Here is a 72,089-nt window from a genome sequence, read left to right as displayed (position 1 = left end):
GAAAGCCGTTTTGTCCAAAATAAAGGACGCTGGTTTAACTATTAAACCAATAAAATGTAAATTTGCTCAAGATAGAGTAAAATATCTAGGACATATTGCAGGACGTGGTATAAGAATGCTAAGTGAAGTGAAAGTAAAAGCTATTCTTGATTTTCCAATGCCATCCACAAAAAGTCAAGTCAGAGCATTTTTAGGATTAGCGGGATATTATAATCATTACATTCCCATGTTCTCATCTATCGCAGCACCTTTAACAGAAACTTTGAAAGGAAACTTAAAGAAAGGGAAAATAAATTGGACAGAATAGTGCACAAAAGCATTTAAAGAGCTAAAGGAGAAGGAAAGGAGTCTCAAAGGCCTATACTACATGCACCTGATTTGAGTAAGGAGTTTATTTTGCAAACTGATGCGTCAAACTCTGGTATGGGTGTCATTTTAGCTCAAAAAGATGAACGAGACAATGGACATCCAGTATTATACATCAGTAAGAAGTTTACAGAAACTGAAAAAAAGTACTGTACCACAGAAAAGGAATGCGCCGCCATAATATTTGCTGTAAAGAAACTTCAATGTTACTTAGACGGGCATACTAAATTCCTCATCATGACCGATCATAATCCCTTAGTTTGGCTCAAAAATAATGTGAGTCTAAATCCACGACTTGTGAGATGGGCACTGGTACTACAACCCTACAATTACACGATCGTTCATCGAAGTGGTAAAACCCATAAAAATGTAGACGCATTAAGTCGTACTCCCTGGCCTGATTAAATAATTTGTTTCTCTATGTAGATAAAAAATATTTTGTTCCTTCCTCTCTTCCTCAGTGTATCTTATTATGTTATATCTTGTATTTCAATTCTGTATTGCGCTGATATTGTTGTTTTGAAAAAAAAAAAAAAAAAACCGTAAACTTTAATTTATAAAAATATAAATTAAAGTTTATCTGGAGGGAGGAGAGGTTGTAATATCTTGTTATTTAATAAATAAGTATAATTACTGTTGAAGTGGCAACGCCATATTTGTATCAAACCGTTACTCAGCAACGAGAGATATTGTTAAAAAAAGATTAGAATTCTGAAGATTTTACAGCTAGGCGTAGGATGAAAATTTTGCCACTTAAGAATTGTATAAAACTTGTCTATCACCGTGAACTAGAAATAAAATTTATGTTCTACTAAGGAGATTGTCTGTTTTGTAAATTACTGCAAAATACATTACAATATATACACTCTTGTCCATAAATTAAGGATAATTCGGAGTCACGCGGAAATAGAAAACTAAAATAAATACATCACCTGTAAAATCACTACACACATCTCCAAGAATCATATGCAAATATCAGGAAGTAACCAGATGACACCGATGGTACATCAGAATGACGAGAGTGTAAGAGAGTGATATTTAAGGAATACAGGCAAAGAAGTAAAATTGTTCGCAGGCGCTTTATAAGCATTTCAGTGCAATAACCGAATAGTTATGGCACAAAGGACGCATTTGGATGATTTTTTACGTGGTAGAATTATCGGCCGTCTGGAATGTGGGCATACCCAACTGGAAGTATCAGACTAACTTGGAATTGCCCAGAGTGTCATCTCCAGGCTTTGGCAACGATTCCAAGATAATGGTAATGTGAGTAGACGTTACAGCACAGGTCGCCCCAGAGTTACAACGCCGAATGAGGACCGGTATTTGGCAGTTACTGCCAAAGGAAACAGGCGGAGCACAGCCTCAGTCCTGTCTCGTCAGCTCTCTTCAGCCACTGGTACGACAACTTCAGGGCAGACTATGTACAGACGCTTAGGGCAGATTGGTCTATATGCTCGTAGACCTGTCAGATGCGTTCCACTTACTGCCACTCACTGTCGCCTGCGGTTAGCCTGGAGTAGAGAGCATGCATTATGGACACCGCAACAGTGGGCTTGTGTGATGTTTTCCGACGAGTCCAGGTTTAGCTTGCAGTCTGATTCTCGCTGGAATTTCATATGGAGAGCTCCAGGTACCCGTTACCACCAAGAAAACATCATTGACGACACCGTTACGGTGGTGCAGGTGTGCTCGTTTGGGGTGGGATTATTCTGGGTTCCGGAACTAACCTGCATATTCAAATTGGAACCATGACAAGCCAAATCTATCGGGACGTTATTCTGGAACAACATGTACGTTTGTTTCGAGGCACCATGAGCGCACAATTTGCGTTTATGGATGACAACGCCCGTCCTCACCGTGCAAACATCGTAAGCGAATGCCTTCAGTCGGAGGATATCACCCGTATGGACTGACCAGCATTCTCACCGGACTTGAATCCAGTAGAGCACGCGTGGGACATGATTGGCCGACGAGTTGCAGCCCGTCGACCTCCTCGTACATGTCTACCGGAACTTCGGAGAGCATTGCGTTTTGAGTGGTGTAGTATCCCCCAAGATCAGATCGATAATTTGATACTCAGCATGCCTAGGCATTGAAAGGACTGTATTGCATTGTCTGGAAGACATACGATGTATTAACAATCATACCAACCATGTAATATTGTTTTTTTTTTTTTTTTTTTTTTTTTTTTTTTTTTGTAATTTGTTCCAGGGAGAAAAATTTGCTAATTTTTTATACAAACATATAGCATATTTTTTTGCTCTTTATCTTTTGTTTAATAAATAAGCTTTACAAATAAGTCAAATTTGTTTTGCTTCTAACTCTTCCTTTGCCTATTTTGCATTATCCTTTATTTATGGACGTGAGTGTATATAAAGATTTATATATATATAAAGATTTATATATGTATAAAGATGTTCATGACATCATATAGGTTAATTTCTGGCTATATATGAAAAAAGGTGTTTTCTACATCCTTTATTTTATATTTGATTGAGTTAAAAAACAGAACCAGAGTTGCAGGAAAAAAATGGAAACATTTTCAAAAGCGTTTGGGAGAATTCCGTAGTTGCCTGTGCAGTTCAAATTAGGTTATTTGAGTATGACAAAGACGAGAGAGCTCTCTCCCTAAGTGAAGGGACGCTTTCGTAAAAGGCATTCTAAGGGAAATTGGCTCGTATTTCACATTACACATGGATCAAACTCCGAAAACTATTCATGCAGATAGGCTGCTAATCTTGGATCGAACCCGGGTATAACGCCTAGCATTCAGCGATTTTAACCACTCAGCCACTGGTGAGGCCAGCATGTCGGAACACACAGATTTTCTCTTGAAATCGATGTGTTCCCGATCTCTTGGCCGTGAACTTGTGAAAGAAACTTAAGTGAATGGAACTTAAGAACACAATTAATTTTTGTAACTGTAATAGTTTTTATTTTTAAATTTATTTATTTGAAATTAGTTCATTCTCTTTTAAACGCGCTGCACTTCTATGTTCGATAAGCTAGTGAAAATGCTTGTTGGTTACTTTTATTTGAAATGTGAAAACGTATTGCTTAATCATTTTCGAACATCCATCGAGATAAAGTCACTGCCTTCGGTGCTCCTGATATTTCTAGAAACACTGAAAAGATGTCTAATTTGGTGTTTGTCGTCACAGACAATCACATTATTTTTGTTAGTTTGTATTGTCTGAAAATATTGACCTCATAGAACTATTTTAGGCTGTATATCCCATCAATCGGTTATGTACTTGGCAATATCGGCATCCAGGGATAAGAATGCGAGCCTGGTTACCCCGATGTTATGCGGATAACCAGACTCGTATTTTTATCATCAAGGGCCTGTGGGGGGGAAGGGCATTATTCTAGTTCTTCATAGGTCTGGTGGTGGTAAGACTCCAAATTGTGGTATCAGTAGCCGTGTAACATCTGGTTCGCTAGATTCGTATTCTGTGAAATTTTTCAATTTAGGATGGCTCGCTCAGTACTGGTGGGTAGCAAAGCGATCAGTCAAACTATCAAGCTTAAATAGCCGCACCCTGCCATGACACCCGAGAAACAGGAGTGGTGAGACCCGAGTCGCGTACTGGGTTAAGAAAGAGTTTTAAAATGTCTGTCTCCGGGAGTGTGGAACTGGCAGCAGTAAGATTAACGAATGGTTCTTCACAATGGCGTTTTGCTTGACTCTTGCTTCCTGCCAAATATGGCGATTTCTAGAATGAGGAATAGACCGCAGTGTGTCCTAAGGTATGACACAGTACGCGTCCCAACTTATGCTGTATTTAATTATTCATAACAATCGGATCAGACGATGATAGATATGGCAACTAAGTTTATTGTGACAAATTGATGAACATCTAATTTGTGCTACACCATAAGTTGGAATAAATTATTTCGTACATATCTTTGTAGACAGTGCAACCAGTCCTGTCAAGCATAGAGATTAGCGACACCGACTGCCCGACGTCGTATCTTGGAGAAAGCTTGGCTTTGTATAATGTCTGTGGGACATAGGGGTGCTTAAAATACTAATGAACCGAAAGTCTTCTCGATAGCTATAGCATTAGTGGAAGACCCTCATGTTCGTATTTCGAAGTTTTGTTTATCAGAATTGGGATGGAGCTGTACAATTAGTGAGGTGAAATTACAACTATAAACCACTAAGGAACTTCTGAGGCCCCTCGAAATTTCCTCTCCTATACTAATTATTCTTACGTACTCTAATAGCCAAATTCAATAGTAAATTTCATGTGATTTAAATGATATTCATAAAAATTGTTTAAACAAAGAATAATGTATAAGAGAATTGCTAATAGGTCTCAGACGCTCCTAACTTGAAAATTTATTTATGCAGTCTAGACTAACGAACCGAGATGCACAAAATTATGTGCATGCTGGATATTCAAAATTTTAACGGAAGTGCAAAACGAAAATCTTCACAGACTTTGTAAAAGAAAATTAAGTATTTCTGTACTTCATTGCGATTAGAAATAAAATTTGAAGATTTCACCACACTTCCAAGTTCAAGCAACAGTCACCTTAATCAGCCATACGTAGTTTGCCAAACAACAAAATATTTCAAACTTTAGTTTGCTCCACAAAATCATAGCTTACCCTTTCTGGGAATAATAGCAAATTGTTTGCCTTATGTCTTTTGGAATAACAATTTTACGCTGAAACATACGTTTGTTTTCCTTTCTCTTTCGTTGAAGTAAGGCAGCTGTCTGCTGGGTTTATTTAAGGTTTTGGCCATAACCACCATTATAGCAGTTTTATTAGGAGATTTCTTGAAAGATCATTAATGTACAAATAATATTCACGTTTTTTGACTGCTGGGCTATGCTGCGATTTTATTGGGCCATTCAGAATTAAAGAAAGGGAGTGCTAATACAAGGTTTTTTCCTGTGTTTTGTCCTGTCCTCAAGCTCACAAGCTTATATGTCTTAGCCATGTGGCAGATTCTCTACTGAAAAACTTGAAAGAACTTGTTTTAGATTACCTATTTGAATAGTCCAGAATTAGAACTCTCACATCTAAGAAATATCTTGAGGAAAAACGGTTCGACGTGTATGACAGTGTGAAATGTGAAGTCATGACATTGTTCAAACTTCAGATTTTGATTTGAATTTGAGAGATTTATTAATATGGGATACAAAAACAGGTTTCCAGTTGTAATACATGTTTAAATACTGACGTCACTTTTATCGAAAGCAATGTTATCTAATGTAATTAGATAGATAACCTTATCTAAAGTAATGTAATTAGATAACCTTATCTAAAGTAATGTTATCTAATGTAATCATTAAGGAAATTCGTTCCAATGAAAACGTTTGACTGAATATTGTCTTTATGACTTTACTTTCAGGACACACCTAGCAGCTGTTCAAAAGAATAAAATAATCCCAAAGAGTAATATAAAAACTAATACGTGAACAGGAAAAAAAGTTTAGCTGAAGAACTGGATAGAAAATGAAGAGAAATGAAAAGAAAAAAATTATCTTTTCTTGTTCGCAGACAATGCTTCAATTGATAAACGTTTTTATGTTTTTAGAATTAAAGCCATATGTAAATTAATTTTACCATCTCCTTATACAGCTTCCATTAGCAAGGTGTATATAAATCTCAGATGACTATGAGTTTCGTCTATAAATGTAACGTGTTGTTTGATGTTTCTTTTTATGCAAAGTAGGGAAAATAATTTTCATGCGAAACACCTAAATTCTGTTGTGACCATCCACACAAAAATGAAACTTATAAAGCTTATTGAACCTCTAATTCTCAGAGCTATTCTTAGATTACTCTTTCGACGTCTTTATACTAAAATAAATATATATACTAAAATTTATTTTTATACTAAAATAAAATTCCTCTCAAATAAAATTCTCAAAAAAGGGGTAGCTGCCAAACTCAAAAGCGCATTTTTCCGATGCCATCCTGCAGACGATTATGTAAATTTATTTAAATTCTGAACTTACATAATATTTATGTCTTTCCGTAGAGCATTTCAAACTTAACTCTTTAATTGGATTTATTTTTTAAATGTGCTCGTTTGAAAGGTTTATTGGTTTCCAAGAGTTAATGCTTCAGTCTATAGTAATAGGTAGACTGCTATCAAATTTATTACTTTCTGCGAATATTTAATAAAAGGAATGTAAAATGTTTTTGCGCCAAAATGCCATCTTACAACTTTCTCAGATTATTTGTAGAATCTCTCAAATGTTTTAAAGCTTTAAATAAACAACGCATATAATTTTTCATAGTATCGTGTTGGTCCCAAGTAAGAACAATTTGTATCTTAAAAATATACTTAAAACCTATTTTGCCTATAACTATGTAGTTCAGTTTTGTTCGGTGATTCGGAATGTAAAGAACGGATGAAATTTATATGAGAGAAAATTTTGTGATATATATTGAATGTGATAGAAGAATGCTTTATATCCATTTCTTGAATGTTTCTTAGATCTGAGCTAAAAGAAAGCTATTCGAAACAAATCGATGCATATGAATCAGCTGCAAGAGCTGACGCGGAAATCCATTCTAATATTGGATTTTTGCCAATAGTTGAAAAGTTTCAGTAGCTATGGGTACTTTTCGGAGCAGTAGTATTTGACATAATAATTAATGTGATTCCTTGTTGCAAAGGAAAATGCTTTGGAAATAAGTTATTTCTGGCTATTAGGCATCAATTTACACTGCAGTAACATGCTATGAAAAGCGTGAACTCTCCGAATTTCTATTATGTAGCTAACTATATGTAGCTCTGTTTATGTTCCTTTAAAAATATTCTGATTAAAAAAAATAATTAAAATTCTTTGAAATGTAACTCATTTATTTCTGTATTAATATGCAGTGTATGAATACTTGTAATTGTGTAACAGTTTCATCTTTCAAAATTATTTTTCTTAAATTAAACAGAAAAAAAAATTGTTGACAATATTGTGAAATTGGAAAAGTAGTTTCTTTAAATTATTAAAAGATTATTTATAAATACACACAGGACAAGATTTCGGATATTATAATTTTGTATTTGAATTATTAAATTAAATGCTTTTATGAGATCTCTATTGTAATTGCAACTGTGATCTACTGACTATGTTCTAGGTTTTTAACTCTAAACCTCCTCCTCCAGGGTATGATCTGCTTTAACAGTAATTTTGGTAATTTTTTTTTTGAAATAAATATTGGTAAATCAATGGAAATAGCAGACTAATTAATAGCTACTGAAACTTTCAAATTCGCATATATATATTTCCCCCAAATTCTTTAAATTACTGAACTATTACCTTGTAACAGCTACTTATTAAAGAGTTTAACTTGCACAGTCTAAATAACGTTCTTCATGGTTAATAAGGATGTTTACTCGGTTTAAAGGGAACGTAAGGTAATTTTAATACACTTTATTGCAATAATCTTCACAATTAAAAAAATTACATTATATATAAGTAATATAAGAAAATAAGTAATTAGTTTATGGAAAACGAAGATGTTTATTCGTAACAGAATTATTGGCCGTATAGATTGGTCTTATAATTGCGTGTATTTACTTCTTGAAGACTAAGATGTTAAATTCTTTGCTCGGATGCCTGTTCTGAAGCAATTTGAAACCATTACTTCCGTTCTTCTGTCCGAAACCCCAAAATTCAGCTACTGCCTTCTTGAGATACGAACGATGGGTCTTTCCTTTGTCAACTGAAATTGTCAGTAGTTAGGCCGCCAAAGCACTCTTAGGAAAACGATGAATTCTTAAAAGTATTCGTGAAATATGTAAAAAAGGAAAAAATCTTAATGTGTTTACGCTGTTTCAGTGTGGAAAATGTTTGTGTCAACTATGTAATTTACTGATTTTGAACTTCAAACATGTTTAACACATTTATAATAAATTATGTAATATTTAAAATAACTGTAAAATATTTAACATAACTGTGAAAAAAACTGTAATAAAAGAATATAGATCATAATATCATAGCTATGTAAAGGATCCTTTTGTTTTCCAGCCTGAATTTAGCTCTACGCTGAACAAATTTGTGAGTATTCAGTAATGTCAGACATACTTATATATAGTATAAATATTCTTTAAAACTATTTATTGCTCACCAGCGGCCGAGCGGTAAAAGCCGCTGAACACTGGTAGTTCGTTCCGGGGTTCGAGTCCCGGCGAACGGGCTGGCTGCATGGGCGTTTTCGTGGTTTTTCCCATGTGTAACGTGGATACGAGCCGGTTTCCCTTAAAAAGACCTCCACGGGGCATCCCTCCCTTTCCGTGTGGTACCTAAGGGCGTAGCACGTAATAAATTTAAAAAAAACCCTATTTATTGCTGTATTTTGTTTTATTATTACTAATTACATTAATATCGTGTAATTTATTCAAATATATTTGCATTAGAAGAGTATTTAAGACCATGATTAAGATTGTATTGTTTTAGAGCTAAATTTTATGTATTACTTTGAACGAGTTAACTTGATCAACTTACCTTAATAATACTGTACGGAGGTGCCTAGTCGAATGCTCAGTACGGATGCCCAAAGCAGCGTTTTGGTGCTCAAAATATGGTTAGGGGATAAAGGCGTTAACTGGTGTCCAGCTGTTGACTGACTGGTGCCATCTGCACCTGTTACATCTACCTCTCGAAATTTCCTTTTCAGGATACTTTCTTTCTAAAAAAATAATTATCTGAAATCACTTTCCATTTGGAGAGGATTTTTTACCAAGGACAGTGAAGAAGCCTTTCAGAAAAGTTCCTGTTGCTATCAAAAAAGACCATCAGCTATTAAAAATAATCCAAACAAACTTGTAGTCATAATATTTTATCTCTCTGTGAGTTACACGACACAAATTTCTTGGATTATTCACAGATTTAGTTTTCAGGTTATTTTTGCAACCATCATTAAAATTCGCTGGTCAGTTATTATGGATCCCATCTCTGATTTTAATTAGGAAATTTTAACTTATCATATCAGTGTTGTTTGACATATATCAAAAAGAGTTGAAATTTATCATCAGGAAAATAAAAGCATATGTTCGAAACGGAGAAATAAACAATATACTTTAATTAATGAAATAGAAATTTTATACCTAATCACAAATGATTACTTTGATTTCGGATCTCCAAAACTTATTAGTAAAACTTTTTCAGTTTGTAAATAGATTTCTTTGAAACCTTAACAAAAATTGTGCTTCTTTAGTTAATGAGATTAATCTTTCAGCGCTTTCAGATTTTATCATTTTAATTCCTGTCAAGTCTCATTTCTAATTTAATCGACACGTTGCATTTGTTTTCGCTCTGCTCATTTCTTTCCATATAAGATAATTTCGGTCCTCAGACTCCTAAAATTTTCTTTTCCCTTCTGAAATAAAGAGCCTTACATCTAATTACTCTCGAAACTGAATTCAAAATCTATGTCAACTTAAGTTGCTTTTCCGTCTAATTATAAAATCTATTGTCGCTTTAATTTATTGACGCTTATTAAATGAAGTCAGAAATGTAGAACTTGTGTATAAAACACTACACCTCCATAAAGACGATTTCTCGTTGTGTACTTTGGAAATAGTTCTTTTATCAGATAAATATGGATAATTTTTACTAAAATATTGTCGCATGCTTTTATTTTGTTGTTGTGGATATAGCTGCAGCTAAACGTGCTTTCGGCTAAACGTGCTGTCGGTTAAGTGTCCCGTCGGCAAGCTGTTGTCGACTAAATGTCTCGGAGGCAAAGTGGTTGTCTGATAATATTGTAGGAAGTTGTAGGACGTGTTGCAGGAAATATGCAGTGCTACAGTTGCTGAATCTCCCAATCAGCTCATAAATAACTTTGTCAGTCAATGTTGTCGTAACACTAAATTAATTCTTTCTTTAATGTGTTTTTCCATTCTGGTGAAGGTGAATTAAAAAATAGAAAAAGCGCAAACTAACTTACTTAGAACAACTGCTTAGTTAAATAATTTGTAGAGTATTTTATTGAATTTCTTCCAGATAAGGATAGTGTAACATAACTGTGGTATCCCTAAGTGCAACACAACCACCAGACAGCCTCACCTATGCGCCAGCAGCGAGAGCGAGGTGAAAGAGGAGTATGACATAGACAGACAGTCTTCTATCCCACGCGAAGGTGGTAAGATGTCTCCACGAGAAGGTGGTAAGACGTAGGTCTACACGTGAAGGTGTTAAATAATGAACTGTTTGTTTCCACGAGAAAGGTGGTAACTTGACTGCATATACGCCAGCTAGTGCGAGTAGGCCCTAAGATGATATTTTTCTAAAAATGATAAAAACTGTGTTCATATCTAACAAACGCGAGAATGCGCAACAGCACTTATATTTAATTCAATCTGTACCTTTTTTTATTTTTATTAAATGTTCTGTGGTGTGGAAAACGTTGACTTGTTAATGGACCCTAGACTAGCATCCTCAACTCTCCTACCTCAGAAAATCTGGGAGCCTTGTCCGCGATACTTGGATACTTAGAGAATGTACTGTGAAAACTTTATTTCTTTCTTGAAGATAGTGATATTTTTGTTTCGTTTCCAAAATGAGTTTCTTAAATAATGTAAGAAAAAGTGATTTAATAGTAATTGCGGAACAAATCGGAGAGACTGTCCCAGAAAATGCTAAAAAAGCTGACATTTACAGGAGAAGAAGCATTTTGAGAATATAAAGTCCCTCATAGTAACAAAAATTATTTATTTATTTAATCTTAACTGATTAAAAAAATTATCCAAAATTCTGATGTCTTCAAAACGAACGTTGAATTTGTTCGTGGCCTCGTTAAATCAATCGCTGAGGATCGGACACAACAAGTAATGAACATCATCTGTTAGAGATCGAACGTCTTAAATCAGCTCAAATTGAGAAGCAGATAGAATTAGAAAATTTAAAATCACAATCATTGTCGGGTGATAGAAGAAACGCGCAGATTAGTGTTGAAGATATCATTAAAAGCGTCAAAACACTAACTGTAGCTGTACCCCAGAAACCGGAAGCTCTGCATTTGTTTTCTCAGTCATTTGAGAAAGCTTTTACTACTAAAAGCGTACCAGTGGAGTTAAAATCAGAAGTGTTGATTAACTTATTAGGTGATAAATGTAATAATGTTTTAACGTATGTTTCTGAACAAGAGATCGCGGATTATGATAAATTAAAACTCTAATCTCGAAAGAATTTCAGCCGATACCGTGTGAATGTTTGAATGGTTTTAAAAATGCTCAGAGACATTCATCGAATCGCATGTTCAATTCGCGTCTCGACTCAGAGCAACTTTTGGTTATTATTGTAAGTTAAGAGAGGTAGATGACTTGAAGAAATTGTGTGATCTTATTGTATAAGTTGTATGAAATTCTGGATTCTAAACCAAAGGAACATATTAGTGTTCGGGAGGGCCAAAGTTGGTTCCAACCAAATCAGTTGGGGAGAGAATGTGATTTATTTTATTCATCCAGCAGTAAATCTTTAACTGACATCAGTAACACTCGAATCGAAACTCCAGAAAATAAAAAGCTTAATTTTTCCAGAAGCAATCTTAGAAAAGCTCAGAGCAATTTCAAGGATTCAGGGAAGCTTGTAAATCATAATAGTGGTAAAACAGAACGTATTTGCTATGTATGTGGGAGTAAAGGGAAATTATTCCTTTTTACCAGAAATTGCCCCAAACGTTTGGGAAAGGAGGATAATTTGTCTCTAAAAACGTATCTGGTTAAAGATTGAATCGAATAATTCAGCTAGAAATAAGTTAGAATTTATTGAACTGTTGATTGATGGTAAGAAAGTAAAATGTTTAATAGATTCTGTAAGTGAATTGATAGTTGTAAAGAAATCTCTATTTCCGAATAAAATATCATGTGGATGTATAGAACTCAAAAAGTTCGTTTGGTCACGTGGTTAAAGCGGAAACGGCTAAGTTTTGTTTTCTTTATGCGAAAGCAAAAAACAAAAAGAGGTAGAAGCAACAATGGTTCATGACCTAATTAACAGAATGCGTTATGCCGCCTTCTTGTCTGGCTGACATCTGATCTGAGGGAGTGATGATTACGCAATATGAAAATGATTCCATCTCTTCAGAAAGTAATTTTTTGTCTTTTATTTCTGCAGTGATTGAGGGAGATAGCAAAACAGATTTATTGCACATTAAAGATAAAGGATTACACAATACTGTTTCCACACTCATTAATGAGCATAGAAATCGTTAGAAAAGACGCGCAATACCGACTTAAAAATGAAAGTAATATTAAAAGATAAATTCCAGTTTCTCAGCGTTCGAGGAGAATTCCTTTTGCTGACCAAAAATTTGTTGATGATAAAAAAAATGAATGGTTAAAGATATCGTGTTCAGAATATGCTTCGCCAATTGTTTTTTGCAGAAAAAAATCGGGCAAGACACGAATTTGTGTTGAATCCAGGCAATTAAATAAAAAAAATACTTAAGGATTCTTTTCCCATGGCACAAGCAGAAGAGGTTTTAGATCTTTTGGGTGAAGCAAAGGTATTTTCGACATTAGACTTTGTGGTGTTGCGCGGCCCCAACCTACACGCAACAATAATAGTGACTGCTATGAACTGGAAAGTACACAAAACTCTTAAGAAGGGTTTAACTCCCTTTTTATTCTACTTTAGAAGTTACAGATGCGTGCACTTGACGCTCACAAACTACGCCGACCCGGCGGTAAAATAAAAATAAAAAACTAAAAATGAATAATAACAAGTTACTACCTACGAGGCTCTCTAAACGTAACTAACCTAACCGCGTTCTAAGATACAGCTGATATTTCAGCAAACTTTCTGAATATTAAGTTGAAAGATTCAACTATCTGCCGAGGCAAGCACACAGGCCGAAACGCGCGGTTCTTCAATTTCTATCTAGCCACTTCCACGCTCGTGAAGCAAGAAAGCACACTTACGAACTTGTTTCCCTTCTATTTAACTCAAATTACTTCCGCTGACAATTTGAATATTTTGCGCGTTCTACTAAAATTTACATACTCTGGCATTGGCAATTCCAGGGAAAAGTAAGGCTTGACAGGAAAGATAGCTTACAATAAATGTTAGTTAAAATAAATATAAACCCTACATTTGCCTCTGCCAGAATTTGGTAAACTTGAAAGCAGGTCCTAGAAACGCCCTGTTGAAAAGTTTCCATATTCTGAACTAAAATTTAAGAGCTTCGTTTACATAAAACAGACTGTTTTCTCACAAATTAGAATAAATTTCTGTAGATAACCATTTTACCCTCTCTTCTTACAGTAACCTTTCCCGGACTTCAGCAATCAATCTGTTCTCTTCCTTCCAGCATCTGGAAGGAATAAGTATCAGTATCTTTCTAAATACATTATAATTTACACTTTCTTGACACTGAATAAAGTTTTTGTTCGTTTTATTTTTCTTAATTACTATTTAATTCAAATTCATTCAAGTATTCAAACATGAATTTAACTTTACCCTGGCTCTCCACCATGTGTGGTGTCAAAACGGGAATATTCGTGTTTTAGTATTGCAGCACTTCCCCTAACCACAATGATTTGTTAGCATTCAACGACCAAATAGACACACCTTACTCGACATTCTAAAACTCGATAAGGTATTTTAACATTCTTAAAATTCAACTGTAGGTGGAGAACCTTACAAAACACATTCATTCTAACTTCCCCCTCATTCATCTTCAATTTCTTTTTAATTTCTTTTAGACTTCAATTAATTCTTCTTCAATTTCTTTTAGACATGCAGGCTTTCGCTCTAAATTATGATTTTATCTGCTGTTTAATACTTAAACTTTAATTCATTTCTTTCGAGTATTTACTTTTAGCATCTAAAATTTTATGCTTCTAGACTAAATTCTACTTTTACATAACTTTCAAGTATTTACGTATATTTACAAAATTCTAATACATATTATTTTTACAATTTACCATAAAATGAATAAGAGAAAAATAAATTTTTACTTCACGCATTCTTCGCCAAGCTGGCGGCACTGAAAAGTTCTCATTAATACAAGAATACGAAGTTATTTTACTTTCGGCCAAATTTTGACTTTAACATAACAGAATTAGTCTTCCGACCAACAGGAACTGCTTGTTCTTAGATTTTATACTTAAAGAAAATAATACTTTTTGCCTTAGCTAAATAAAGTAAAACAAAACTAAGTCTCAACCGAGACAAACTGACTTCCGTCAAAACATAGAACTTCGTATTTACGCATAACATTTCGGAACAAAAGAAAAATTTATAGAAGATTTTAACTTATCTTTGAGTTTTCGATGATTGGAATTCCGACATCCTCTTCTGGCAGAACTGCTCCCACGATATGGAATTCATCGAAGTCAGTCGTTGCCTTTGTGTTTTTCGAGTTTTGTCCATGTTGATTTTTCTTTTTCGCCCTCTGTATGCAGGCCTCTTGGAGTGGTAGTCGTCGGGTTGCTGTCTTTTCCGTTTTGCCCCTGGACGGCTGGTCTTGGCGTCCTCCGGTCTGGAATCGTGCTTGAATTTCTTCTGTTGGTGGTGGTCTTTTCGTTCCTCCTACTGTCTTTTCGTTCTCGTGAACGGGGGCCTTGTTTGCTCCTGACTATCTGATCCTGGAAGTGTTTTCCTCGATGCAGAATTTCTACTGCGATACGTTGTAACTGACCTTTTCCTCTTTACCAAAGATTCTTTACACGGCGGCGTTGATTTCTTGTATTTCTTAAATGCTGGAGTCTGAACATTTTCATTTCTTCTTTTCGGTACCGTCGCATGACTTGTAGAAGGGCTAGGTTTCTCTTCTGTTCTCTGCTTCTTGGGTGGTGGAGCGAGTGACGTTACTTCTGGATCTTCCACTTCTTTTACGCTTGAGTCCTGCAAGAAACTTTTAAGGATTTCAAAATCATTTTGATTATAATATTTTTTCACCTGGTCGGGACTTGCTTTACAGATTTCCTCTCTCTCGTTCTTAAGGTACAATACGACTCCCTTGATTTCCTGAATTACATAGGGGCCTTCAAATTTTGGAGCTAACTTTGCAGTAAAATTGTCTGGGACACTTGATAAAGAAAATTTCCGCTTCAACACTTTATCCCCAACTTTAAAATCTGCTTCATGGCGTTTTCTATCATAGTATAATTTATGTCTATTTCTTGCCGTATTTCTTGCCGAGCTTATAACCGCATGGTCAATGAGTTTTTGCACATCTTTTTGTTTGAATTCTTGCTGTCTTTGTTGCACAAAGAATAATTTATCTAGTGGCGTAATTAACTTCCGTCCTAAAAATAATTCTGCTGGAGCTTTCCCCGTAGTATCGTGATTTGCTGTTCTTAAAGCATAAGCTAACTCATTTATGTAGCCATCCCAGCGCTTGTGATGTGTGCTAACATAACTTCGAACTATTTTTACAATATTTTTATTAACTCTTTCTGCTATGTTTGCCTGTGGTCTATACGGAACCATTTTGATATGGCGTATGCCAAGTCCAGTGCAAATGTTTTCAAATATTTGGCTAACGAATTGTTTACCGTTATCGCTAATGACTTTTATCGGTGCACCGTATTTTAAAATGTATCTGTGTAAGAATGCATCTGCGACTGTTTTGGCTGACGCGCGTTTAAATGGAACAATTTCTGTCCATTTTGAAAAAATAATCTACAATTACTAAAAGAAAACGATTTTTATTTAACTCACTCTGGGGGAAAGGACCAAGAAGATCTATGCCTAAAATTTCATTCGGAAATGTAGCGCGAATGCTATTTAAGTACCCGGCCGGGCTGTAATTAATATCATTTATTAACTGACATTGATTGCAGGACCTGACATACGCAGTTACTATTTTGTATAATTGCGGGAAATATACCGCCTCGCGTACCCTTTTTAAAGTCTTTCTGACCCCTAAATAACCCGCTGTTTTCGCGTCGTGTAATTCCTTCAAAATGCTTAATCGAAGCGAGGCCGAGATGACTGGTTTGTATTCGAAATTTTCGTTTGTTGTTTTCGTATAAAATAATAAATTATCTATTGTTTCGTAGTTTTCTGCTCTATTTCTTATTGAATCGATATCTGTGTTTTCAAAGTTTTCGGGGTCTTTCAAATACGCATAGATACTTCCAAATTCAGGATCAGCTTTCAATTCAGCAATAATTGTTTCTCTAGAATCTAAAATTTTTTAACACAGTGCATTTGAGTTCATTCCCTTCATCGTCCAGTTTTATACGATATAGTGCGTCAGCTACATTGTATTCCTTACCCGGTTTATATTTTATTATAAGGTTATACTCTTGAAGTTTTAAAGCCCATCTTATTAACCTGGGCGTTAGGTTTTTTCCCCGAGTAAAGTCTACCAACAGCTGCATGATCCGAAAAGACTGTTACTGGCGCTTTGCCGACATTAAACTCGAAATTTGTGTTCAGTCATTAATACGGCTAATGTTTCTCTCTCTGTAGCTGTATAATTCCTTTGCGTAGGGTATTTTGCATGAGAACAGCACCTACAGCATAGTCCGACGCATCTGCTGCAATTTCCAAATTTTCGTCCCCCTCCGGGAATTTCAAAACAGGGGCATTGATGAGCGCTTCTTTTAACCTTTCAAATGCAGTATTTGCTTCTGCTGTCCACGTGAGTTTACTTTTCTTTCTTTTAATTACTAACAAGGGTTCAACAATATTAGCAAAATCTTTTATCAACGACCGATAATAATAACATAACCCAAGGAAAGAAGAAAGTTTCTTGGCGGTGTTGGGAGGTGGAAAATTCTTGATGGCATTTATTTTTGAATCCTGAGTTTCTATACCCTTTTGCGAAATTTTATAACCCAGATATTTGAGTTCTTTAGTTGCGAACTTGCATTTTGATGCATTAATTGTAAGACCGGCCTCTTTTAATAATTTAAAAACTTTTTCTAAGTCTTTAATATGTTGTTCCAACGTATTACTCGTTATAATTATATCATCTAGATAGATTAAAGTCGATTTTCCTAGGACAGGCTTTAGAACAATGTCCATAGCTCTCTGGTATGTTGACGGTGCCCCACACAATCCAAAGAGAATGCGTAAAAATGCATAAATGCCCGATTTTGTTATAAACGTTGTTTTATGTATGTCTTCGGGTCTCATAGCTATTTGATAGTAGCCAGACGTTAAGTCCAACGTAGTGATGCATCTCGTAGACTTAATCTTTCTAATAATTTCCTCTATAACCGGCAAAGGGTAAACTGGGAATTTAGTAACACTATTAAGGTTTCTGTAATCGATAGCAAACCTCCAAGCCCTTTTATCCGAAGGAGGAAAGTCATTCTTTTTCCTACATAGTACGACTGGACTCGCGTACTCACTATTTAATAGTTAGTGATAGATAATAGATAGTACTCACTATTTAATAGATAGTACTCACTATTTAATAGACTCACTATTCACTATTCACTCACAATTCATTATTTATGTTCGTTATTATTTGTTTCTTTAACATTTCCTGAATGTGTTCTTCGATGATTTGCTCTTTCTGTTTATCATAGCGGTAAGGTTTAGTCCTACAGGGTTTGTCGGCAGTTAACTGTATATAATGCGTAACAATTTGACAGTTACCAGGCCGTTCTGAAAACAAATTCGAGAAAGTACTCACCATTTGCTGGATGGCTTGGCTTTCATGATCATTCAAATGGCTAAGGTCGACTTGCGGTTGTTCCACTGGCTCCACCACCCTCCGATCCATCTCCAGCACAATAGAACTTTCCTGAAAATTCAGTTTAACCTTCGCGGCTTTTAAAAACTCCATACCTAAAATAAGTGGACTTTGCAAATTTTTTGCTACAAAAATTAATACTTTAAGGCTTTCTTTTTAACTTGTATTTGTAATGATAATTTACCGATACAATGACAAGTTTGTCCCTGCGCTGCTATGATTTCTGTGTTTTTATTTTTAAATAATCGTAACGTATTAAAATTCTTCTTAAAAAAAAGTATCACTCATAAAATTACCTTCTGCTCCTGTATCGATGAGGGCTTCTACTGGTACATCGCCATCCGAGACTTGTATAATCGGTAATTGTGAGTTTTTTACGACGACCGTATTTAAGTATCTTCTTGAGGGTTTTTTCGAAACTTCCGGGGTCTAGACCCTCGCTTTTACAGGCTCCTCTACTCGTTTAAATCTTTCCTTTCAACTTCTGCCTTCTGGGTACGCGGACGGTTGTTTTCAAATTTCCTTTTTGGGCCTTGACCTTGGAGCTTAGATGAGTTAGCTTGATAGCTCTTTCCCCCATAAGAGCGATTTGCGTTTCTGGTCTGCTCATTTGAAGATTCTCTACGGAGACCTTGAGAATACGATGCCCCTCCAGCTTTTTCCGCTATTCTGCGATTTTCGAACTTGACCGCCAACTCGAAGAGTTCCTGCAATGTGCTTGGGTTTCTAATTTCGAAGTAATCTTGAACAGCAGGTAGCAATCTTGGTAAGATTATTTCAATAATCTCCGCATCGGATTTCTTCCCATACAGCATATCCGTCAGCTTAATTTTTCGCAGAATAAAGTCCGTCATCTCTTCTATATTCCGATGATAAAAACTATATAGTTCGGCTTCTAGCATTGCCCGGTGTTTCACTATGCGAAAGGCCTTTAATAATGATTTTTTGAAATTTTCAAAGGTATATGTTTGGTCTCCGAATTGCCCTAATAAACATTTACCTATTTTCTTCCACCATAGCGAGGCCTGTCCTCTTAGTGCAGCTGTGGCAATGGCAACTTTTGTCTTTCAGGCACAGGGTAGAGCTGGAAATGGTTTTCGAGGCTTTCTAAGAATATCGCCACCGAATTTTTTCCGTCGAAATTGACGTTTGGATTGATTGATGCTCTCATCGTCTGGACCAGGTATCCAAATCCTTCCAGTTGGCTTGCCATTTCTTGTTGTTGGACTTGTCCAGAAGCTTCCATCCAGTTTTCGGCCATTTCAGTTTGACAAGTGTTCGGGCGCCAATGTGGTGTTGTGCGGCCCCAACCTACACGCAACAATAATATTGACTGCTATGAACTGGAAAGTACACAAAACTCTTAAGAAGGGTTTAACTCCCTTTTTATTCTACTTTAGAAGTTACAGATGCGTGCACTTGACGCTCACAAACTACGCCGACCCGGCGGTAAAATAAAAATAAGAAACTAAAAATGAATAATAACAAGTTACTACCTACGAGGCTCACTAAACGTAACTAACCTAACCGCGTTCTAAGATACAGCTGATATTTCAGCAAACTCTCTGAATATTAAGTTGAAAGATTCAACTATCTGCCGAGGCAAGCACACAGGTCGAAACGCGCGGTTCTTCAATTTCTACCTAGCCACCTTCACGCTCGTGAAGCAAGAAAGCACACTTACGAACTTGTTTCCCTTCTATTTAACTCAAATTACTTCCGCTGACAATTTGAATATTTTGCGCGTTCTACTAAAATTTACATACTCTGGCATTGGCAATTCCAGGGAAAAGTAAGGCTTGACAGGAAAGATAGATTAAACTTAAAATAAATGTTAGTTAAAATAAATATAAACCCTACAACTTAAGAAATGTTTTTTTTTCGTGTTCTAGTGGAGGAAAATTGCACTACATATTTGGCATTTTTTACACATGCAGGCTTGTACGAATTTCTAAAAGCAGTTTTTGGTTTGTGCTCGTCACCTAGTGTATTCTAAAGGTTTATTTATAATGTGTTTAAAGATTTAATTTGGGATGACACTGTTGTTACTTACATGGACTATTTTATTATTCCAGCACAAAACGAGAAAGAGGGTTTAGAAAAGTTAAAACGCGTTTTAGAAGTAGCCAAAGAATACAGTTTGGAGATCAATTTTAAGAAATGCCAATTTTTGAAAAGAAAAATAGAATTTCTTGGGTGTTTTATTGAGGATGGTACGATTCGCCCCTCTACTGGGAAAACCAGGACTGTTCAAAATTTCACGGAACCCCAAATCCTTAAGCAGATTCAGATTTTCTTGGGTCTTACTGGGTATTTTAGGAAATTTATTGCCAACTATTCAAAAATAGCGAAACCGCTAAATAATCTTCTTCGTAACGGAGCTGAATTCAAATTTGGTCCTGAAAAAAAAAAAAAAAAAAAAAAAAACGAAGCATTTAACAAATTGAAAGATTTTTTATCGACAAGTCCGGTTCTTTATATGTTTAAACAAGGAGCACCATTAGAATGCATACAGACGCAAGCAGTCATGGTTTCGGCGCTGTATTGCTACAAAAGTCAGATGATGGGCAGTTACACCCCATTTACTTCATGAGTAAAAAAAACTAGTCTCCAGCAAGAGAAGCTATCTAGTTATGAGTTGGAAGTTTTAGCTATAGTAGAAGCTCTATAGAAGAAATTCAGGAATTACCTTTTAGGATCTACGGTCAGAATACTTACGGATTGCGATGCTTTTCAGAAGACTATATTCAAGAAGGATTTAACTCCTAAAGTGGCGAGATGGGCGTTACTTCTAGAAGAATTTGACTATGAAATTGTTCACAGATTTGGGCAACAAATGAAGCATGTGGATTCGTTGAGTAGAAACGCTGCCATGATGGTTACTGGTTATCAGAGAGAAGTTACAGCCAAAATTGCAGCGGCCGAAAGGAGTGTTGAGCGTCTCCAGTTGCTAAAATCCTTAGTCGAGCAAGGACTAAAGAAAAATTTACTAGTGGGGAATGCTATACTGTACAAGTTCGACAGTGGTCGCGAGTTACTTGTCGTTCCCGAAGCATTAGAGCTAGAAATCATACGTAGTATCCACAAAAAGGGACATTTCGCAATGTCTAAAACAGAAGATCTGCTGAAAACCGACTTCTATGTTCCTAACCTTATAAAACGAATTGAACAAGTCATTTCGAATTGTGTAGAATGTATTTTGTGCGACAGAAAACGAGGTAAGGGCGAAGGATTGCTGAATCCCATACCAAAAGATACTATCCCTTTGAGCACTTTTCATATCGATTTTATAGGACCATTACCTTCAACAAATAAGAACTACAATCATATCTTAACCGTGGTTGATGCATTCACTAAGTTCGTGCGGCTCTATCCAGTAAGGTCTGTATCAGCTCAAAATACATTGCAGAAGCTGAAACTGCAACAATCAACTTTCGGTAATCCTTTGAGAATTATAAGTGACAAAAGTACGACGTTTACCTCTAAAAATTTTGAAGATTACTGTAAACAAGAGAAGATACAGCACATGCTTCTCACTGGTGTTAAAATGAGAAATCGAGAAGATTTAAAGATTATGGAAATTCTCGAAGAAGAAGAAAGAAATATTATGATGAAAGATCGAGACGATAAGAGAGAGGAAGCAAGAAAAATCATTCTAAAAATTCAGGAAGAGAATAGAAAAACATACAACAAGAAGAGATAAGAGGCACAGGTATAAAATGTGAACGACCTAGTTGCCATACAAAGAACGCAGTATGGAGGTGGTCTAAAGTTAAGGCCAACGTTCTTCGGTCTATATCTTGTAACAGTGAGGAAAGGTAAACATCGGTATCAGGTGGAAAATGTAGGACACCGTGAAGGTCCTGAATGTACCACTACAGCAGCTGATCTCATGAAGTCATGGAAGTTTCCTATATAGGAATATGTGTGGTTCTTCCACACTTCTATATTTTTTTCCTTTTCTTTTTTTAAATTTATTTTCAGGTGCTGTCTTGATGTTCCAATGTCGCTGATCTGTGTTTTCGAGGACAAAAACAGGGTCAGGATAGCCGAGTTGTGGTATCCGTAAGTGCAACACAGCCACCAGAGGGCCTCACCTATGCGCCAGCAGCAAGAGCGAGGTGAAAGAGTAGTATGACATAGACAGTCTTCTATCCCAAGGGAAGGTGGTAAGATGTCTTCACGAGACAGTGGTAAGACGTAGGTCTACACGTGAAGGTGTTAAACTGTTTGTTCCACGAGGAAGGTGGTAACTTGACTGCGTATACGACAGCTAGTGCGAATAGGCCCTTAGCGGATATTTAACTTCTACAAGTGATAAAAAGAAACTGTGTTTATATCTAACAAGCGAGAGAAGGCGCAACAGCACTTGTATTTAATTCAATCTGTGCATTTTTTAAAAATTTTTATTAAATGTTCTGTGGTGTGGAAAAGGTTGGTCTTGTTAATGGACCCTAGACTAGCATCCCCAACTCCCATACCACATAACTAATTGTTCAATGTAGTTGGAACTATTTTTCAGATACAGTTTCATACCAAACAGAGAAAATTTGGAGCAAGTCTATTGTAAAAATTGAGATTATAATACTACCAAGAAACAGTTGCATATTGGTATTAATATATTGTTTACAGAAGGATTTTCAGTTGTGCATACGTCTTGCGAATATGCAATTTATAAAACATTTGTCAGATTTCTTATGCATGAGAGCTACAATAGGGATAGTAGAAATAGTCAGAATTAAGAAGAAAGTTAGGAAATCAATGCTACAATTCTGCAAAAGTAAAAGAAGAAGTTTATAAAAGCTTATAAAAAGAATAACTTTTTATAAACTTCCATAAAGACATTTGTATGAATATAAAAATCGGTAAATGCAACTTTTTCAATGACCTTTCTCCATTTTACCAAGCCATGTTCTGGAATACTGCTCAAGCGCAAACAAGTTCACTGTTAAGAATCTAAAAGAATTTTCGCATTTGTTTTATAGGAAAGTTGTTTTATTTATCTAGATTTCTTTGAATGCATCATGGAAAGTCATGGATTGCAAGAAATTAAGTTTTATTCAAGAGGCTTTTAATTTTTTAATCACAATAAAACAGAAATCTTTAATTAATGAATACCATTAATATTTTTTCCTTGAAAGATTACTAACTACAAGAGAACTCTCTTATTTATCTTCTTTATCATCGCAACTTATTGCTTTTATATTAATTCATAGACAATTATGCACTGAAAAAAACTCAAAAAGAGGCTAATTTTCACAAGAAAAGTGACAAGGTGATAAACTAATTATATCCGTCTCTTTTTCTGAAAGTAAACATTTTTTAGTGTTATTTTATTTTATATTTGTTACAAGAGTTTGAATGAGAAAAGGATTATTTTCAGAAATCATTATGCATATTGATTCAGTGTAATCAGATATTAGGAGTTTCATATTTTTTACTGTTATTTCATTGTATTAGGCTCTTTTCATTTAATCGTTATTGCCTATGACTAGTACCTCTGGAATTTATTTATCAAAGAAGCATGTGCAATAAGTTTTGATTTAATCGTTAACTGTGTTTTGAAAACTCAAATTGTAATTCAATATTCTTCCCTCCAAATAACATTACTATATATAAAATATGCACCATAATGTGTCAACTAGAACTGAAATTTCAAGGACTGAATTACAACAATTGCTGTTGTTCACATTCCAGTATTTTATCAAGAATCATGAGTGGTAGTGCGAATAAATTTTCATATTAAAGCAACATTCTGTGTACTAGTAATGGCATAATGATTTCAAAAGAGCAGCATATTAATTTATATTAAAATATTCAAAGGATCTGTTTTTTGGAGCATTGCTCATTTCCTTAATTTCACCAACCATTTTATAGAACATTTGGATTAATTTATTTTATGATGCCTTTTCATGCAAAAAAGGCAGTCCAAACACCTAGCTCTAGCCTAGTGGCTTTAAAAATGACCTTTATATTTACCGATTGAAACGCGCTATAATTTCTTGTAGAGAATGTTTGGTAGTCAGGTACTGGTAAGATTTTGCTAATCGGTAATGTAGCTGTAAAAATGTAGTCTAGTATAATGAGATCGGTATAAATTGTACCCTAAGCGTTAGTAAAGTATATCTACAGATTTATAGACGAATACATAAGGTTTAATCGAATCTAATAATATAATTTCTTTTTTAAATTACCTTTAACTAGAAACGCAAATTAGAAACGCAACTAGAAGCCCAAATTTGGAATTTGTTTTATTATCTATTTTTTTTTTATTTTGTAGAAGTGTTTATGAGTTTTTGATTAAGAAACTCAACGATGTCAAAGCGAGCAATGGCAACACTACAAAAAAAATTATGTCCAGCACTTGAGACTTTGTATCGGAAATTCTAAAGATATTCTCTTTTTAAATTATTTTGTGATATTGCTGTTGAATTAAATTTATTGCTTAAAAGCGAAGAACATGATATTTAATAAATAAAGGTAACACACAAAACGTTAAAGAAAAGCCCCTTTTGGGCGTAATATAGAATCTGAAAACTTTCAGATTTTTTTTTTTTTTTTACAATACAATTTAATTACAATACAAATGTGTAGCAGTTATAATAGTAAACGTGTGTGTTGTTGAATTTATATCTTAATGCGAACGTCATTTATCACTTTAAAGCTAAAATTAAAAAAACATATGATATCAAAAGGTATATGAAATGAGATTAAATAAAACAAAACTCATCTATAAATGTTCATCACTAAGCAGTAATCTGAATTAAAATTTATTGATTTTGTTTACGTATTTTAGAAAGATTTTTATGAGTATAATTTAAAAAACATGTCATAATTTTAAAAAATGTAATATATATATATATATATGTATATACATTATGAATTGAAACTTAAAGCATGTAAACAACTTTTTGAGCAAAGATTACATTTTCGTTTGTTTCTAAAAGAAAAATTTCGTATTTTAAAAATGTTTGGAAAATCACAGAAATTTTTGAAAATTTGAAATTTCTCAATTCGAACTGTCAATTTCAAGGCATGACCTTAAAAATAATAATTTCGGGGTGGGGGCAGGAAGGATAAAAATTAAAAATGTGTAAGTGAATAAATAAATGAATAGGAGAGAAATGTTTTAAAGAACATGTTTGATAATTATTTGCAGTTTACAGATAATATCCGCTTTGAAGCAAATTTTGCATCCTCACCAATGAAGCATAATTAGTTGTTTTATTTACATCAATAACTTGCAAGGCTTTCATATTGTAATTTTAAAATTAAATAAGTGTTATATTGCTCGTATTGAAGACAAAACTATCAAAAATTGCTTTTCTCCCTTTAAAAAAAAAAAAAAAAAAGTCAACAAAGTAATCTTGTAATGAAGTATTTAGTTTCACAGTTATTTCAAAATAAAAGCTTGTGATCTCAAAAATAAATACCAGTTAAAAAATAATAGCAGTGTCTTCAAATATCTGTACGTCAAACTAAATATCAAAAGGGTATTTTTTTTAATCTATGAAAACGCTAAATATTATAAGTTTATTGTTTTTTGAACAAATATGAGGCTGAAAGCGCAACACAATATCAATTTCATTTAATTGGAGACATCCAAGTGAAGATACCTTGCTACTGTTCATAATACATGCTTTATCTAAATGAGTGTTGTAGAAAATAGATATGCAGATATTTTTGCTCTCGCGCGCAACAAAAATTAATGTTACAGCTTTAACTATCGTTAAACTTAAATTTTTATAGACTAAAAATAATATACTGTAAGCGAAATCTTCAAAGACAAGAGTTTTGTCACGATGATGTACTAATAATTGATCTAAATTTGTTCCTAAGTTTATGAAATCATTTTAAAAGGACATCTTTAACCCGATACTTTATTGGTCGGAGTTTTGCAAATGCCTCGTCTCCTGGCTTTGTTAATATTATAACTTTCTATATTAAGTTTCGGATTCAGCTGTAGGAAACAGTGGAAAGAAAAGAGAACAATGTCATTATACTAACTATAGAAAATGATTTCTTTCCTTTCTTTTTGATTTAAGTGTTAAATGTAAATTAAGTAAGTATCATCAGACTAGACATTAACAAACATTTTAATTCAGTACATTTGTTAATCCTTAAAATTAGGCTAAATCCATCCTCAGATTAATTTATATTTTAAGGAAACATTCAAGCATATCTTACACAAATTCCGGGCTACAAGGAACGAATATATTTCTTGCAATAAGATTTTAGAGTTTTCTTTGAGTAGTAAGAATAAGGCGTAGTAACAGTAAGAATATTTTAGCTCTTTGGAGAAGAGAAATTCGTATTGTTCTGCCTCAAAATACTTTAACTCTTCTTTTTAATAAAACAAATGGCAAGTCTGAATTTCTCACAATTAAAATAAGGGCATATATGCAAATTTTGTAGTTATATCTCTAAATGAGATTTCTATAGATCATAGATCATATGTTCCTCTTATTATTACTCTAAATTACTCACTGCAATTATAATGTATCCTTTCAAACGCATTAATCGAATTTGTGATTATAATATTCCAACATTTTAAAATTTTGTTCTGCTTAGCATATTTACATTTTGGTGGTACATTTCATGCTAGACAGGAATTGAAAGAATGCATGTAAATTCAAAGACGCCTCAGTAGTTTTGTCCTCAAAGAAAAAGGATTTCATTTAATTAGCTTTGAAGTTCTCTCCAAATTTTAAATCAAGTGAATACAACTATCGATAAAAGTTTCTGCGTTGTTGCATCTAGGGAAATTAACTTGAGTTAAAATTTTGTGCAACGTATAATGAAATTGAACATCTTTTCTTTTCTCTGAATTTAACGATTCTGAAGTACATGTGAAAAACTTTAATCTTGTTTAACTAATCTGTTTACAGTTATTGAAATTTTCAGTTTTAAAGAAAGTGTGTTATATTGAGAATTTTCTACCTCTTGTCTAATTTTTTCCTAACTTTAGTCAGTAGAGTTAGCTTTAATTGACTGAGAAGAATTTTATAAAGTAATTTTAGCAATATAAAATTTTAAAATGCTGAATTTATTATTAAATATTTTTCTTATCATGCAAGATGCAGAATGCATCTTCTTACAAAACCCATTTACGGAATTTACTATTAAGAAATTTTCGAAGAAACATTAACTCTTTAAAACACTCACTATGCGTAAATTTTGAACGTTTTAATTTTATTATGAAGCTTACTCTTGTGGGGGGAAAAAAACTCTATTGAAGAAAATAACTGAATGTTATTACAGTTTATTATTAAGATTTCATGGCCGCGAAACTAATTATCGCTACTTAAAATAAACAATCATGCGGTATTTAAATATCTTTAGAAGCGAACAAAATCTTTGTTTAACCTTAAATTATTTTACTCAGTTACTTTAAAGGTATCTTGTTCAAAATATGCAAATTTAACACTTATTATGATAATAAGCAAGTTCATGTTTTCAAGTTATCTTTACTTTTCTCATCTTCTTAATTCAGAATCGTTCTAAAGATGTGCATTGAATACCTATATGTTATATTGTTACCGATTTTGTACATATATAAATAATTTTAGTGCAATTATCTGTAAAACTTTTTTTGTTTTTTGTATAATGTAAAATGAAAGTCTAAAGTGGTGAAACTTTGCCAGATAAGTAAAAATACAAATGCAAGTCTATTTAACATTCAGTAAAATGGCTTTGTCGCTAAGGCTTTGGTAACTAATTTTTGTCGCCAAATGTGGCAAAAATTTGCCAAAACTCGCTCAACTTCGCGATATTTGGGTACTGACCCTGTATGTCGGTATTGTAACTGAATAATTATAATTGATCCTATATACAACTGTAACAGTATTCGGCCTTTAGATGTAACTCTAACCGTATAAGCCTTCCAGTCATTTCTAGAAATTTAATTTACTAGGAATTTCTCGGCGGCTGGGTGACAACTATATAAGACCAGAGAAAGAGCACCTGCTCTCAACTCTCAGCTAAGTCCGAAGTATTAAGCTATTTATTCGTGACAGCCTTGCCTTTTAGATGTGTTTTGCATTGCTTTGAGTTTAACGTTCACGGTAGTTTGAATAACTATTGATTGTAATTTGTGATACTGTGAAGACTGTACGACTATTTTAGTGAAAAGTTCCAGAACTGTGAAGAGTTTTGTTAAAATTAATTTTATCAAGCTATCATCGATTCTGTGTGCATTCAGTCTGCTATGAATCCGTACGCACGTTCTTGTTCTAAAGTTTGCTTACATTTTTTCACCCCTGAAAGCATCATCTTGTTCGAAAGATAAGAATTAAAAACACAGATAAGAATTTACTGAAGTATTGATACATAGTTAGGAAAAGATCTGTAGCACATTCATCTCGAAATACACATTTTTGGAAGTACGTTTCCTCCTCTGTGGGACTGTCATGAGCTGGAAGAATTTGATAATATAAGAAGTTGTTACCAAACCAGTAAGTAGTGAATATACAGGGTGATACAGAATAAGGGCAATTTTGAACTGCGTACTCGCAGTCGTGAGCAGGTAGCAGTAGTGCGGGACAGTGACCTTGACAAGTAAATATTCTGCCATTTTAGTAATTATCGATCAGTGAAAGAGCAACAGACACCAATCCTAATTATTCACAAATCCTAATGAAGTTCATGAGTGACCTTTACACGCTAGTAAAGTGACAGTATGGTGTGCTGTTTCATTACATGGGTTCATCAGAACTTTTTTTTTTTTTTTTTTAATGGACAGGGGATAACAATAACTCTCATTGCGAACCGTTACTTGGAGATATTACAACCTTTCGTTACACGTGAATTAAATAATTTTCGACATGTTCAAGAAACTTGGTTTCAACAAGATCGAGCGACATCACATACTGCACGGCTATCAATGGAAGCTATGTAAGATTATTCAGTAATTGTGTCATCTCAAGATTCTGTAACGTTCCCTGCCCCTAGATCGCCAGCGTTTTCTGTTTGTGATTTTTTGCTTGTGCGGCTATCTTAACAGTAAAGTGTACACTACTCGAACAAGAACTGTTGATGTGTTACAAAAGAGAATTCAGGGGGAAATTCCAGCTCAGATTTTGCCGGGGTCAATGAGGAATCTCAGCAGCAGATTTCAAGAATGCATTCGTACAGGAGGACACAATCTAAAGCAACGGTCACCAACCGGTGGTCCGTGAATACTTTTTAATGGTCTGCAGGAAAAATGGTACATTATTTATATTTTTATGAAGATTCAGTTTAAAAACTGACGAGTAACAAAACCTATAATGAAATATGGATTAAACTTTTTTTTTTTAAATTTTAGTTGCTACTTTTATCGGAATTCCTTCTGAATTTAGCGACTTTTTATCTATTCTTGCAGGTGTATCTAGTGACATTTGAAAGGGAGAGTAAGCATCCATGTTTATGCTACTGTTATCAATAATACCACGAACTGGAATTCTCTTTTCTTTTGAATTGCAAACATATGCTATTGTAGTAGTTAACAACACAGTTTTTCTCTGTATCAATAGGCAACTTGATGGATTGTTATGAGAACTATCTGCATTCTTGTTTATAATTGCATCACTGTAAGTTTCCGTTTCTGTTTTGTCTAACTGCTGATCGATAGCGCAATTGCTGAGTAAGCGATGATTATTATGTTTACAATAATTAAAAAATGGCGGCATAACACTGTCAGTGTATTGATATTGCTTTGCGTTTGCCAGTTTCTTCTTGCTTTTCGTGAAGTTCCTTTTCAGTGATATGGAAATGTGAAGCTTTCTGTACAAGAAGGTAAGATTTTTGTATTTTTCATATAATTTTTCAGTGTGAACGAAATATGTGTATCAGTGAAATGTTAATAATGTTTTAATTGTTTTTCATAATCAGGGGCGTAGCCTGAATTTCCATAAAGGCATGCTGCTGAACACCAAATTTTTCGAAAATTACATTAACAAATGAAAATTAGAATTACATGTATTTAAACGTTTAATATTGTTTTTACGTATTAATATGTTTTTTTTTAATGTCTGATTTAAGGGTTTTTATTTGAATTCATATTAGTTATCAGGTTCAATGTTCCGTCTAACCTTCTTCGGGAACATGCAAGGACCTGACTCGGAACAGAGAGCTTACTAAAGCTATGTTCAACAATTGTGGGAAGTAGACAGGATACACAAGAAGGGTATACAAAACCCTTTATTTTTCTCTATTTACAATAACTTCCGTACTTCGGAAATACACAGACCCGCTACTTGGGGTCAAAACGTAAAAGTATAAAAATAAAACTAAACTCTAATTTAACTTTAAAATAATAAACGTGGAAGATTGGCCTTATATTAACAGGAAGCCGTATGTAGTACAGAGAACTGTGAACACTACAATACGTTTAACCCTTTCACAACCAGTTTTTTCTTAAAAAAAAAAAAAAAGATAAATTAGGGGTTTATTAGGTAAAATAAAGTAGAAATAGCAATATTCTGCCCAATTATAAGCAAAAATTTACTGTAAGGGCCATTTTGGAGGTGGGACATATGTGTCCCACTGGTCTTTTTAGTTGGGACACATGTGTCCCATTGGGGTTGAAGTGACAATATAAAACATAGTGAAAAGTTCAGTTTTCTAGTTCTAAATGAATTTCACAATACTTTTGAAACAGTTTTATCAGAAAACACCTACCTACACAACATTATTTATGAAATTTCTATGTATGGTACATTGCAAAACAGTTTTTACATAGTGCAATTTTACACATGGCGCAAACAGTTTTTGTTCGGGTTTCTTTATTTTGTTTGGCACAGCGGGCACATCTTCTTGTTGGCCCTTCTAATGGCAAATGATCTCCAACATTCAACATCAGTTTTGTTGCATTTGACGGTCGACCTGATTTCTTCCTCTTGACAATTGCATTTTCTTTGCCATGAGCAATCATTAATTCGGCTAGGGGGACAATGTATTGCAAGAGAGGTATTTTCCTATGTTTGGTTTCTTGAAACAATATGTGTGCATTCACAACAGCTGTCATCAAAAGTTTATAAAATACTTTTTTCCACCATTTTGTAGATCTTCTGTCAAAATCATATAGGCATATCTTTTGATCAGACAAATCTACTCCTCCCATAAATCTGTTATAGTCGGCAATAGCGGTAGGACAATTTGTCATTACTTTTTCTCCATCTTTCTGCTTGCGTTTTATTTGTATGACATCAGGTCCGTGGCAATTACTCAGAATCAGAACTTCCTTTGAATCTTGCCATCTTGCTGCAAGAGTTCCTCTTCTATTCTGGAGAAATTCTGAATCACCTTTTTGAAGTTTTTCGTCAGAGAATTTTGGCATGTCTTTTCTACGAGAAATACAAGTACCAACAGAAGGAAAGGATATGTTATCCAATAAGTTTACACTTGTAAAAAATCTATCAAATGTAAGTGTAACATCTGGGTTACGTATTGTTGAGGAAAGTTTTAGAACAACTCTTTCTCCAAGTATTGTACCCTCATGATCTGTATTATCCATGTCTTTGCCAGAATATATATTGAAGTCATAGGTGTAGCCCGTAGCAGCATCACATCTCTCCCACACTTTGATTCCCCAATTTATTGGCTTTAGGGGTAAATACTGCTTTAGGCTAGAACGACCTTTGAATTTAGCCATGGATTCATCGATGCTTTGAAAGGGACTATCTTCGCGAGCTTGCATAAATGTCCTTTTGAAACATGCCACCACTTCATCCATATAATATGTCTTTGGAGCATTCGCATCTTTTTCTGGATCATTGAAGTACATTTTTGCAAAGAGCAATAGGCATCTGTTACGGGAAATCGCATTTTTGATAGCTTCGTTTCCCAATGAAGAATTGCTGGACCAATAATCTGAAAAGTTCGGTACTTGATTATACGACATGACAAGCATAACTCCCAACACAAGCATAATTTCTGAAGGGTCTGTGTCAGGAATATCTACTTTTTTTTTCATGTCTCAGTATTTCAAGGCGCTGGTTGGTACATTGAGAAATAAAAATAAGAAGACTTCGTGGAAATACACATGAGAAACATTCTAATTCATTAGAAGATCTGTTGATTTTGGCCAGTATTGCAGTTGGACGGTCTTTAGATACATGGAGCCGTGGCTCAAAATTTGGACCAACATTTGACCAAATGACAGGATCAGTAGGTTTTGAAATAGTTTTTTTTTTTTTTTATGTTTATTTTTTGCCTTGCACTTATATTTTGATACCTGCTCCGCTTCATCGGGTGAGAAATCATCAGAGTCCGAGTCAACGGAGGGTTCTGATGAATGCTCAAGACTTGACAACTTTCGTTTCGGTGCCCTTGATGTTCCTGAATTTTCTCTCAATTCTTCACAGCTATCACTGTCTGAGGAACTAGGGACATATTCCTTGTCTATATCTGAATCGTCCAATTCATCACTTGAATCCGGTTCATTCAATAATTTAATTATTTCTTCCTTTGTCAATCCCTTCCTGCGATTCATGATATTGCTATGCCTAAAAATACAGAAATGACCACTTTGAGAATGAGGCATAGATATATTTCAATAACCACTGGGACAATAATGTCCCAATAAAACAGACCATTGGGACATATATGTCCCATAATATTATTTTTTTTTCAAAATCTACAATGAAAATTCACTTACTTCAAATAAACTGCTTGATATGGCAAAAATAGACGAAAATCACATACAACGAAAACAGCACGTGTGTCCACTCATGTATCTTCGCCTAAAATGGCTGCCAGAATGTCCAAACTTTCCCGCTTGTCAAAACTGTTACGATAAAACAAAGAGCTCACAGGGCACTAGTGTCATCTATCGAGAAAAAATTACACTAAAAGGTAAATGTAATCACAGGAAACCAGTGGGACACTCGCGGCAATAAATTTTACGCTTGTTTTTCCCATTGGGTGATTTGGAAACATTTGCGGGACATATATGTCCCGGTGGGGCCGAAAGGGTTAAAAATTATCAAGAGGATTAAAACATCTAGCCTGGAAGGCAACCAGCAACTGAGTAAACTTCTAAGGTAAGCGGCCTGCTTCGACTAACTGCTTCCTCTCTCTCGCTTGGCAAAAAGCCACAACTTAAATACTTGGCGTTCGCCAGACAAACTTTGCATAAATACTTTAACGCTTATAATTCTGGCCGGAAGTAGAAAATAAGAAGTGATAGTAAAGATTTAAAATAAAATAAACGTTAGTAAAACTTAAGATCCTTACATACTTCCCGCCAGAGTTAATTAGTTTGAAACTGAGGTCTAAAACGACCTTGTTGAAAACTTTTAGCTCTAGAATCTAACGCGAGGCCAATCTTTTACAAACATTTTTCGCCAGAAACTAGAAATTTAAAAGAAAGAAATTTGTTTTTACAATAGCAGCTCCCAGGACACAATTTTTTCATCTGTACTGCATCTAAACAGCTTTTATTCAAATCTTTATTTATTTAAAGCTTTTATTCAAATCTGGTTCCTTCCAGAGATCTGGAAGGAAAACTAGTTTAATGAAATGTTACACAATGAAATGGCAAGTAACATGTATAAATATATTTCTCTTAACATTCTTATTTCATTCATGACTCTTTTAATTATCTCTCCCCGTGCTCTCTGACATGTGTTGTAAAAGAACACCAAACACGAATGTGTTTCTGTCTACGTGTTCAACACTTCCTCCTACAATCAAAACACTAACGTGTTAAAATTCAACATACCAAGACCTCGTAACACACCCTAATTTCAACTCTAAACCCTGAGGTACTATTCTGAAAGTGGACAACTCTGAAGTGTAGCGTCAGAGAGCCTAACTACATCATTCAACCTTTAACACATATTCACCATGATTTAGTCTTTTTACAGTCACACGAATAAAAAAAAATTTAACATTACTTTCATTTTTACCATATCACGGTATTTCTTAACATTTAAAATAACAGTTCACATTGTATATAAGAACATATTAACATGCCGTTAATTTTACACATTTGAAAACATACATTAGTAGTACATTGTTAACTTCTATTCTTTTCAAAGCAAGTGCCAATTCTTTCTACATTGAAATAATACATTTCAAAAAGTCTTTCAGACTAAAACTTCTTTCTTGCCAGAATGTTTTAAATAATATTTATACAATAAATTTTTACAATATTTAAGTCTTTACACAACGCTATTATACATCAACTTTAGTTTTACGCGCGAGTAATTGAAAAACATAATACCAAAATCGTAACAACTCATTTCTCCCCCTTTTGGCGATTAAGGTAGACCTCGCATGAGGTAAAACTTCTTGAAATCTGCCACTTGCAGTAAGAATGAAAGATTAACTTAAGTTTGCAAAGTAACATAAAATTTTACTTATCTTTGTGATATTCAGACATTCTTTTCTGGGCCCCGTCTTGAAAGGTAGTGCAGATTGCTGTTTGATTTATCCTCCTTCTTGTACGGGCTCGCCCTTCAGTGCCTTCCTCTAGAAGCTTCCTTTTTTCACCACTTCGGTCACCCTTGAATACCTTCTTTTTCGCTTCTGCCTGTGGTCTTGGTCGTTTGATGGCAGCTGGTCTTGGCGGATCCGGGAAACTTCTTTCGTGTTCCTGCTTAGACCTCGTTGCTGGCCGTTCAAATTTTCCTTGTAACTTTTCCTCCGCCGCTGATGGCCCTTCCGCAGTTCGGCGACATTTGTTGCGGAGAGTCCTGTGGGATGAGTAGATCTTCCGTTTTAAAGCCGGGTTATAGTTGCCGTCATTTCTCCTGGCTCTCTTTGCATACGTCGTCCTTCTCCCTTCTTCATCCTGGGGGTGTTCGTTAGCTCTCTTTTCTGGACGGTGGAACGGCTTCTTTTTCTTGCCACCATCAATTTTTCCGCGGGGAAACTTTCTTTTCACTTGCTCCTGTCTCTTAATGGCTTGCCCTTGTACTTGTCGTTTTTCCACCTCTGGAGCTTGTGCCTGCGGTGTCTGCCGTGCCGGATCCTGCAAAAGATCTGAAAATATTTGCATTTTATTACGATCATAGTAGGGTTTGGTTTGATCAATGTTTGCGGAGCAGATTTCACCATTTCTAGCTTTTAACACTACTACAGCGTGAGTTATTTTTTCTATGACATATCGTCCTTCAAATCGTGGAAAAAATTTGGCAGTTTTATCTTCTGGTGCTGAAGAAAGTGAATGCTTAATTTTTAAAACTTCATCCCCTACTTTATAAGTTACTCACCGTCGTTTCAAGTCATAATAGAGTTTCTGTTTTCTCTGTGCTACTTCAGTATTCTTCTTTGCTTCCTTAATTAGTTTTTCTATATCACCCATTTTAAATTCTGAGGCTCTTTGTTGCACATAAAATAATTTATCTAACGGCGTTATAATATTTCTGCTTAAAAATAACTCAGCAGGAGTTTTGCCCGTTGTATCATGTTTTGCAGTCCTAAGGGCGAAAGCAAATTCATTGACATAGTTATCCCAGCTTTTATGAAAATTTTTAACATAACTACGGATAATTTTCACTATATTTCTATTGACCCGTTCCGCTATATTTGATTGCGGCTGATACGGGACCATTTTTAAATGACGTATGCCCAGTTTTTGGCACATGTCTTCAAATATATTACTTACGAATTGAGGACCATTATCCGATATAACTTTTAGGGGCGCCCCGTATTTTAAAATATATTTATTTAAAATAGAATCAGTAACTAATTTCGCGGAGGTTCGTTTTAAGGGAACAATTTCGGTCCATTTACTAAAATGATCAACCATAACAAGGAGATAGCGACTTTTATTTAACTGACTTTTTGGGAAAGGGCCCAATAAATCGATGCCAATTATTTCATTTGAAAATTCGGATTTAATACTATTTAGAAACCCGGCCGGGCGGAAATTAATATAATTAACTGCTTGACATGTTGGGCAGGACTGGACATACGCCCTTGTTAACTTTTGCAGTTCAGGAAAGTAAACTGCCTCGCGTACGCGTTGGATAGTTTTTCGAATACCAGCATGAGAAGCTAAAGGACTGTCATGGAGCTCCTGCAGGATATTTAATGTAAGACTAGCTGGGATAACAGGTCGAAATTCGTTGTTGGAATTCGTAGTTTTTGTATAAAATAATAGACCATCTATTAGTTCGTAATGCCCCCCCCTATTTCTTATCGCCACGATATCATGGTGGCTAAAATTTTCAGGATCCTTTAAATATTCATAAATGCTTCCAAACTCAGGATCTTTACCCAGTTCGGTTATTACAGTTTCTCGGGAATTTATTGTACATGCTGTGAGCATTGCCACCTTTACAGTATTACATTGTTCATCTATTTTAATTCTTGATAGGGCATCTGCTACGATATTTTCCTTTCCGGGGGTATGCTTGATTATCAGATTATATTCTTGTAGCTTGAGTGCCCATCTTATTAACCTTGGGGATAAGTGTTTCCCTGAGTACAATCTAGTTACCGCCGCATGATCAGAGTACACTGTTATTGGCGCCTTTCCAAAATAGACTCGGAACTTTTGCACTGCTAACAGAACTGCAAGTGCCTCTCTCTCGGTCGCGGAATAGTTTCTTTGTGTTTGATTTAAAGTTCGGCTAAAAAATGCCACGGGCTGCTGATTTTGCGAAAGTACCGCTCCTACCGCATAATCCGAAGCATCCGCTGAAATTTCTAAATTCTCATCCTTTTCAGGAAATTTCAACACAGGGGCTTGCGTTAATGCTTGTTTTAATTTTTCGAAAGCACTATTGGCTTCGGCCCTCCACGAGAATCTTGCCTTTTTCCTTTTTAATTTTAACAATGGCTCAGCGATAGCTGCAAAATCTTTTATAAAGGACCTATACTATGAACAAAGTCCTAGAAAAGAAGAGAGCTTCTTCGTCGTGTTTGGAGTCGGATACTTTTGTACAGCAATTATTTTTTATTCGTCTCTCTCTATACCTTTCTGATATATTTTGTAACCTAAATAATTTATTTCAGGGGCTGCAAATTTGCACTTTTCGACATTAACTTTTAGACCGGCCTCATTTAATAAAGAAAACACCTGTCTTAAATCCTGTACATGTTGGTCGAGATTATCACTAGTAATAATGATATCGTCTAAATAGATAAATGTCGACTATCCAAGAACAGGTCTTAACACAATGTCCATGCATCGCTGAAATGTTGCCGGCGCCCCTGAAAGGCCAAACGGCATACGCAAAAATGCATAAGTGCCAGACTTGGTTATAAAAGCAGTCTTAGGCACGTCCTCAGGCCTAACCCCTATTTGAAAATAACCAGTCGTCAAGTCTAAAGTTGTCATATATTTGGTGGATGTTATGTTCCTTAAAATTTCTTCTATGATCGGTAACGGCTATACCGGATATTTCGTTATGGAATTTAATTTACGGTAATCAATAGCGAATCTCCACCTTTTTGGATGCTCCAAAGGATAATCATTATTTTTCTTACATAAAACCACCGGACTAGCATAACTACTTGAGATAGGCGTTATGATCTTTTTACGTAGCATATCGGTAATATGCCATTCTATAATTTTTTCCTTATTCTTAGCATACCGGTATGCTTTCTGGCGAACTGGCATTGAGTCTCTAGTGTCAATACTATGGTTAGTAACCTGAGTAAATCCTGGAATATCACTAAATAACGAAGCAAATTCACTTACCACTTGTCGGATTCTTCCTTGCTCGTCATTAGGCAGGAGGTCAAGATTTAACATCGGCGGTTCAGCCTTTTCTGCACGAATTGGTTTCATTGTCAGCTTAAGGGACGCTTCATTAAAATCCAGTGTTGCTTGTGCCTCTGCAAGAAAATCTATTCCTAAAATTATATGTGCTTGCAGATTCTTTACTATAAAAAACATCACCTTTATTTGTTCGTCCTTGATACGGACATACAGCGGTACTTTACCTATACACTTACATTTTTCTCCTTGCGCAGCTAACACTGTCTATTATCCGAATTATATATGCGGTATTTCCGAAAATACTTCCTAAAAAAATCTTCTGCCACACAGGAACACTGCGCGCCTGTATCCAGGAGTGCGGTGGCTGGGATATTATTCACCAACACTTCAATCTTCGGAAGAGTCAAATTTTTCACCATTACTGTATTTAACTTGAAGGAAGAAAGATTTTCTTGGCCTTCGGATTTCCGCACCCTCCCGTCAGCAGAAATCCGTTTCAGTTTAACTTATTTTTCATTTCCGTGCTTTCCTTCTTTTTCCCCTGGCCTTGAGACTTTTTTCCTGGATTGCTATTGAACTGTCGACGTTCGCCGGCTGTTTTTGAATGCTCGGGTTTCCTTGCCCACTGATTCGCTTTGCTTCCGTAGCCGTGTGCTTGAGTTTGCTGTAGTCTTGGCGCACCAAATTGGTTTCGCTGTTGATATTGGCGTCTTCTTTCGACGTCCGCGTTCTTCTACTTTCAAACTGGATTGCTAGCTCAAATAAGTTTTCGAGTGTAGTTGGATTTCTTAATTCAATAAAGTCTTGCACTTGGGGCAGTAACCTCGGCAAAATCACTTGAATTATCTCAACCGGACGGTTTCCATACAAGAGTTTGAAGACGTGAATTTTTCTTAAAATAAAGCTTGAGAGGTTTTCGATTCTTTGTTGATATATACTAAAAAGTTCCGTTTCTAATTTCGCACGATCCCTTACAACAGGGAAGGCTTTTACTAGGGCAGTCTTGAAATTCTTGTAAGTATAGGTGGGACTTCCTGCTTTACCCAAGAGACTTCTGCCTATACATTTGAACCAGTTAAGCGCTTGGCTCCTCAAAGCGCTGGTAGCTAAGGTAACTTTTTGGAATTCGTGCACGGGGTAGAGCATGAAGTGGTCATCCAATTTTTCCAAAAAACTGGTTACCGGTGAATTTCCATTAAATGTTGCTTCTGGTTTCATCGAAGCGCGCATGTTCTGGACGATGTAACCAAATCCTTCCAGGGCGGCAGCTGGCATTTCTGGATTCTGAGCCGCTTCTGCAGGCAGCACAGGTTCTTCTTGAAACTCGGCCATGGTTATTCTTCTTCGTTGGGCGCCACTATCAGGTTCAATGTGCCGTCTAACCTTCTTCGGGAACATGCAAGGACCTGACTCGGAACAAAGAGCTTACTAAAGCTATGTTCAACAATTGTGAGAAGTAGACAGGATACACAAGAAGGGTATACAAAACCCTTTATTTTTCTCTATTTACAATAACTTCCGTACTTCGGAAATACACAGACCCGCTACTTGGTGTCAAAACGTAAAAGTATAAAAATAAAACTAAACTCTAATTTAACTTTAAAATAATAAACGTGGAAGATTGGCCTTATATTAACAGGAAGCCGTATGTAGTACAGAGAACTGTGAACACTACAATACGTTTAAAAATTATCAAGAGGATTAAAACCTCTAGCCTGGAAGGCAACCAGCAACTGAGTAAACTTCTAAGGTAAGCGGCCTGTTTCGACTAACTGCTTCCTCTCTCTCGCTTGGCAAAAAGCCACAACTTAAATACTTGGCGTTCGCCAGACAAACTTTGCATAAATACTTTAACGCTTATAATTCTGGCCGGAAGTAGAAAATAAGAAGTGATAGTAAAGATTTAAAATAAAATAAACGTTAGTAAAACTTAAGATCCTTACATAGTGATCCGCCAAATATTAAATTATGTATGTAGTGGTCCGTGAAGTTATAAGGTTTGACGACCGGTGGTTCTAAAGGACGTAATTTTTAAAAAATGATAAATCCCAAATATTTCTTAAATGGCAAGTTTGACGGTTTCAGTTACTTTGAATAAAATATTTTCTTCCATCACTTTTGCTTTTATTGGATTGTTAAAAAGTTATCTTTCATTGTGTCGCCCTGTATTTAAGATGTATAGAATGGTAGTAACTGACTTGAGGTAGTCAGAATGTAATCAAACTAGCCAGACAGCTACTTCTATTCGGTAGTGCTAGTTGTGATGAAGCTGCGCTGATGATGTGAAAACCAACGGCTTATTTGGATACATTCTTTCTCTTTGATTAAATGATGCTAAATCTTTATCTAAATAGTATTTCTGTCAGTAATATTTTAGCTTGAATTCTTAGATCTTTAACAAGACAGTTCAGAACAGGCTGTTAATGATTTTGTTCCCTTTTAAAATTAACAGCCTGTATGAATTCATACAGCTATAAACTTTCATGTGATATTTTTTATCAATAAATATAACTTTTTTCTTAGAGAATTAATGTTATCCGACTATAAAACTTTAATGATTATATAAATTATTTCCACAGTTGAGCATCAAATTTCAGTTCGTTTTTAGTGTTATACTGGATATATATCATAATATAAACCAGCTTATTGCCTAAGTTAACAGGGACACTAAAAGCAGCGGAATAATTTTTAATACCATTTTCATGAAATTGTATTTAACGTTGCCAAATGTTGTGAATGTGGACTTGGTTATATTTTTCAAGCTTTTGACAATAAAACATAGAGTTACTTCAATAATTTCCAATAATGCACTTGGAATTTTACTTTCAATTTTAATGTTTTCCTACAGAAAACAAATAATCTACAATAAATATTCAAGACCATAACTTCATATAAGGATAAATCTATCCTAATTTTAAACTACTCAAAAATAGCAGAAGCTACTTTCAGCAAGTTACTACTTCTCACATTTTTGTGCCTCACATTACAAATTACTACTTCTGACATTTGTGTCTCTCACATTGAGAATAACTATTTCTCACATATGTGTGCATCATACTACCAATTAATATTCCTCACATTTGTGACCCACATTATAGAATTTAAAGTAGATCATAAATATTTGAAAATTTAAAACTGCAAAGAGTTTTAATCAATTGATATTTTCACAGAAGGAAAGCAACCTGTATGTTGAAACACTCAGTTTGCAGTGTTAAAAATAAGAGATAAAATAAAATTTGTTTTAAAATTTAAATTTAATTCATCATTCCTTCATTAAAAAATCTGATGTGTACATCCCATGACTTCCTTGTACGGAATATTAAATTATACGCATTTTTTCTTGCATTTCGTTTAAACATATTGGATTGAATTAAATCTACTTCGCCGACAGCGCATAAACCACAATAGATTAAATGCATTCTTTAAAATTCACTCTAGTATTTGTTTGCAATAGCGACACTCTGGTGCTAGATTCACTTAACAGTATTAATAACTATATAACAGTTAACTTATATAATAATTATATAACGGAAACTAAGTTAACTGTTATATAATCCAATAATTATATAGCAGTTAACTTATATATTTCGTACATATTATAACTCATAATGCACAAAATTTATATCATTTAAAGAATAGAATTAACTAATCGTTGCCACATGTTCTATTCAAATACTATAATAAAGCTAGAATGATGTATAAAAGAAATTAAGCAAACAAAACAAAAAAGAAACCGTTTTTCACAGACGATTGAGTATTTCTCATTTAACTAATTCAGTTCTCACTTCGCGAGAAGGCAAAAATACATAAAAACTCAAAATATCTATATTAAAAATTACGAAGTAAATCTTAAACACATAGTTCCTCGAAAAAATTCGAGAAAGAATTAATCATGATTTAATTGGCAATAATAAATGAATGCGTTATCTTTGTTGTTGCGAAGCTAAGTTTCTCTAGATTGGCAACAAATCCACTAGTCTCCTGTTTCAAATGTAAACATCAATGGCCGCCATTAAAAAAAGGCTTAGTCGCACTTAGACAACTTTAAAATTGTTGATAATTCTAAAAATATTGCATACAGATTTACTAAAGGCATAAAAACCTTAACCGTAAGATTAAAAACAACATAATACAATCATTTTTAAAGCAAAAAATGTACAATTTACAAACGTATAAGAGTAAAGAGAATGAGATCACTGAGCCGGGTAACAGAGTGGATATATATATATAAATATATTTATATACGTTTGGTGCGGCCGATTGCAACCAAAATACGAGGTGCACATCTACATGTTCTAGCAGTCCTGTATACAAAATTTTAACATTCTGAAGCTACTCGTTTTTGAGTAATGCGAGATACGTACGTACGCACGTACGTACATACGTTCGTAAATACGCTTCGAAAAATTCCCTTCAAAATTAATTTTAAAGCAGTTTTATAATTTTTTTGAAGGAAAGTGTATTTTATTCTGTCCTTACGTACAGATATCAAGCAAAAACATCGTTAAATTGCATTCGATAGCGGTCAAAATGGATATTTTCGTTGAAATATGCTGCCTGAAACTTTTCGCAATTACAATACTTCCTTTTTACTTCGTACAAGGAAGTAAAAAGTAATCAAAATTCAACATTGTGTTCCATAATATCAAATTTGAGGCATAATTCTGAAACAAAATGAAAGGTTCTGTATCCACTCAAATAACAGAAATTAAGAGCATGTTGTAAGGGTAAAGTAAAAATTTTGAAATTTCTCAGAAATATATTTCTTCATATATACTGCAATATCCTTCAGAGATTATAATCAAAAGTTTAATTGCTCTACTAAATTACTTAGCTCAAATAAAAATTATATGATGGTAAAATCATAAAATATGTTTACATGTGCAATACTTAACAAGAAAAGGGGCTTTAACAAGATAAGTTATTTTCCTTCCAATTCCTGTGGAACACCCGGGAAATATAGTGGAAGTTTCCAATTCCGTCATTTTTATTCCTTATAAATTTCTTTATCTTCGTGATCGGGATGTTTCGATCTTTAATTTTTTCAAAAGGCGCCTGTTTGAAGATTTTCACAGTAAACTATTGTAAAACCAAATTTACGAGAATGTTTTTCTTAGTCGAAACTTACTGGTTGCACGTTTTCTTTCTAGAGGTAAAAGATTGCATTTTCTTTAATCTGCCTTGATCTTCAGAATATGAACATTAAAATATTAGTTTAAAGGATTGCGCAAGTAGTAGAATAACTTGATTTTCGCACTAAGTGAATTTAAGATCATAGAACATTATGTATATCTATACATATATATTGGGAAAACTGGTATAAAAATAAATTAATTGTATATATTACAAGGTATTAAAATGCAGTTTTAAAACCAATAACTAACTAAATTTAATTTAATCGATTAATTCTGGATTACAGATTTAAAAAGACATGTTGATTTTCTTGCAAATGTTTGAATTTGAATCAGATATCCTGTTATTTAAAAAGTTCATTATGTTTCGGGGCAAATCCACTTCAGCAAATGGGCAACATTTCACTTCCCTCAATTTAGGGCCGGCAACTAGCCTGCTGTTTGACAAGCTTTTAAGGAACTTTGATATCTTGTGGCATAACGAATGGGCCACATTGATCCAGGACAGCCACATTAAGTCTCCTGTAAGTAAAGTGTAATATATTTTGTGAAATATATTAAACTCATTTAGTTCAGATTTAAGTCCAAGAAAATAGCCAAATAATGAAAGAAGAGGTCAATTACTCTATGAAAAGCATCATCGAGTAGTCGTAGAAAATTTTACTTTTTTTGACAATTGCAAATAACTCCACAGTACCAGGGAGTAGATCGAGCACCATGAATTACAACGCGCATCTTACATCGGAATGGCATGGTTTTCATATAATTTCTGAACAACTGTTTTAGGATACATTCCCAATGTTATTGCCAGGCAGTTTGAAGTGCTTGCTAATCAGGAATGGCATACTTCTTTGTGCTATGCATCTACCGAGAATATAGAATGTTGAATGGGACTGAGGTTTAGAGAATATGCAGCCTATATTGTAGGCTATAATTTGTATGGTTATATTATGTCTATATTACGCATGTTATATATACGTAACTTACATTTACAGTACATAAGCCATCTATCTATCTTTGTCATTCATCTTTGTGATTCATCTATTAAATACTATGACTTATCATTCTGTGGGTCAAATGTAATCGAGTTGTAGCATTTCCCTTCCTCCTAGCAAAAAAACATTAATCCTATTCTGCATCTGTTCTATTCCTCTGATCACAACTGTTAAGTATAACTGTTCCTTTGAATTTATAATGCTTCTTTTTTTATTGCGAACTAACATTATTTGAACTATCCAGTGGATGTAGCATCTGAAACATTTTGCTCCGCCTCAAAGATTATTCCTGCGCGTAAAAGGTACTATTCCTCAGACTGTATAATGCATGATCCAAAAAAAAATGCAAGAAACTTATTTCGAATTAATTATAGCTCGTAGCGCATTTATATATAATGTCATTTGTTCTGAACCTATTTTGCCTGTGTCTCATACAGGCGATAACTTTTGCATCACTGTTACATTTTGTTCACCGCCTTCGGTGCATCTCGTGATGATACAGAAAGACAAATACATATTTTTCTCTAACATTGCTAAATGTAATTTTACAGCTGCACTGAGATGAACAGCTAACATTTAAAGTAACGTCTTCCTACTGCGAGGAATGAGTTACATAAGAGATAAAGAACTGGCTAACTATTCGTCCCAAAGCGAACAACGGGAAGAATAACCAGAAGGCTGGTAATATTCCACCCTTAATAACCAAAAACTCTGAAAACTACATATTCGTGCAAAATAAGGCATACAATGTAGTCTAAGGTAATGTACTTCCTTAGGCTTCGTTCTTCATAAAGCACAGAGTGTAATTCTGATTCGAAAAGCTCAGAAATCTGCATAAGATACATAATGTAGCCAAAGAAAAGTACACATCCTTAGGCTGTATTGTGTGTTTTATTTGTAGACTACATTATATGCATACCTCATAAAAATCTAACTCTTATCAGCTGTGAGATTCTGAGGAATTTAAACAGGCGTTTACTAACCTTGTTGCCATTCTCTCCGAAAAACATCAAAACGGCTAGATTCCACAGACTAGCAATGTTAGAAGAAGTAGCGAGACTAATTCTCTTGCTTCTGACGTCCCTGAGAATAAATTATCTAAGTTGGAGGAACATAATACTTAAAAAACTCTGAGATAACTGAAAACCAGCAACCACCAGCTGAGGAAAGAAACCAAATTCTTCCTATTTTAATTTATATATTTACTAGTCCTACTAGTTTATATATATTACGTAAAGACGAAAATATGCATGCATGTATTTATCCCTGCATGGGAAATGAAATGGTATTTCTTAGTTTAGAGTTAATATTCATGATTTATGACTTTCTATAATTTTAATTGATTTTGAAACTTGCATATTTTGACCAGAGTGACTGAATTATGAAAATGGAAATAAGGAAATTTTAAATCAAAGAAATTGTTAATAATAGTTTTAGGAAAAATGTGCGGAATCTCTCACAAATATGTATTAAAGAGAATAGCGGTGATCCTGCTAAGATCAAGTTTAAAAGCCATACTGAGATCAAGGTGAAAGGTAGTAATTCTGTATAATTTAATTTAAAGTAGGAGATAAACTTATTTAAGTTTTCTGTAAGCATTTGCTAAGTTTCAGGATTCTACAAAAGATTCCTAGACCTTTATCTTCGAATATGTTGATTTTATGGTTGCTGTTCTCTTAACGTCCATGAGATTTCTTTTGAAATAACGTATCTTTGCCCGTGAGGTTATTCTCACATTTTCTTTTTCATTATTTTTTCTTACATTCGGAGCTTGTGCTGGTCGCTCAGTATGAAATCTAGGGCTACAGTTGCAGTATGTAGTTAATACATATATTAAGCAGATTTTCCTAGTTCACATTTATATTATACACCTAAAGAAAACAAACTATAGAATTATATGTAATATACTCGGAAGCAATGATGTTTCATATGTTATATTGAAATGCGTCTAAACTTTATTGCTATACTGTACGTGCAGAGTTACTTAATAAAATTAAATATAATATGACTTTAATATGCTTTTTGATATTCATATTCAGGAGATTTATCGTTGGAATAAATAAGAGAACTTTCAGATTAAACTGACCATTTTTCTTCGTTTTTAATTAAATATTTTCATTTTCAGTTTGACTACGAATTGCTAAGAGTTTCAGAGAATCATTTACTTTTCAACGTATCAAGCTATATACTGCGTTACATGATTATTTTATTATACTTATTTGACTCCTAAAGTGCAATAATCTGCGAAGAAAATTAATGGTTTCTTTTCTCTTTAACATCAGAGTTAGCGATGATTCTAGGATAAACCAACTAAGTCTAGTTTTATGTATTCAGAACGAAACTAATGAAGAAAGCTATGCACTGCAATGTTCACCAAAAGAAAGATCCTCACAAGTAATTAAATCCTAATATTGCGATTATTTATTATTCATATCCTTAAGGCGGTGCGTGAGCTTTCCACTATGCTGTCGGCGTTAACGAACATTGCAAAGGAAAGAAAAAGAATTTAAAATGAGAGCACGAAAGGAAGATGCGAAATACAACTAGCAGGAAAATTGCAACTTATCTCCACAATTCTTATTTAGCTTCCAGCTATAAAGGTTCATTTCGAGCGGTTACGAGCTTCTAGACTAAAAGGAAGAATCAACTAATTGCGTATGTCAGCAACACAGAATTATTTTGGAAACATTACTCATATAACTCTCTCTTATATGAAGCGCTGTGTTTTTAAACATGCGATTCGGTAATTAAACTCTTTTAATTATACCATGGGGCAATTTAAAACTGTTGTAAATTAACAGTAATAATCTCGATATTTCAGGCAAAATGAATGAATCTGTCCTGTTAACCCATATTTGACAGGAATAGAAATAATATATTTCAGGTAACTTTACATTATATTAAAAATATATTTTTAAACCCCCATAGTTATATTTTACGGATGAAATTCTTAAGTCTGTATTTTTAAAACAAATTCAAGCCACAGTAAATGCAATCCAGAAGTAGGAATTTTCGATTTTATTTGCACATATTTCAGTTTAGAATGTTCAGCTTAATCGCTTCAAATGCAAACAAGTTTGAGTCATTAACTACTAAAGCAAATTAAATTTAAAATTATACTAGGAAACTTTAAAGGTAATGAGTACATTGCACATATTATAAACATTTATTACACAAACATAAATATTAATAATAAAAAAGAGGAAATTATATTTTATTATAAGAAGTTAAACATTTTCTTACCCTTAAATATAAGTGCAATCTTAGTTTTAAGGAATTTTCATAAGAAACTTTTCTCATCTTCAAGAACCTTAAATAGCAGAAGTATTTTTTAGAAATGTTTTATACAAAATGTTTTATACGGAAATAATAATAATAAAGTCTTTCTTTGAAGAGCTAACATGTATTTATAACAGAAATACCAGTAAAAATGATTAGTTTATTATTATTAAAATGAATAAAATATTATAACAATTGCACTTTTACGCAAAAATCAGTTTTATATTTCAGTCGATATCGAACAAAACTATTGATTTGAAGGGCGCTCAAAAAAAGGCTGCTGTTCTTCAAGACCACGAACTGCGATATCGGAATATTTCATAAAAAATAAAATTTTACTCCGCATTTTATCTTGCACTCCCAACTGAGTTAGATATTGTATAAAGTAAACTTAAAGGCAATCGGTGGAGGTATTGCTTGATGATAACGAGAGAATAAAAAGCCAGGCATCTGATTGGGGATATGATAGACACATCTGAAAGAAGAGGTAGTGCACGGAATTCAATTCAAGTCAATTCACGGAAATATTTGGCCTAGATTGAATTGCCGGTTTGGCATCGTCTTATTACTTGAGTAAAGGACGAAACACCTTCGTTTTTATTTCTTAATTCTTGTTCATTGAACGGGAGTTGGTTTGTTTTCCTTGAAAAGTCAATTAATTTCCGATCAATGGCAATGATTACTTGCTTTTAATTTAATTTCTTTTTACAATTAAAATTTTGTTATTCATGATTTAATTCAAGTCCCCGTTAAACACTTTTAACAATTTACATTCAAGTTACTTTTAAAACAATTTTCGGAATTGAACTTACTAACTAAGGATTCACTCTTTTAAGATAATTCTACTAAAATTAATCTTAGGAGATAATATAATCAATATTTCTTTAGTAAATAAATTATATATATATATATATATATATATATTACATACTATATATAATACGAAGACTTGGAGTAAGCTACAACGAACTAATGATGATACTCTGCGTTATAATCCTTTACTGCGCAGTTAGAAAGATGACACCCGAAGGAGAGACTTGTGGCCGAACTGAATATAATTTTTATTGCTCAATACGAGATAATTATCGGAAATATATTTTTCATCACACATGATCATGGGCGCAATACACACACTACAGTTTTATGCAGAGTATTACATTTCAGATAACAGCGTAGTTAGCAGCAGGACAAAGCAAAGGGAGAGAAGTAGCAAGAAAGCTGAAGCGCGCAGTTATCCAATATGGAGACTCACCAAGAGAAGGTTTTGGTTTAGATTAGAACGTTTTCAGTTCTGGAAACGTTGAGTTCAAGTTTCGAATTAGTTGCGTCATCAGCCTCACGCAAGTCATGCTAGATAGATTGATGTAGAAACGACACAATCCATAAAAGTTATTACGATTTTTAGAATAGACAGGGCGATTTACAGGGTTACCACTAGTTTAAATTATAACTTTGATATTCATATTTTTATCTTATATATATATATAAGATAAAATATATAATATATATATAACCCAATATATATATATATATATATATATATATTGTTACGAAATGCACAGGCTCGGTAAGATAGCTTCGCCGCAAAACAGTTTTATGGTTACCATGAAATGGCAAAATAATGCAAGGTTGACACATTTGGCGAGAAATCGCCCATTTGGCGACATTTGGCGACAAAATTGGCGATATGCCAAGAGAGAGATACATGTATTTATGTATGTGTATGTGAGAGTGTGGTATATGAATCTAGATATTTAAATATTAATGTAAACATTTTGGCGAAATTTGGAGATCTTTTTCATATGGAAAGGTAAACATTATTCATCGGGTGCAAGCTGGCTATTTCCAAGATATTTGTTTTCAAAAGAAAAATTCTTAAACTATCGATATTTATCGCAATTTAGGAAAATATCCTAAATATATGAACAGACAAAAACATTTTAAAATACAAATTTAAATTATTAAATAAGGATTGTCTGATACATTAAAAAATAATTCACATCTTTCTTGAAGTCCTTCTCTTATGTTTTAGCTCTTCTCTAACAGTGTACCTTTTCATATGCATAGTGATCTGTTTTTGCTTAAAAAAGTCAGAGAATTACACAAACTTGATAGTTTGCACCAGCTGTCTGCTGAACTTACCTCATGATTGTTCCCTTTACCCATTTATGAGGAGAACTATTATATACATGGTGAACCTTTGCGAAAGCCTGTTCCATTGTTAGTCAGTTCTGCAAGCGATATTTTAAAACAGAGATGAAAGTAAACAAAATATCACGATTTGTGTTTAAAATGTATTGGAATGCATATAGAAAAATAGCGCATGTAATCATAGCAGCATTTCATCACTGAAGAACTGTTATGGGCATTGTCCTACATGAAACATAATTACGCGCAAGACTGCCAGGATTTGGTACATTCTGAAAGTTTGACGACTTCTGCTAATGGGGTTGTGATAATATGTAAGTACCGCAAACTACTAACAAGAAATATATGATAAATAAATAATTAACTGCTAATACTGTAAATAATAAATAAAAACATTTTAATTAAGCGTTTTGATCTCCATTGAGAATTTCTGACAAATCTGATCCACAATAATAAAATTTATAATTATTATTATTATTATTATTATTATTTGATTTCGTGAAATTTTCAAAGCAGCACTGCACTGCCAAATATAGTTAGAATTATACATTTTCAGTTTCCTAGTCACAATGATTTTCTTAACATCATACGCTTTATCACTTGTATTTATTCCTCAATAGTTCCGTTTAATGACGGTTATCGCTTTACTAGGAGTGACATTTCTTATGCGAATCCTCTTCGTCTTGAATTTTAACTTGACTTAAATGAAGTCTGGATTTAACGATGATTGAGCCTAAATTTAAACTTATTTATTAACGCATTATTATTACTTATTAACGCATAATAAAGAATACTTCAGTCTGATAATATTTCAAATTTATTTCTTCAAAACTTGGGATTGCTTTTAAACGTATGTATAGAAACATAATAAAATCAAAACAGTTCCTTGTCTTTTATCCAATTACAGAAAAATTTCATTGTTTTCCTTTAAACATTACAAATAATTTATTTTAACTTTTAGTAGCAAATAGTAACTGATTAACTTTTAGTTACAAATAGTAGCTAAAAGGCTTATCAGGCATCGTCTTAGCTTAGCCATCGTACCTTATTAATTACCTTAAATACACTTCTGCATTGAATCATCGATTTTATTTAAAATAATGAATTTAAAGTAAAATTAATTGAAAGTTATCGGGTCGATGTTGAATGCAGACCAAATAACAGTGTCATTAACGAAAATGCATTTTTACAAGACAAAATGAAGAGAAAAATATCTGCTTGCTGTCCTCCCGCAAAGGGCGGCCAAATTTTTCCTACTTGAATGCTGTGCGCTTATCGCATCTGTTGGAAGAAGTAAATGTTCGTTCCTTAGCATTGAAATCCGTGTAATTAATTATTACATTTTAGGCATCATTATGAATTTATTGCTATGCAAAGGCGATTTTTCTGCTTCAAAGTAAAGCAATAAGCGAATTTTCTGTTTATTTCAATCAAAATACCAATCGCATATCAGCAAAAGCCAATACACATGGGGAAACAAAAGTAAAAGCTTCCACCCCAACAGAAAGTGCACTGAAAACTATGAAATCAGTTACTTGCATTGTGACATTGTAATATATCCAAGAAAATATGTGAACAGTGTGATTTTAATAACAATTTACTATATTTTTAAGGTATGTGCCTACATACGGAGCCCTTTTTTTTAAATACACAAAATTTCAATTAAATACACATGTTTTTGAGTAAGATAGGATATAAAACTATGAATTTAAATGGAATTTTATAAACCGTTTCATTAATTTTTGAAATATAGGCAATATTTAGTAAAATTTTAGTGAAAATTTTCATTTATGCCAGATCTCCTAAAATAAATTCTAATGAATATACTTCATTAATCTTTACACAGCATATAATTAACATACTTACCTATGTTCTGTAGCAGAAAATTTGGAGTACTTATAAAATTTGTTAAAATATTCAAAACTTGGTGCAAAAACTCAAAATTTAAACAAAAAAAAAATCCTCTTTTCTTTCAAATACTGTCAAAAAAATCAATAAATAAATAGAAAGAGGTCAGATTTTGCTACAGAACACAGATAAAGATGAATAAAACATTTTGGCAAAATTTCATTTCAATATTCTAAACACATTTTGAGAAATTAATGTAATCGCAATCAAAAGTAACGAAAAACACAATTTCTCAGAAAATGCATTTAAAGATTTTAATACAGCACAAAAAATTTTGTAGTCACTTTAGCCCTTTAAAACTCGCCATATTTGTATGTTAGGCCCTCTTTTACTTCATTATTAATTAATTTTGACTTTATTTTAGCATTTTACTGGTTAAGTTTGCTGCTTGTAGAGATTGGCGTTTCTATTTCTGAATTCGCTGTTTGTCTATTCCCATGTAGCATTCAAGCATAATGGGATTAATTTCTATTTATATACACCTGAAAATAGGTAAAAGTCCTAAATATCTTGAATTAAATAATAATACAGCAATATCTGTACCTAAAAGCGATGTTTTCAGTTGGATAAAAGTTTCCTTAGGTAAAATATACCTCAAAAAGTTATTGAAATACTCATTATTGTTTTGAGTCTTCCCATGTAGGCATTTTATCAGCAAAGTGTCACACAGTGAAAGATGTGTTGTTTTTACAGCTTTTATATTGTTTAATAATTAGAAAATAGTTGTTTAAACTTATTGTTTACATTTTTACGACCATTTAAATGCCAACTTTCGGCATCCAGAAATTCACTTCCGGTTTACTTTTTATACTATAACTTTGCTTCTATTTATCGTAAACACAAAAATAAAGCATTTTTGGAAACCTAACTATATGACCTATAAAATGAATAAATAAAAAAAATTTCGAAAATTTTCACCAAAATGACGAATTTAGGGTAGGCACATACCTTAATCCAGAGTAATTTCCATTTTCTAATTCCAGTTTTCTGGAAATTTTATTAAATATTATATTTAATACTAGGCTTAAGAAATATTTGAGTTCAATGCTCTCTGCGTTTTGCCTTTGTGATTGAAAATACATGTTTTCATACATTTTTTACTACTTATAAATACCGGCTTTATTCGTATCATAATACAGAGAAACGTAGAAGTCGCTCATGGGTTACAAAGCCTAATTTGTTTTGTAGTTTCTTTATTTTCTTTTTCTTTTTTAGGACTGTGAAGTGCATTTGGGAGATACATCATGGAGAGGTTGTGTATAAAACAGCGCGCGAAATAGAAGTTCATTTTGAAACTCAAAGACCCATTATCGCATTATCAAAGTGCATACCATCGTCACTTCGATATTCTCATCAGACTACAGTTCTCCATCTGGTAACACGCTTTCGGTAACATTATTCAGTTTGCGATCGCCCAATAACGGAGTTGTTTTGAATGCTGCCCCTCACTCTTTGCAGGTTTTTGGGTGCTCGAACCGATCAGTGTCTACTTGCTCTTTGGCGATCGCATAGTGAATAATGTTGCCGAAACCATGCTCCCAGACGGAGTCTGGAGGGGGGTACAATTGCGCAGATTTATGTGCCGATTGTATACTCTGAGTTAGGATGATGGATCTTTGAGTTTCAAAATAAAGTTCTATCAGTTTCCTGTATTATTTAGGACTCAGTCTCCCTACGGTGTATTTAGAAAATATACTTCACAATCCTGAAAAGAAAAGTTTAAATAAACAAATTAAAAAAAAAAAGAATGGTGAGGCATTGTAACGTATTTGCGAATTTGTCACCAACCTGTGAATCAAACCTAAAAGACTGAATTTCTGATTTTGCCAATATCAGCACTAATTATACTAGTATTCAACTTTTATCTTGCATTCGGATGATTTAATAACTGATTAATATAATTTATTTACTGATTATACTCTGACATATAACATAATGCGATTTGCGTAAATAAAGCAAAGTCGAATTATTTCTGCAAATCTGATGAATATGTGCATTTTATTATTTTAGTTGTTAAACGATATTTAACAATATATTTATACACAAATTCTATAGCCAGCTTTGAAATATATCTAATTAAAACTTTTATTTATTAATATAATTATCTTTTTAAAATTAATGTTCATGAGCATACCCTTTATGAAAATTTAGCATTTTTTATAAAGGCATGTTGTCACTACTTATTGATTAATTAATAGGTAGAGATTAATGGGATAATTTATTTATTATGATATATTTGTGGAGTTATTTGTGGTTACTGTTTCTGAGAAGGCGAAGTATGCTTAATGTACTAAATGCCTAATATACCTGACTAAAGTAAAGATACAAAATTAAAGAAAATATCTCGTAATGTGTGACTTAAAAATCATGTTAACAAATATAGTTTAGAAAAAAAAAAGGAATTACTATTTTTACAGTTTTTTACGAAATATATTCTAAATCATATATCTGAAAATGTGTTTCCTTAATGTAAATAGCAATATTCTACAATGATTTCAGTAATAAACTTTAGATAAATTGCATTTATGTTTTCTTGAAAAGCAGTATTTACGACAATTTACCCAACAAATACAAGTTTATCTAAGAAATTTTTAAATAGTTTTATAAGACATCTAATTGCACTTTCCGTTCAATAGCAGTCAAAATTTTAAAAAATACGGCTCTCAATCAATAAAGATGAATGAATCAATGAATCAATGAAGTATCTCCGTGGATGATAATAATTAATTTCATTTACTTTCTAGAAGCCCTGACAACCACTTCCTTGGATTTCTGAGTCGAGTTATAATACTTACAAGTTAATTAGTTGCAATATTACTTTTTATTACTTAATCAATTATTTAATAGTCAAATGAATTCATTTAATAGAGAAGAAGATAAGTTAAGACAAATAAAGCAGCCCTATTTAATACGAAACAAAAGGAAGATTACTCAAAATCTCTTTTAAATATAGAAATATAGTAAAGATACAAAAGACAAAGCAAAATTGGCAACAGCTTGACATATTAGAATTCCCCCTTGAATATTTTTAAATGAAACATGTGAAAAAAATAATAAAATGTTTATTAAGTTTCGTAAAGCATTAGTTTTATCTTTCAGCTCCAATAAACAACATCTGAAGAGATTTCGCTTTGCTGTTTCTTTTCCCGAAACAATAGAATTTCCAAACCACAAAAAACACCGAACTCGAAGGAAACATCTGCATTGAGCTACAATCAACTGTGTAACTAGTCTTGCTGTACGCGTGGTTAGGCTTAAATTTATATTTTTTCCCTTTTTCTTTGGGAATTACCATCTGTTCCTGGTACTCCACTGGGAGTCGTTCATTCAGTATTCTATCGTCAGTCCATTCACGCTTAAAGAACGCTATTTGTTTAATTGGACTTGTTCACAGTGTGTCCAAGAGAAGCGTAAATTTATTTCCTTTCATGCAGGCTTGATGGCTTACCTTTTCGAGATGAGGGTTTAAGAGAAAGGATTGCGCGTTAATTGATAAAAGAAAGCTTTACACGAATTCGAGCTTTACCGTCTCGGTAAACACAAAATTAGGTGTTTTCATTCTTAAGTAACAATAAGATTATTATTTTTTTTTTTTTTTATTTACATGCAATGTTCTAAAATTCACGCAAATATGAGAAAGGAAAGAAAAAATGATAGTCTGAGCCTGAAGCTGGGGATTTAACAATGTCATCTCTATAATGCATTGTTTATCTCTCTATCAATGCAAAAGATTTTCAGTTATTATTATTAGTTACTAAAAGAGTATTTGAGCATTACAGTAACAGTAAGTGACTGTGAAACTAACTAAGATTGTTTACGAAATCCGTTAAACATGCGGTATTACATATCATTAACATTCGCATCACTGCCTGTATGTGGGCATAATGATACCTGTATTCATATACACAAATGGACCGAATGGGGTCGGTACAACCTACCACTGGGCCTTGAAGAGGCCTAAGGGATCTAAGTGATTTGATCGAAAATCTCAGTTTTGAAAACACTAATAAAATATTTTAAAGTGATGTATATTTACCAAAAAGATTTTTAAATGTTTATAAAGAACGTATACCTTCTGGAAACGACATCTTCTGAGAGTGAGCAGAATTCTGCGATCGTAAGAATAGCATAAATAGATGTTAGTATTAAACATCCATTTTCTAAGACGATCATCTCCGTAAAATTCCAAAGTCATGTATAATTATGGGTGATCACATTAGAGACAGCTCATGTAATCTATTTTTTTACATTTCTTCTTTAAATCTGCACGAATTTAAGATGAAAATTACGAAGGTGTCATATATTAATTTAAAAATTAATTATTAATTTTTTCTCATTTTTTAAAGCAGCACTCCAACCACTAAGCTTGCATTTTCAGGAGTACAACTACCCAAATTTTGTTTCTTCATAGCATTTGTAAGGTATGGATACTGCTTCTCGTTATTTGGAAACTTATAGGACAATGTTTTTCATTTTATTGTGTAGAGTGTTTTGAAATTTTTCGATGTTGGGAAACTGAACAAAGCTGTAATTGTTCTCGCCGGAATTCGAACGCCGGACCTCTCGAATACGTGTCGAGTGTGTACATGTCGTGTGTGTTGACAACTCGACAAAGTAATTGTTGAAAAGTTTTAGGTCTAACTGCCTATGAAAATTTTATTCCAAATATACAAATTTTTAAAAATGTTGTTTTGTGACAAGATTTCCTTGCATAAAGCCCGATTTTTTACAAAACTTTCCACTCAGAATATGCATACATAGTTTAATTCCTATATAAAGAACTCTGTTGCTATCTGAGCTGACGTAAGTTTTCTGTTTTTTTAAAAATAGTTCTGAGATTCTGTTGTAGCATTTTTTCAATCTTGAACGGTTTGCCAGCATATATGATCACTATTATTACACCATTTCCAAATTATTAACTTGACACTTTTGATTACTTTCAGGAATTTACAAAGCTGTGTCAGTGTCTATTCTGCTTCCATTTTCTCAATTGTATGCGAATTCTCACAATCATAAAATATCTTCTCAATGAAATGTTCCAACTTCCAAAAACAAAAATACTATCCATCAACATCATAGAATCTTTGAAACTGGAATTTGAGTCAACCCCTTGCGTTCCTTTCCCCACACATGCTGAATAAATGGGCACAAAAATTTGCGTTTTTCTGTGTAACAAAGGTGAATCCCATTGGACTACGTGATAATGCTTGACCTTGATCTACTTTGATAGTTGTCTCTCTTTGGATATAATGTAATTAACGTATGTGTAATTTAAGTTTTTCTTCTATTTTTTTCTTTTTCGCTGCCATTATGTAGTTTGACAAGAAGTTCAATATTGAGTTCTAAACGGAAAAAAAAAAAAAAAAAAAGGTAGGCATGCTACTAATATTTTTTAATTGAACCGAAAATAAAACACATATGCAGAATAATTCTGTTTATAAATATGAATTAGTAACGTTATTTTATATATAGAAAAAAACGCACAGTTTTAAAGCAGTAAATCGGTTAAATTACATATGTTACAATCATTGCATCAATTTGAAAAGAACATAAAGTACATAACATGTACTTAAAGTTGGTAAATATTATTACTAAATTTTACTGTATATCGTATTAAATTAATTACTGATATTACTATATTTTACTGTATATCTGATTTTCGAATTGCATTTCAAATTACGTCATCTAACTTATTCGGATCTTGTTAGACTTATTTTATTTCAATTTTAAAATTGTAAAAAAGCTGACTCAATCGAAATACAAAAGTATGCAAATTCGATAAATACAATTTTTTTTAATGTTTCTCTTATGAACATATTCAGTCTGATATAAGCTACTATTATTAGCCTGCCTCAAAACTCAAAATCGGTAAGGTCTCAAAACAAAAAATATTGCTTTAATTCTTATAAGAATATAAAGAAATGCACCCAACAAAGGTTAAAGATATTCCGTCCTCATAAATAAACATAGTGCAAAACAATGAAAATATTAAACATACTTGAGCTGTCCATCAGTTTTTATAATTTTCGGAAACTTTCAGATCAACATAAGATGTTGATTTATCAAAATATCCTTAGAGAAATTTAAAGGATGTGACTTCAGCAAAATACGAAAACTGCCAACAAAATGTCGCAGTCTCGTGATAAAAATATCGCCTGCGATTACGCTGGCATTTAATATTTAAATTTGTTATGAAAATGTCAAGAACATTCTTTTTCCTGAGATCTATGTTCACAAATACAATAAAGAAATTTCAAAGTGTAATACAAACTATCTGAAAGAGAAGCGTTAAAGAAAGGAAAGTCGATACGATCAACACGATGTTGCGGAAACAGGATTTTGATAACTCTGAAGATCCCAGTAGCCTCTCGGGAAATTTAGCCATCAAATATCTGTCTTCTTTCTTTTATTAGATATTTCATAACTTTTTAATGGAAATCTTCTTTTTTTCATTCAACAAAACACTTTGTTATAAAAATCGTATTATGACCGCAACAAAGGTTTAGCTTTTATATTGCTCAGTTTATTATAATACGGGGATTAATTTAAAAAGCTTTATTAAAATTGAAATTTAACCGAAATATTTGACTTTTGTGCCATGTGTATTTATTGACGTTTAATAAAAATATCCCACCACCTCAAATATCTTCTGTGGAAACAATTTGTTTAGCGTGTTAATCATATTTTGTCAAATGATTTTTGGCATTTGAAAGAAATTGACTTGCTTTAGAATATAGTATTGTGAAATTTGTAAAAAAAAGTCGTTATCATTAAGTACAAGGTATCTGAAATGGAACTATCACGCTACCAGGTTAGAACCTTCCTTTATTTCCAGTTCTTTTGCAAAACATCAGCTACAGAATATCACCAAATCATGTATACAGCTTTAGATACTGATGTTGTGTCGTATGACACTGTAAAGGTTTGGTACCAAAAGTTCAAAGGACTATGATATTCAAGAAGCATAGCGCTCTGGCCGGCCTGCGAAACATTGCCGAAGAAGAACAACATGCAACATTCGAGAGCTTGCTAAGGAGTTAGACGTTAAAGCCATGCCCATTAGTCGCGCTATGCATCACAAAACTTGAGGTACATGCTGGGTGCCGCATGAACTGACTCAAGCAGACAAAGACAAACGTGTTTGGGCCTGCCCTGATCTGCTGGAATACAAACGCAAAGACAAAATTCTGTACCGCATCGTCACTTGTGATGAAACGTGGATTTACTTCAACAACACAGGCCGAAAAAGGGGTTGGTCTGCGCCTGGTGAGCCCGTTAGCAGCGTCACAAAGTACAATTTGACTAACAAAAAGACCATGCTTTGTATTGGGTGGGATTCCTGTGGTAAATATCCACAAAGAGTATCTGGAAAAAGGTAAAACTCTAGACAGTAATGTGTACAGCGGAATGATAGTCCGTGTTGACACTATTATCGAGGAAAAATGTCGAACTGATTCCGGTACAAAAAGGTAAGGTTTCATCAAGATAATGGAAGGCCACATGTGACTTCATTGAAAGTCTGTGCGGACTCAAATGAGATCTTTCGCCACACCCACCATATAGCCCTGACATCTCTCCTTCGGACTCCTACCCTTTTTAACTTTTTCACTTCATGTCACGGTTCTTTCCCTACATATTTCTACGAAAGGAATATTTGCCTATCGTATAGCTGCCAATGTGGGAAAAGGGGTGACCTGCAACATTATATTTTCTACTGTCCCTGGCAAGTCAGTAGGAGTTAAAAATACCCAGTATTGATATCCCTACTTTCATGAAATTCGCTTATAAACACAAACATTTCCGTAGGAATCTTCTCAATATAATTAAATTTGTTGCAAGTAGAGACATAAAATTATGCGCCCCATCATGAGAAACAAATCTATTACAAAACCAAATCTATGTTATAAACCTATACATTACCAAATATATGTATGTTGTAACTTATATATAATGTAATTCTACGTATGTCCCGTGTATGTTTTAAGTCTATGTATACTTTATTTTGTTTCTGTTCAATTTTTAATAAACACCCGCACCTTTGGATGAAATCCTCGGTGCACCGCGTGCGGTTCAGAAACTGTCACATGAACTAAGTCAACAGATGCGCCTAGGCACGTCTCACAAGATCCTAGGTATGGTTGTTCTAGATAGTTAGTTCCCCCCTGTTCGACGTAGAGAACTCTGCGGAGCTACTGGCTAGAATCTGTGCCTAGGCAGTCTCGGCCACGGGGATATAAAATTTATGAACTTGGTGGTTCTGAACGCCCTGGGAAAGGTTGGCCGGCCTTGGGGTCTGGCACGTCCTAGCGCGGCGTGGTTCTAGTAGCCCGGGGGGTAGCGTCTCGGGTACGCTGGGTAATGTCTCACTGCGACGGGCAGCCCGAGCGACTGGTAGGTAGCAAATTAACGACCATTGCTTGTTTGGTGAATTCCAGGTGGTGCGCTGCTCTCCTGGAGAGGCAATAGCGGAGATTGGACCTCTGCGACTTGTTTTGCAGGGGAGTGGACCTGTAATGCGGTTAAGTCTCGCGAGGCTGGAAAGCCCAAATTGTTGTTGTTAGACAGTTAGTGGCAACGAACTAACTGTCTAACGAATTTTGTTTGTCTATAACGAATACTTGATGTCCTATACTCCTGTCCTATACTCCACTTTTCCCTAAACTCTATGCTCTCGTTCACATCTGCAGCTACATCTTGCTGGTGCTATCTTCCATTCTCCACATGACTTCCGAAATGATGTTGATCTTCTTTATGGACTCGTGGCCACCAAGTTTCTGGGTCGAAGGCTTTGAAAATCTACCAAAACGTTGGCATAAAATCATAGATTTGGGTGGTGATTACTACCTACACTAAAGGTACTGCATTCATGTTTTTTTTTCTAACTTTATTAAGAACATTTTTTGGCGGAAAACATTTGTTACAACCAGATATATATCAGCATTTCAATAATATGTCCGTTAACTTAAATATGATTTAAAACTTATTTCATCAAATCGTCAGAAAATTAAATAATACTCCTAAAATTTTTAAAGTGCAAAAATTTTGTTTCGGTAATGATTAATAATTCAGATTTAAGTCTAGGTAATGCATGACACTGACAATTACATGTAATCTCTCGTTTTAGCTTAGAAACATGCTAACCTTCTGAAATTATTAGAATAATTACAATATTTCAAATGAGTCATTTTTAAAATGTAGTTGATATAAATAATTTTATAGACTTAGCAGTTAACAGAACTTATTACAAATGATAACTTCGGGAAATTTATTGAAAACTAATTTGGGAATCAGATTATATCGAATGAAATCTTAATAACTATTTAAGATACTTACATATTAACACAACCGCCTTAGTGGAAGTCACCGAATTTTCAGAATGGGCCAAACTCTGTCAACTATGCTTATAAAAGGTTTTCAGTTAAACAACGCCGCCATTTTCGTATGCTTTCTTTATTGCTGTAGTCCAAGTTCAACGGTTTTTATAAACAAATCGTGATACTTTTTTGCCTTAAGCTTAGTTTTAAGACATACGTTTGAGGAATTTGTCAGTAGTGGAAGAACCCGCGGTAAAATTTCTGCAAGTATACAGAATTTAGCTGAATTTTTTCTAAAGGGAACAACAAAGAAATGCATTTCCTAGATAGCCGCTATTACCGGGCATTTCAGGAGGCCGAGTCTCCGATATTTTTTTAAGCCAAAACAGGTCGCTGAGTGCTTGAGAATAAGCAAGAAAATCTAGAAAGCTTTGAAGAAGAATGTAAATGTTTTATTTTTTAATGTATCGGGTAATTCTTATTTAATAATCAAAACTTGTGTTTTAAATTGCTAAAGTATGTTTTCGTTTTCTTATGTTGATAATGTTGTTGTTTCGTATGTTGTTGTTTTACCGGCTTATGAAAAGTATCGGTAGTTTAGTAATCTTTCTTAAACAACACTCCCTGTTATACAGGTAACTGTAATGCAGAAAAGTAAAACACAGAAATATCAATATTTATAGCAGGGCTTTCCAGATGTAAGTTTTATCTATAAAGTTTGCTACCTTAACGTTGAAAAATGGCAGTGATCCAAATTAAGCTCAGTTATCTTATAAACAGAAAATTATCAGTGCCAATGGGCTTAAATGATATATGCATTTCGGGCCCTATCATAGTGGCAGGTATCAGAATAACGGTATCCGCCAAAAACATCGCGGACGAAAACGTCGCGGAAAAAACAACGCAAGGCGAAAACATCGTGGTACAAATCATCGTGGGAGAAAATAAAGCAAAGAAAAAACATAGCAGTTCTAAAAGATCGTGGTACAAAATATCGTCGTCGAAAATAAAGTGGTTCAAAAACTTCGCAGTTTAAAAATTTCGTCGCCGAAAATATCCTGGTAAAAAATAAAGTACCTACAAATCATCGTATGACGGTAACATTGCAGATATGCGTTTCTCAGGTTTTAACAATTGTAAAAGGATACTCGCATAATGATTTCACTGTAAGCGCAAGATGGAAAGAAGGATAATTTGTACTTTCATATTGTTTTAAATTTTTGCTGAAAATGTAAAATGGAAACTTAAGCATAAAACATTAATGCAACTTGTAGCACTTAATAGAATTTTAAACTGACATAGTTAACTAAAAAAGGTCATTAATAAATTAATTTTTATATATTTTACTGGTAATGTTTCATGAAAAGTATAATCTAAAAAAGAATAGAAAAAGAAAGATAAGTAACTGCATGACCTTATCTATAAAAGAATTGCTAATTATATGAGATTATTTTCATCACTTTTGTTAATCTGGATTCTCCTATAGTGAAAATAATTTCTTGTTTTGTTTCAATTTCTTTTTTTTTTTTAAATAAAAATAAGAAAGTATAAATTACTCTTCTTTCCATCTTACGCTCACAAATAGTTATGCGAATTTATTATTACAATTATTAAAGCCTGAAAAAGACATGTCTGTGATGTTATCGTCATGCGATGATTTCTAGGTACTTTATTTTTTTACCACGACTGCGACTTTTTAAACTGTGAAGTTTTTGAACCACTTTATTTTCGACGACGATAATGAACTTTCCCCTAAATCGCCTCTTCCTTGGCAATTATCCTTAAGATACTTGACTTCATTCAAAATAAAAAAAAAATCTGATGTGTACACGACATGACTTCCTTGTACGGAATATTAAATTATACGCATTTTTCTTGCATTTCATTTAAACTTATTGGATTGAATTAAATCTACTCCGCCGACAGCGCAAAAACCACAATAGAAAAAATGCATTCTTTAAAATTCACTCTAGTGTTTGTTTACTACAGCGACACTCTGGCGCTAGATTCACTTAACAGTATTATATTTCGTTCATATTATAAATCAGAATGCGCAAAATTTATATCATTTAAAGAATTATCTAATCGTTGCCATGTGTTCTATTCAAATATTATAAAAAGCTAGAATGATGTATAAAAGAAATTAAGCAAACAAAACAAAAAAGAAACAGTTTTTCACAGACGATTCAGCATTTCTTATTCAGTTCATTCTGTTCTCACTTCGCGAGAAGGCAAAAATACATAAAAACTCAAAATATGTATATTAAAAATGACGAAGTAAATTTCAGAAAGGATTAAGCATGATATAATTGGCAATAATAAATGAAGGAGTTATCTTTGTTGTTATGAAGCTATGTTTCTCTAGATTGGCAACAAATCCACTAGTCTGCTGTTTCAAATGTAAACAATCAATGGCCGCAATAAAAAAATATGGCTTAGCGGCACTTAAACAACTTTAAAATTGTTGATAATTCTAAAAATGTTGCATACAGATTTATTAAAGGCATAAAAACCTTAACCGGAAGATAAAAACCACATAATTTAATCATTTTTAAAGCAAAAAATTTACAATTTACAAACATATAAGAGTAAAGAAACTGAGATCACTGAGCCAGGTAACAGAGTGGATATATATATAAATATATTTATATACGTTTGGTTCGGCCGATTGCAACCAAAATACGAGTTGCACATCTACATGTTATAGCAGTCCTATATACAAAATTTCAACGTTCTGAAGCTACTCGTTTTTGAGTTATGCGAGATACGTACGTACATATGTTCGTACAGACACCACGAAAAATTATCTTCAGAATTAATTTTAAAGCAGTTTTATAATTTTTTTGGAGGAAACGATTATTTTATTCTGTCCTTACGTACAGATATCACGGAAAAACATCGTTAAATTGCATTCGATAGCGGTCAAAATAGATATTTTCGTTGAAATATGCTGCCTGAAACTTTTCGTGATTACAATACACTGGTGTGCAAAAATTAAAGACGAAGTCGAAAAATTAGCATATCAGCTGAACGAAGAGGCAGAGCGGACAGAAAGACCAATCAGGAGATTAAGTAAGGTGATGTACGGTAGCACATGCGCAGATATGCAGGTAGACGTAATGGGGGAGTGTCTGAGTAGTATAAAGCATGTTGTCGGTGTAAGGTCAGTATTTCTGGCATTTCTGCACGCCGTATAGCAGTTAAAATCACACCGTGTTGCTGCCTCAGCGAGAAATTGCGAATAATCAATCTGTTAGACGACATCTGGATGCTTTTACCCGAGGTCGAATCATTGGGAAGTTGGAGGAATGCCGCAGTGTGACAAGTGTGGCTACAGAGTTCGAAATTGCTCACAGCATCGTTTCACGACTTTGCAGACAATTTCAAACTACAGGAACAGCTATCTGGGGATTCAGTAGTGGTCGTCCACGAGGAACCACACCCGCAGATAACCGGTATATTGCCTTACAGGCCAGAAGAAACAGGTGGCAGACAGCGGGAGAAATCGCTAGACACACGACACAGGCGACTGGACGACCGATATCGCGTTTTACCGTGGCCAGAAGACTGCACGGTGGTGGTATGTTTGCACGACGCCCTGTACGGTGTGTACCTCTAACGCCTACCCATCGGAGAAGGCGTTCTCTGTGGTGCCGGGAACACCGGAATTGTAGAGACAATGAATGGGGACGAGCACTCTTTACAGATGAGAGCAGATTTAGTCTGAGTAGCGATTCTCATCGCATACTCATGTGGAGAGAGCGGGGAAGCCGCAATCATCCCTCGAACATCATTGAAAGGGACAGGTATGGAGGTGGCGGTGCTCTCGTTTGGGGAGGCATCATGCTTGGTAGTCGTACAGACCTTCACATCTTCGACGCAGGTTCAGTCAACGGGACTCGTTATTGTAACGAGATTCTTCTTCCCTATGTGCGTCTTTTTAGAGGCGCTTTGGGTCCGCAGTTCCTCTTCATGGACGACAATGCACCATGTCATCGCACAGTAGCTGCCGAACAGCTCTTAGAAATTGAGGATATTGAACGTATGGATTGGCCAGCACGATCTCCGGATCTCAATCCCATCGAGCATGTATGGGATTTTCTACGCAGACGCTTGCAGCTCGTACCTTACCACCAGTAACGATTCCGGAGCTTCGATTAGCGCTGCAAGACGAATGGGCAGCACTGCCTCAACAACTCATTGACACCCTCATTCTCAGCATGGGCAGACGCTGTGAAACCTGCCTAGCAGTCAGGGGAGATCATATCCCCTATTAGAGACCAGATGTTTCTTGCTGGACACCCATCACAGGGATGTTTCGGCCTCCAGTCGCATTGCGCTCCATGCTATGTTTTCAATAAAGCTTCCTTTTATCCCTCTGATTTCTCTTTTAGTAAGTGTTGCTTACATTGTAAGGATCTTAAGTTTTACTAACGTTTATTTTATTTTAAATCTTTACTATCACTTCTTATTTTCTACTTCCGGCCAGAATTAAAAGCTTTAACTTATTTATGCAAATTTGTCTTGCTAACGCCAAGTAGTTAAGTTGTGGCTTTTTGCCAAGCAAGAGAGAGGAAGGAGTTATTAGAAGCAGGCCGCTTGCCATAGTAGTTTTACTCGGTTGCTGGTTGCCTTCAAGGCCAGAGGTTTAATCCTCTTGATAATTTAAAACGTATCGTAGTTTTAGAAACTTTCTGTACTACATACGGCTTTTTGTTAATTAACGGCCAATCTTAAAGTAGGCACCTGTATATTAATTCAAAGTTAGTTTAGTTAGAGTTTTAGTTAGTATTTTTATATTCTTACGTTCAGATCACAAGTGGTTGGTCTCTGTATTCCGAAGTTCCGGAAAGCTCTGTAAAGATAGAAGAATAAAGGGTTTCGTATACCCTTCCTGTGTGTATTGTCTATTTCACAATTTATCGAACATAGCTTGAGTAAGCTCCCTGTTCCGAGTCAGGACAGTTCATGTTTCCAAAGCAAGTAAAGAGGGATACCAGTCCTGATAACATTACTCATGTCCTTACGTATTGGGGATCTTACGGTATTAAATGTGTTGATTTGGAAAGCTTTTGTACAAAGTTATATTGAAAAAACCGTCTCGTCCTTAATTTTTGTACACCAGTGTACTTCCTTTTTACTTCGTACAAGAAAGTAATAAAATAGACTAGAAATCATGTAAAGATGTTGACATATTAGATAAGTTATCAGTCTCATATTTTCTTACTTAAAATATCTGTTTAAAGTAAGAACCAGTTACCTTAGAGTTAAGGGTTAATTTAAGTCATTTTGTAAAACTACTTAATTTGTACGCTTGAATAAGGTTATAGAAGACAGGAAAGCGGAAAAGAAATAATAAATTCGAAAATTTAAATTTCCTAGTCTAGGAATTTCAGAATGTAACTACTTACATTTTCGTCATTGTTATGTATTGGACTAAAAGAATATAATTCTGTACCATGCTTTATGTTTAAGAAGGATAATCTTAACTCAGAATCATTAATCTACTGAAAATACAAACAATAATCGTCTTTAGGTAACCTTGATATTCCGCTCTTTGTCCTATAAGGTATTTCTCCGACTTTTCTGGCTTCTCCGACTTTGATGTTGAAGATGTAAATTTTTGTAATAATTAAATCATTTTTTAAGCTGGACATTATGGCAAATATGGAATAACATCATCATTTTTAATAAGCTGCAACTGTTTCCATAAAAGGTCATCCAAGCGACAATTATACATTTAATGCTTAAATTTACGACACATCATTATAAAAAATTACTGAAAAATATGAATTCCTTCTGATATTGGATACAACAAACCCAAAACCCGAATTTTTCCATATTTTTTTAACTTATTACGTGTTTCCCTTAGGTACTACACGGAAAGGAAGGTATGCTCTATGGAAGTCATTTTAAGAGAAACTGACTGGTATCGAAGTTACACATGGAGGAAACCACGAAAACGGCCATGCAGCCAGCCCGTTCGCCAAGACTCGAACACCGAACCGAACTACCAGTGAGCGGCTTTTACCGTTTGGCTGCTGGTGGCTCTCTTAAATCCTTTGGGTTGTTTATGTACTCATTGCTATATTAAATAATATACAGGGTGTCTAGAAAATAAGTTATCAAAATGAAAGGCACATTTATCCGAAATTACTGTATTTATTGCAGTGTGGTTTACACAGCTAGCAAACGTTGCTCAAAAAGTTTTCTTACTGCTCTATTGTAAGTGCCCTTTATAGCTCGGGAAATTTCTAGACAATAAGTTACTTTGTTCCACAGATTCGAAAACATCACGGGTGTGAGCAGTCCCAAGATTACTCTACTAAAAGTTTTTGCTTTTCTGACCAAGTTTAACCAACGTGATGACGCCAATATTCTGCTCCAAATAGGCTTTTCTCGTTTTTCCCGCTTCTATGAGTAAGCTTTTCGCCAAAAGCTTCACTAAGCTTTAGGCTCAGGCGAATGCAGTTCGCAAAACAGGTTCTCGCGCGTATTGGAGATTTTCGATCCGGGGATTCATCTAGGATAGAAACGTTCATGTCAATGGATGATTCAGAGAATCCATGTATAGTTGATTAGCAATTATTTTGTACAGCAATTATTCGCAAGTAGAAGGAGCTAGTTGGATCTGAAGAGAAGACAGCACATATCTTGTCCGAGGCTCGAATGAAGGAGAGAAGTAAGAGTGCAGATTTTCATTTCCATGCAGGGTCGAACCTGAAATCTCCTTACTTGCCATCTGTTTTATCACTCGCCTATGCTTTGCTCAGACGTAACATTTCTTTCTGTAAAACTAATCTTTTCTGCCTACTGACGCCTCCATAAGTAGGGCACGCAAACATAGGCCTTCGATACAATTTTTCCTTCATAACGTTCTACAGAAAGAAATGTTATAGGGATTAATTCCGCTCCTTGCTAGACTTCCAAATAACCGAAATAAGGGGTTATTTGGAAATAAATTAACTAAGGAAATAAATAAAAATTCTTGACTTTAAGAAGCACTTTTAATATCAAAATAGATTTTATACTGGAGGGTTTTGGGTGCTGTAAAAAATAAAATGTGCGAGGGCTCGCGTAAAAGTACTTAACTCTGCTGTGGAAACAAAATGTTTTATAATTATTCATTTGCGACAGTGGTATTTTATTCAAAAACCCCTTCATTCTTAAAACTTTTTTCCTTATATAATCTTGATCCCACAAGTCAAAACATTTTTCAATCTGTTTTAAAACCAAACAAATGTGTAAAATTTAAGGACCAGGCGGGTTTTTGAATGTAACATCTTGTAGAAGTGTTGCACATCGACACAAATTATAGCATAAGATGGCCAAAGTGGGAAAATTTGGGACAAGTGAGAAAAAAATCCCGACCAGAAATAAGAAAGATAAAAAAATGGAATATTCAAAAAAATAGCCGAGAAGACAGATACGTCTGTATGAGAAATCCAGTATTAACAAGAAGATATAATCATTCCTGACTTCGATGCAGAAATTACAAGCTGTCAAGGAGCTAGTGAAGCAACACAGCCTATTCTTCCTATAGCACCAATTTCAGCTGTGAAATCGCTGCTGGGGGCCGATCAAGTGCTGTGAAACGTCTCCGAGAAGGTTTCATATGTGTTTTATGGTATTTAGGCCCTGAAGTCTTACAGTACATTAAATCCGTAGTTGAATACCTTCTGTTCAAGAGCTCTGTGTCAGCTACTGTATGATGACATGTAGCATTGCCATCCGAGTGACATGTAGCATTGCCATCCGACATGTAGCATTGCCGAACCCACGTACGTGAGGATGTCTTATGGATTGCCTCTTTACCATATCACTGTATAGTAGGCTTGACGTCGTTGAAATCATTGTGCACCGTGCAGTAGCTTTCACAGAATCGCTGACGCCGCTCGTGTAGGGCACCTCTTCCGGCAGTCCTCCTCCTAAGTCATGTGCATATATGTAGATGCTGCACAACTCCCAAGTGATGGGAGATTACTTGATTGGACTATATGTCTATGCTCTTGTTTTGTTCCTTTTTATGGCTATTTCTCAGCCTCGTTCTTACGTTTTCACACCTTTATATTTAAACGTTAAATTTAAAAGTAAGTATGGTATATTGGTTCAATAGAAGATAGTATAGAAGTTAGTATATAGTTACCTTATTTGCCGGCGTATAAGACGTGCGTTTTTTCTTTGAAAACAGGTCTGAAAAACGGGGTGCGTCTTATACGTCGGTTCTCAGTTTTGATTACATGCAAATTAGTTTGTGAACGGTTCAAAGCTTCATAGGATGCTGTGAAAACAGAGACAGTGGTTAAATCATTTAAGAAGTGTGGCATTAGTAATGCACTGGATGATACAGAGGATACTTTGTTCTATGAGGACTCAGATGCGGATTTAGAAGAAGTTTCAAGTGACTCTTGGCTCTGGAGATGAGTCTGTAGAGATTTAACTCTGAAGATGAGTGTCTAGATTTTGACGAAACAGATTAAAAGGTGTGCTTTCTCATACAGATTGGGTATTTGCATTAAATATTACTTTGTATTTGTATTACTTTATATTTAAAGTACTGTAAATTCAGTATAATGATCAGTAATAAAGTTTTATCCTTCAAAAATGTGTATAAAAAAAGGGGGTGCGTCTTATAGTCCGGCAAATACGGTATATTAATTGATTAAGGAAAACAAGATGAAGGTTACTTGCCTAAGGGAAGGATTGCCTTCGGGAAGGACATTTTAAGGGAAACTGCTTTTTACGCATGTTACACATGGGGAAAAAATACCACTTGATTGTATGGGAAAAACCTACCATACAATCACGCCTAATCTCAAATCTTGAAACCTGGTCTAACTACCTGTCTTCAGTGATCTTACTGCTCTGCCGTTTTAGACACCAGTTGCTAGTAGTATTTGGGAGAATGATTTTATCATTAGTGGGAGATTTTGATTTTATTATTTTAGTATTTAGGAGAATGATTTTATCACTTGTGAGAGTTAGAGAATGGTTTGAAAGCACTACCCTTGCAATAAGTCTGGTTTCAAATCGCCTTTCTTAATATTGGCTATTTGTGACTGTCGTGTCTAGCCAAAATGAGTAGAACCCTCAGCAATTCTGAAAATTCTCTCATAGTTTTTCGCAGTAAATTTGTTACAAAACACTACAGGATGTGTTCTCTGTAGGATTATCTCAGGAAATGTGGTTATATAGGCATAAAATTATCTTGCTTCCACGTATTAACTGTTTCACATGGAGTGTTTACTCTTGAAACCGTATAGGCTGCTTATCGCCAGGTCTTATATACAAAGTAGGCTAACTTAGATTCAAAAGAAGTTTAAAAATAAAAATAAAAAAAAATACAGAAGACCCGAACTCCGCAATTCAAAGAAAATTCAATAAATGCTTAAACAAAATTAAAAATTTCAATTTAAGGCAAAGAGCATCTCCAAGCGTTGGCAAAATCTTAATCTATCACGAAGCAACGGGTGGCACAGCTTAAGCCGATTTAATTAATTTAGGGACAAAGGGACTTTATTGTCCTGATCAGCGATAACTGCAAAGGACTGTCTCTCAAATTCAAGAAATCTCAGGTTAAATGCGTTAACTAATTTGCACGTTGGTGGAAGCTAAATTGAAAATACAGACAAATATCAAGATAACTGTTTAATTTAAACAAAATTGTGCAGTCACTTACTACCTAAATTCTTTTAAAGAAATTCGGAAACAATAATATTGATCTTCACAAAGAATTTTAAAATTTTAAAAGTGCGCGCCAAAGCTTTCACAAAGCATATCGATACTTTTCGAATTTTAGAAACCAAACCTAGATAGTATAGTATCACAATACATCCTTCCGGCTTTGTTGATGTGAAAAATAGCTCATTCTTTAATTTAAAAAATATTCTTCAGACGCTTACATATAAAATAAACGTTGACAGTTTCATAAAAATTTATTTCAACAAACTTAATGTTTCGAGCTTTGCAGTATCATGTTTATGTGTTCATCCGCGTGTGCCTTAAGTAATTTCTCCCTTTCAATGCATCTCTGAAGAGATTATTTTACTTGACACTGCATTTAAAAGACGCCCTGTTTTCAAATTTAAGCTAAATATTAATTTTATGTCAAAATTAAAATTTTCCACTAAATTTCTAATCCATTCCATTTCGCTACTTTTGTACTACATTCTACACATTTACTAAATTCCTAATACCACATATGCAATGCAAAACGTTTGTGCAGTATATTGCTATTGTTTATAATAACTTTACTTTAAGACTGTGTGACTGTTTACATTCTCATTAATGCTAACAAAAGTTCCACAGAAATTGAAAATAAATAAGTTTGTACTAATTTTTAGTTTGTAGTCACATTACTTCGAGTTATGCCTGCTGGATGAATTTTAATACTCTATCTTACGAATATTCTTGTTATGCTGTGGCATTTTGACATGTGCCACCTCTTGGTCAAAACGCAGAGTCTTTTCCTGTCCTTCTTGGGCTTCTCGTCGTGCTACTCGTCAGATTGCGTTTTCAACTTCACTGGCTGTTTGCGTAATCCCTCAGATTCCTTTGGATTTTCCGAGTGTTCAAATTCTCTTGATAGCTTCGTCTACACTTTGGCTGCTTGCCTAAACTTTTTGAACTCCTTGGTCCCTTCGGGTCCTTGGATTCTCTTTTCCGATTGTTTCCTTCCATTTCCTTTGCGAGCCTCTTCTGTTATTTGTCTAGCTGGGACTTTGGATTCTATAACGATGTAGACCATGAACATCGCATTTCATTTTATACTAACCTGTAGACTTTCATTGGAAATCCTGGCCATGAATTCTCAGATCGTTTTTTCTCTGGTAATTTGGTTCCCTATCGGGGTCGTTTTTCTTCTCATTCCGCCACTTATTTTTACTCGCGGCAGAATTCTTTTCTTTGGCACTCAGATATCAGGACTAACTTCTTTCTGGAGCAACATAATCTTATCGACAGCTGCTCTATTGCTTTGCTTTCAGCCAAACAGCTTGCTTCTTACGGCCAGCGGGAAACGAAGAACTTGAAAAGCCAGCGAATTGATATAGTTAGTTTGGATTTAGCTTTGGCGCATTTGTAGGCTGTCAGTAGGACATCAGAAATTATTTAAACTTTTGTACTTTTTTTTAACTACGTTTGATTAAAAATTGTAAATGGCGCTATGTATGAAACGCATTGTCATAAAGATATGAAATGCATTTCTCAAACGCGGTTTAGCTCGGTCTTCTATTATTTTGCTAATTTTGCGACTTCTCGCAAAGGCTGGAAGATGAATACAGTAGGATCCTTTTGTTGAACACACTATTGTACATACAGCACGGATTTACATGCTTACACACACTGACAACTTGCAGTGAGAAACTTAAAAGATAGTGTAACACTAAATTTAGAGGTAAGAGTAGTGCAAGATAGTAGAGGAGGAAATCCAAGCAAGAGTAGACAACATAGTTTAATCCAACAGGTCCTCCACCGGCAGGATAATAAGTCGGAGGCACGAATGCGAAGCCGATATTTAAGATTAACAGGTGAAAAAAATAACAACGTGCGCTCACAAGAGCGAAACCACGCTCTGACTAAACTGTTCGCCACGTCAGTTCCCATACGCTCGTTCACCTTAGCTAATTTGCATCCGACGAGGAATCGCGACAGGAATAAG

The sequence above is a fragment of the Stegodyphus dumicola genome, chromosome 6 (genome assembly GCF_044657685.1).
Source record: "Stegodyphus dumicola isolate Sdum_Otavi_A_Nest chromosome 6, ASM4465768v1".
Taxonomy (NCBI): domain Eukaryota; kingdom Metazoa; phylum Arthropoda; class Arachnida; order Araneae; family Eresidae; genus Stegodyphus; species Stegodyphus dumicola.
Note: the sequence above shows the minus strand (reverse complement) of the source record.